The 72089-nt window shown below is 38.0% G+C and overlaps 1 protein-coding gene and 1 pseudogene across 1 annotated transcript; both read left to right on the plus strand.

Moving 5' to 3' along the window:
• The first annotated feature begins 4046 nt into the window (after positions 1 to 4046).
• On the plus strand, positions 4047 to 4907 carry LOC112805463 (protein FAR-RED IMPAIRED RESPONSE 1-like). The gene has a single exon (XM_025847849.1). The coding sequence runs from the start codon at positions 4047 to 4049 to the stop codon at positions 4905 to 4907; it is 861 nt and encodes a 286-aa protein (XP_025703634.1).
• A 727-nt stretch (positions 4908 to 5634) lies between these two features.
• Positions 5635 to 43551, plus strand: LOC112805464 (probable 1-deoxy-D-xylulose-5-phosphate synthase 2, chloroplastic; annotated as a pseudogene).
• Positions 43552 to 72089: the final 28538 nt, after the last annotated feature.

A 72089-nucleotide genomic window follows, 5' to 3' on the forward strand; every position in this document is an offset into this window, starting at 1 on the left:
AAAGTGGGGTTAAATATCAATTCATAATATGTACCATTACTCAAAATATTTCATTTCCATGAAGAAATTCCACAAACTTTAAATCTATTAGAGAATAAGCCGAGATTGGTTACAAATGGAAGGAAACGAGTTGCAAGAAGTGGCAGAAGTCTCATGATAACAATCAGATGACAACAACGACTTAGGACAAGGATGACAATCCTATAGGCCTTTTATAGTGCCACAATTTGTACAAATAGGCGCGCTTCTATTTATACAATTGTGATCCTACCATAGGACATTTGCTCCATATTATACAGATTAAACCTAAGCTCTGATACCACTTTGTCACGACCCAAAATGAGTCATGACTGGCGCTCAGAAAAATAATCCTATAGCAAGCCTAACATAGTCAAATCTAAGTTGAATAAGCAATTACAAATATTTTACAAGTTCTAAAATAAATAGTTATACATTTTTAATAAAAAATTAAAATAACTAAGAATGGTTGGATCCTGCCTGTGACATATGGAGCATACACTTCTAGGAATTCGACAAAGCATAAGTACTCATTGCAGACCGTTATTCTTGAATAGAAAGTCTCGCATAGTCAAATAATTGTTCCTGGAAAATATTTTTAGAAAAAAAGGGATGAGTTTTGCAACTCAGTGACAAAACAATACATCTATAATTGACATGAGACTATATAAACATTATAATCAAAGTAATTTTAATTAGAAAATAATAGTTGATTATGATAAGTGAATTAATAAGGGAGTTCTCATACAGAAATCAAATCAAAAATGCACACTTGGGCGGCTCCACCTCTATGGGTAGCCCTTTCCTCTTGTGTGTCCTAACAGAATAACAGATCTAATGTGTGGCCTACACGTTAAGCTAGCAATACCCCTGCTAGCTAGAGTCTGAGTTAGATGCATCTAAGTTAACGTCATAACTGCCGTTAACTACGGTTTTCTAATATGAGCCTCCAAAACCAATTCAAAACATATAATTTCAAATACAACAAATATTTTATCTTTCAAATATATAAGATATCGAATCAAATCAAATCAGACAATACTTTCTCATTAGAAATCTTTTTCAATCATACTTTTTCAATCATAAAAGATTTTAAATATATTTCACAATTTTTAAAGTAAGTGAGTACCAACAGATACTTCAAAAATAGATATTCAAGTAAAGTCAAACATTTTGGAATAATGCAAAACCTCATCAAAAATATATATAGTCTCATGTATAGTTCTGAAAGTATAAACTTCATAAAAATGAATTATTTAATTTTAATAAATCAATTATTCTAATCAATTTAAAATCGTTCAAAGCAAATATAATGAGTATGATTCAAAGATCATAATAGATATATGTCAAAATAATTATAGATGCACATTCAAACAATTATAAATGTAAAGCCTACTCACAACATGGCCCCAAGGGACCGAAGATACCAAACCCAGAGTGCCAAATTCAAGGTAAGGAGGATTGAAGTGGAATGGAATGAATGAGCGTAGAATTTGGACCTGAGTAGCGATAAGATGGAGCTGGTGATAGTTCTCGATTGTTGAAACTATAATCCAAACGCGTCAATGGAACCTTTCCTCTCAACCCGAAACTGCGGCAGCCACAACCTCAGCTCCAACCTACTTTCTCAGCAACCACAACGACTCGGACTCAACAGAAATAAGTAGGGTAGCACCGGTGGTGGTTCCGGCAACAACAGTGCCATACCCATTAACCAGAAACCCCGACAGCGGTGATGGCAGAAGAACAGCGACCTCAATGTGACTTCCCGGCGGCCAGAGGTGCGGTGGCGCTTGCAGCAACGGTGAGCTACTCCAGCAACCCCTTGTGCAAGCTCTTTTCCTTTGGCAGTGACCCAGACGACGATAGCTCTCCACGGACGACGACAGGCCATAGCCGGCGGTGAGCTAGTCGCAGCAGCTCCTCCGATAGCCAGCCCTCCAGCACGATGACAACAACAGAAAGGCTTCCCTCTCTATCCTCGTGTTCACCTCTTTCTCTCTCCTCCATCGCTGTTGATGACGGCGGCAACTGGTAGCGAGGTGTGGCGGCTCGGTGGGGAGGGCAGTGGCAGGACACGCAGCAGCGGTCCTCTCTTCTCCTTCGCAGCGCATCTCTCCATCCATTCTTCTCTTCTTTGTTCATGTGATTTGTGTGTGTATTATGAAGATGCGGGATTTGGGGAGGGTGACGGCTAGTGAAAGACTGAAGGTTGAGAGGGTGTTTGTGTGTGATTAGGGTTAGGAAAAAAAAGAAAAAGAAGAGTGGCCCACAATTTGAGTTATTACATGAATGATGAATGCTATTGGTAGTATTAATTTTACGCTGTTATTAATTTTCTGGTTGTGCTGCTGCTACTGTGGGTTCTGGGTTCTGGTTCTAGTGTGCTGTTGTGTATTTTGTGGCTCTGCTGTGTTGATCATCTTTCTCAATTGTCAATGTTCACTCTTCACTTGTATTGTGTTGATCATCTTTTTCAATTGCCAATTTTCTTTATCAGAATTTAGAAGGAAAATGGCAATCTGAACCAGTAAAAGGATTTCTGTAGCATTATCGTGTGCTCACAATCACAGGAACAAGAAAACTAACTCTTTTTCTGCCCTCTAGTACTTCTTCATCTTTCCTTCTATTTCTGCACTCTTTCAATGTATATTAAGTCAACCCTTTGGATTACTGGCATAATTGAATTGGAGATTTAAGAGAGATATTTGATTTCTTAATACTAAAAATTCACATTTAGTTTTGATCTAATTGTTTTGTTTTGTAGAAACTAATAGAATCTCTTCATGGCTTTATCATTGTTGTTTTCTAAATTATACTAGTTTCTTGTAAGAGAATTAATGCTAGCTAGTCTGGCCTTCCGTTTTGCACAAATAGCAATATGTAAATACGGCCATTTTATCAAAACTATAGTCACAATTAGGAAGTTTAATTTAATAGTATATGATGCAGATATGCCTACGATACATATATTTGAGCAGAAACAAAGTATTTGTACATTATAGCATATGTTGCGGAATATGATAACAACAATTAAGAGTATTGAGTATTGATATACTTGTTATCTCTCTTTGAAATGTTACTTTCTGTATTTACTGTTTTAATTTAGCTTTGCATTCTCTTAGGACTTCTTGGAACAACATTTTAATAAGGAGGATATATATTTTAGGTAAGTTTATTTGATTATTTTAAATAGACAAATTTCAGTTAAATACATTTTTTCAGCATCATTTTTAAGCATCACCCTTCATTCACTAGCTTAGCTCGCATATTCTTTGCATTTGACAAGACCAAGTATTTTTGCTACTTCATTTGCTGATTATTCTTTATTTCATCTAATGGATCGGAGCAAAGAATTATCACAACAAATAATAGTCAGTCACTTTCAAAGGTTTTAATTAATTAATACTAATAGCTTTTAATCTAAAAATGTTATTTATTGCCCTTTGATTAATTCATCTCATTAGAGTGCAATGGATGTTGACTCGAAACCACTCAGTTCACAAGACAACGTCAAAGATTGCATGATAACTGGTGTGGAAGAAAATGTTAACTGCACTTGTGATTGCAGTGGCAGCAGTAGTAAGTGTGTGTCTGTGACGACCGATGATATTATAAACCAGACTTTTGAAACATCGGATACAGCTTATAAGTTGTATGTACATTATGCAAGGTGTCTCAGGTTTGGAGTTCGCAAGGGTGATATAGCACGTGGAAAAGATGGAACACAACGCAGAAGGAGGTTTTTCTGCAGCAAGGAAGGAAAGAGAGTCGAGAAATAAATATCTAATTCGAGTAGGAAGAGGGAGCATAGAGCGCTGACTCGCACTAGTTGTAAAGTCATGCTTGTAGTGTATTTTGACACCAAAACTTTGACTTGGAGGGTTAAAAAATTAGTCAAGAAGCACAACCACGATCTTGTCCCACAATGCATGGTACACCTAATTCCAAACCACCGAGGGTTGACTGAGCCACAAAAAGCTCAGGCAAATACCATCCATGATCATGGTCTTCTAACCTCTAAAATAATGGGACTAATGGTAGGCCAAGCCGGTGGTTATGCCAATGTCGGATTCATAAAAAAGGACCTAGATAATCACATTCAAAGAACTCGTCGTGCAAATCTCATTGGTGGGAATTCCAATGCGATGATTAGCTATCTACTTGGGAAAGTCGATGTCGACCCAATGGCCATGGCAAGGTATAGTGCTACTAATAAAGGTCGGCTGGCAAATTTATTTTGGGCAGACGGTATTTGTAGGTCCGATTATCAGTGCTTTGGAGATGTGCTTGCATTCGATACAACCTACCAGAAGAATAAGTATAGAAGGCCATTGGTAATCTTCTCATGTTGTAACCATCACCTCCAAACATGTATATTTGTTTTTTCCTGGGTAGAGGATGAATGGACGACAACATATACGTGGTTGTTGCAAAATTTTCTAGAAGTTATGCCAAACAAGTCTCCCAATGTTGTGGTAACAGACGGTGACGAAGCAATGAAAGCAGCAATTCGAGAAATCTTCCCAGATGCAACTCACCGATTATGTGGTTGGCACATTCAAAAGAATGTAACGGCAAACATAAAAAACAAAAATTTTTCCAACGACTTCAGAAGATGTTTGTATGCTCCATGGCATCTGGATGAATTTGAAGAATATTGGGAGAATATGATAAAAAAATATTGGTTGGATGAAAATGAATGGGTTCTAAATGAATATGAGAAGAGGAAAAGCTGGGCAAGCGCTTACTTGAGGGATAAATTCTGTGTTCGATTTAGAACAACATCAAGGTGTGAGGCGATAAACAACTTCATCAAGAGGTTTATTTGCATTCACCAAATTCTTCTAGAGCTGGTCCAAAATCTTGAACATGCTCTTAGGGACTAAAGAAATAATGTATTAGTTTCTCAATTTAAGACGCTGTATGGGGAGCCTGTTCTAACTACTGGGCTAGAAGCATTGGAGCTTTCTGCTGCCAATTTTTACACAAGGGAGATTCTTGGAGAAGTAAAAAAGAAGATTCAAGGAGTGGTCGCATTAGATGTAATAAATGAGGAAGACATGTCAACCACTGTTGTGTAAAAAGTTAAGGAGTGTGACAGGAGGCAACATATATATAACGTACTTTATGATCACAATACTGAGCATATGGAGTGTGAATGTAGTCGGTGGAGTACTGAAGGCATTCCTTGCAGCCACATGTTTTGTGCAATGAAAAGGGTAGGTTTACAAAAGTTGCCAGATAGTCTTCTTTTGAAAAGATGGTCAAAGGTTGCCAAGAAGTATCTGGATGAAAGTTCTACTGGAGGCACTACACAAGACAAAGAAAGATAATTTTTAATGCGCTATGTCGCATTGTCACTGGCAGCTACGTGGATGGTATTCTTAGGAGCTCAAATTATCCTTCTTTCCATGACACTATAAATGAAGTTTGTCATTAGACCCAAACACTAGAATAAAAATCTGGCTTGAAAAGACAAACAAGAGATTCTCCCACGCCAAACTTTGTTGGTGACCCTTCAGTGGTCAAGACAAAAGGAGCACCCAAGGGGAAAAAGGAGAGGGGTAAACGGAGGTGCACTAAATGCAACTGTGCTGGTCATGTAAAGAATAAATGTTCTGTGAGAATGACGGTGACGATTTGGGTGATAAGACTGGTAGTGGCGCGCAAGCTAGCTTTAGTACCGAAGAGGTCAGTAAGATACAATATTGCATTAGTTGTTACTTGAATTAAAATAAACTGGTAACCTCTATGTCATAGTTATACTTGATAGAATTTTTGACTCAATGTGTTATTTTTTCATAGGAGCTTCCCAAGGACTCTATGGCTTCTCAAGAGACATTAGCAGTGCCAAATACAGAAGTAAATGCATATGTGCAGTAAGAGTTTGGGCTAGGTAATTCAGGATTGATTAATAGCCATGAGACTCCCATCCCACCATATGGAAGTCATCAGTGGCTATTACAGGTATAAATAATAAGAGATGAATAATTGCATTGTTGAAACTTAGTGTTTCGGTAAGTTTTAAACTATTTGAAATCACATTATGATTCGTTGAAGTCCTTTTTATTTCTCTCAAATTTGTTTGTACTGTGGAGAACAGATTGTACAACAAGGACATTATTCAAAGTTCAAAGGGATGCAGTAGCATATACTTTTATATATTCATGAGGGTATGGTTTAAGATATTAGTTAAATTTTTCAAATAGTAGTGCTTTGAGGTTGATATAAATTTTTTATAATTATAATTTTTGATATTTATCATAACTTGTCATCGCTACACTCGGCTGAAATGTGCAGAAGGATTCAACAGTTTTGATTTATATAGTTAAAATTATTGTTGATTCTTATTCGTGCTAAAATTCAAAAGGGTCTCTTGTTGGTTCTTATTCATGCTAAAATGCATGCTAAAATTTTGTTTGATTTACGAAATGCATGGAAAAATTATTATAACTATAATATACCTCCATGGTTGATGTCTCAACAAGTATCAATCTGTATGCTAAAGGAAAAGATAATTTGGAACCTGTGTTCTCTTCCTGAGAAAAAGAGAGTATTGGAGCAGTAAATGATAAATGCAGATATTTTTTTTGTCTGAGTAATATATTAGGGAATAGGATGATACTATCTTATTGCATCATTCCTGGGCTTGCAAGCTGAATTTGTTGCACTAGATGTTATAGTGCTAAACTATGGCATTAAAGCAGTCAATAGTAGCTGACATTGGTTTAGTTACTCTAGTAATATAGTGAGTTAGTGAGATACTTAAGAGAGCCGTAGCAAAGTATTTTTATCAGTGAGGTCTTTGCAAATGCACCTTTCTTTATCTCAGTAGAGGTTGCCAGTGCTTTAGATGCAAGGTAAATATTAAAGATTGCACTCATGTATGATTTTCTCTATTTTAATGTTAATTTTCAAGTTTTTTATTTTCAGCAAAAATGATGACTACAGAGAGATAACTGTTCCAGTTGGAAAAACTTATGAGGTATATTTATAAGTCTTGGAAAATATCTTCATTTTTATTTTTTCCTTAATTGTGACAGCTACTTATTTTCTTTTTGCATCTGATCATCCTTTTGATATGTAGGAGTTAAAATTCTATTGATACAAATGTGAGTAGGTGAAAAGAACACATAATTATCTGGTTGTGATCTAATTGAATTCATTTGCGCTTTAAAAGGTTGCATTTGAGAGGGACCTATAAAATTACAAACAACTGAAACAAAGTGATGAATATGAAAATATATTTGGCCATGTCAATGTTTGTAGTATTCATTGGAGATAAGGAAAGGACAGTGATGAAAGATTACGCTATCAATACTATCAATGCGTAGAAAAAAGAAAATAAAGAAATCTTAGACAAGAGTAATGAAAATCTACTAAAAGCACAAATATCCTAAAATGATCAGAGTTTCCATTATCATGGGTAGCTATCGACTGAGATCCTAGAAAGAAAGGGAAATCATATGACTGACTTTGTGATTCAATTCAATTTTTCTTTTCAACAAAAACATGTGGCATCTCCTTTTGCTTTTTTCTTTTGAGTTCAAATTTTAAAATTTAAAATCATGTTTATATCATGTTATTGGTCAGTTTCAGTTGAATGAATCAAGTTTGTCTTTTCTTAGGTTCCGCTCTCGGTGGACTCTGTAAACTCGTACATTGCATGAGATTTTTTACTAGTACAAGGCATGATAACTATGGTATTGCTACAATAAAACATTTTTTATTTGAAGAATTCGTGTTGTTTTCCTTGCATCCGTATGAGGTGAAATTTCTATGTTCTGTGGTTTATTGTCAGTATATTTGATTTAGTTTCGAGTTTTTAAGTCCTTCATAGTGGTTGATTATTTTGACACAGCTGATGTTACCGTACCGCCGCTATAAGTCTGACCAAGTGTGTTTTTCATGCTTGTAGTGGTCTGAATTTCTCAGGAGAGAAGCCAAAGACCCCAGTGTTGGATGCAGTAAACTATCCAATCCACATGAAGAATCTGTCGATTGAAGAACTTGAGGCGCTTGCTGATGAGCTTCGTGAAGAGATTACACGGTGTCAAAGACCGGTGGACATTTAAGTTCAAGCCTTGGTGTGGCAGACCTAACAGTGGCATTTCACCATGTCTTCAACACTCCTCAGGATAAGATCATTTGGGATGTTGGTCATCAGCCTATGCTCATAAGATTCTCACCGGAAGAAGATCCAAGATGCACACCATTCGACAGACTGGTGGACTTGCTGGATTCCCCAAGATTGCTGAGAGTCTTCATGATGCCTTTGGTGTTGGTCACAGATCTACTAGAATTTTGGCAGCCTTAGGTAAAATAAATTAAATTAAAGGATATGAAATTGATAATTGAGACTTCTCAAATAAAAGTTAAAAATTTACTAATCGAAAATGTTAGATAACCAAAGAAATTTAGATAAAATTAGTCAGAATTTATTTTATTTAAAATTTATTAGTTGCTATGAATACTAAATAAAATAAGTTTTGGCTCTTCTCTCTAACATTATCGGTTTCTAATAAAGCGAATTCACACTTTGGTTTCAGGGATGGCAGTTGCAAGGGACCTGATTGGGAAAAATAACCACGTGATATCGGTGATTGGTGATGGAGCCATGACAGTAGGACAAGCCTACGAGGCCATGAACAATGCTAGTTTTCTTGACACTAACCTCATCATTATATTGAATGACAATGAGCATGTCTCTCTCCCCATAGGCCTGGCACATGCTTCTTTGAAGAGCTTGGCTTGTTCTACATTGGCCCCGTAGATGCCCATCAAATGGAAGACCTTGTCCACATTCTCAAGAATGTGAAGGGAATGCCATCACTCGGCCCTGTCCTCATCCACGTCATCACCGAGAAAGGTAAAGGCTATGCTCCTGTGGAAGCTGCACCCGACAAGATGCACGGTGTCGTCAAGTTCGACCTTAAATCGGGAAGCAGATGAAGACTAAAGCACCCACACATGCTTACTGATAAACCACTATTTCATGGTTTATCTTGCACTAATTTGAGTGGTTTTTATCAACTCTTTACCCACTTATTCATATGATTTGCATGATTTTACAATTCCTTCCCAATTTTATTCTATGGTTGAAAACTTGCTTCCTATACATTTAAATTATATATTTTTAATTCCCCTTTATACCATTCGATGCCGTGATCTGTGCGTTAAGTGTTTTCAGGCTTTATAGGGCAGGAATGGCTTAGAGGATGGAAAGGAAGCCTGCAAAAATGGAAGGAACGCAAGGAAACAAAGAAGCTGACCAGCGAGAAGCGGCGCGCAAGCGCACCTGGCGCGTACGCGTACATTAGCGCATTCACATATTGACGCGCACGCGCACCTGGCGCAAACACGCAACAAGCAAAAAGCACAATCAACGCGCACACGCACCTGGCGCGCACGAGTGACATGCGCGACCTGCAGAAATCGTAGAAATCGCTGGGGGTGATTTCGGGCCGGTTTTAAACCCAATTTTCGGCCCAAAAACCCAAACTAGAGCCAGAAAATAGCAGAGACTCAGGGGACATTTTCATTCTGCATTGTTTTAGTTTAGTTTTGGGAAGCTAGAGAGAATTCTACTCCTTCCTCTAGGTTTTTTTCACATTCATAGTTTTAGAGTTTTAGTGCTTTGCTTTGGATATTGAGAAGATTCATTACCTCCGTTGGAGCTTCCTCATTCTAGTTTGTCTCTCTATTCTTTACTCTTTTATTGCCCATTGACTCTATTTAGATAAGTATGTTCATGATTTTGGGATTTATTAATGCAAAGAACCATTTTTACTTTTAATTAAATTTTAGTTATTAACTATCATGATAATGGAGTAGTTCCCTAACTTGAAAATCTTGAGTTGGAATACTCAAGTGTTAATATTAATTAGAAGTTGTTGGCTAATTCTCATGTCTTCGACTCTAATCCTTTCTTAGGAAAGGATTAGGACGCAAGCGATAGGATTAGTTTGAGAGTACTTGACTTTCCCTTATTATATAAGGGATAACTAAGTAGGATAACAACCCTTTTATTATTACACTTGAGAGAGTTCAACAGGGATAGAACTTCCTTTTAATCTTCTCCCGGTCAAGGCTTTTATTTAAATTACATAAATTCTCAATCATTTATTTCTCTGTTTCTCAAACTCAAAAATCTCTTGGAAAATCTTGATTAATAAAATAGCACTCTTTCTGCAACTTGTTGGGAGACGACCTGGGATTCATACTCCCAGTATTTTATTTCTAAATTTTGTGACAACCCCTTCTAAATTGATACGCGGAATCAACATTGGTTAAGAGCTATACTTGCAACGTTGTTTTCTCTATAAACTCTTGATCGGTGATTTTTCCGTATGTCAATTTTTGGCACCGTTGCCGGGGAATTGCAATAGTGTGCTAATTTATTGGTTAGAATTTATTTATTTGCATTTTATTTTATTTTGCTACAATGAGCTGTATGTTTCTTTCATTGAATGACGCGTTCACTACCTGATCCGAGCCTACCCGTATTTGATCCTGAAATTGAAAGAACTATCTCACGTATAAGGCAGGCTCGGCGTTGGTTAGTCATGTCTGAGGACGAATCTGAAACGTCGTTTAAGGAAGAAACAAGCTCAGCTCCTTGGTTGATTTACGCGCAGAGAACATGGTAGCGCCCAAGAGGATTACTCTCTAGGAAGTAGAAGCTCCAGACTTCACACTACCACCTTTCCAAGCGGATCATTCAAATCTAGGTACAGATATTGAACTGAAAATTGCACTAATCAATCTACTGCCAAAGTTTCACGGCTTACCTGCTCAAGAGCCTCTCAAATACCTCAGAGTCTTTCAAACAGCCTGTTCTACTGTCAGGCGTAATGGTGCAACTGAGACTTCTATTCTGCTGGCCACCTTCCCGTTTTCTCTTGAGGGAAAGGCGAGGGAGTGGTACTACACTCAACCTAAAGCAGTTCTTACTAACCGGGACACACTTCGAAGAGAATTCCTAGAAAAATACTTTCCAGTTGAAGTTACTGATAGACTAAAGAAAGAAATTTTAATGATTATTCAAGGCGAATCAGAGACTCTTTATGAGTATTGGGAGCGCTTCAATAATCTCCTAGACGCGTGCCCCCACCACATGATTGACAAGTTGGTGTTGATCAGCTACTTCACACAGGGCATGAAGCCTCAGGACAAGACTACATTGGATGGTGCGAGTAATGGTTCTCTGAAAAAGTACAAGACCACAGAAGAAGCATGGTAACTAATCGCCGACTTAGCTAAGTCCGCTCAGAATCACAAGCACAATAGGAACAACCACCCCAAGGTTGTGGCAGAGGTTTCCTCTAGCAGTGAGAATAATACTCTCACACAATCAATATGAGAGATGACCAACCTACTGAAACAAATACATCGGGGCCAACAACAATCTCAGCCCCCCTCACCATAACATAGTCAACAACTGGTTCCTCAGAGTATATGTGGAATATGCGCTGATTATAGTCATTACACTGATGAGTGTCTACAGCTCCAACATGAGGACAACACCGTAGCAGCTACTCACAGTTTTTATGACAACCCAAATCAAGGATACTATCAACAAGGTGGCAACTATAACCACGGTGGGAACCTTAACCAAGGTTGGAGGGACAACTATAATAGAGGAGGCAGAGACAACCAAGGAAATCAGAGGTGGAATAATAATAATAACCAGCAGAACCAGTATCAGCAGAATCCCCCCTATCAACAGCAGAACCAGAACCAAGCTTACAGAGCACTTCATCTAAGGCGGTCCCAAGCGTCTCAGCAGACCCCTCAGATCACTTACTCCTCTTCCTCTTCCAATGATGAGTTACTACACTTTATTGATCAGAGACAGAAGACCATGGAGAATAACCTTACTTCTACTTTAAACGGTCTGAACTCTACCTTGCAAGCTCTTGTATCACAAATAGGATCACTGAATAACTCTAACAACCAGCCTTCAAGCTCCAGTGGAATTCCTTCTCAACCCTTACCCAACCCCAATGGTGGCATCAATGCCATCACCTTGAGGTCCGAAACCACACTGCAAGAGAGGAATCCTGAGGAGCCAAGCCCACAAGAACACACCCCAACTGAAGACATGCTTGAAGTGGAGGATGTTGAAAAGGAAGATAAAGTGCAAGACACGGTTGAAGAAGAAGTAACTCAACCAGAGAATGGCGCACCAAAAGGAGCTAAAGCTACCAAAGACGCCACCCCTATCCCATTTCCACACCTTGTAAGAAATCCCAGAAAGCAGATGGAACTTGACCCAAAAATGGTAGAAATATTCAAAAAGGTTGAGGTAACTGTCCCTTTTTTTTAAGTTATTCAGCAAGTACCTAAATATGCGAAGTTTCTAAAGGATTTGTGCATACATAAGGATAGGATTAATGAATTAGAAACTATTCCTTAGGTAGTTCTATATCTGCATTGATGGGGGATATACCTTAAAAATGTAGTGATCCAGGTCCATGCATGGTTAACTGTACCATTGAGGATGTAATATTTTCTGACTGCATGTGTAATCTAGGAGCGTGTGTGAGTATTATGCCCTTGTCTATATATAATGCCTTGAGGCTCCTTCCCCTAAAAAGGTCGGCAGCTCGTTTTGTGTTAGCAGATAAAAGCATTACTATAGTGGTTGGAATTGCTGAGGATGTGTTGGTGAGCATTAATGGGCTCACATTTCCCATTGACTTCTATATCTTGGAGATGCCCCAAAACAACTCAGGGAAACTGTCATCCATCCTACTCCAAAGACCATTCCTAAAAACCTCCAAGTTCAAGTTGGATGCATTCTCAGGAACCTATTCCTTTGAGATAGACGGCCGGGCAGTGAGCTTTAATCTGAATGAGGCTATGAATCATCCTCCGAAAAACCATTCTATTTTCCAGTGCGACATCATTGATGAGACAGTGGTTGTAGTTTACCAAGAAGCAGTAGAAGATATGCACATGGAGCAAGGTCCAAGTGTGGGGAACCCCTCTAAACACAATGAGGACATTATGCCATCATTACTGGCTCCAGACGATCCAGTGCCCGATCAGGAGTAGAAATTGGAGTTAAAACCCCTTCCACCCCACCTCAAGTATGCTTACCTTGAGGATAATCAGATGCTCCCAGTTATCATTATAAGGGAACTCACAGCCCAACAGGAGGAGCAGTTGCTTAGTGTGTTGAGAAGACACAAGAAAGCAATTGGGTAGAGCTTGGCGGATATAGTAGGCATCAGCCCTCAAGTTTGTGAGCACAGAATATTTTTAGAAGAGGGAGCAAGGCCTGTTCGTCAACCCCAAAGAAGACTGAATCCAACCATCTTGGAGGTTGTCAAGAAGGAAGTGACCAGACTACTGAAAGCAGATATCATCTACCCCATCTCAGATAGCGAATGGGTGAGCCCAGTAAAAGTGGTGTCCAAGAAGTCTGGAGTCACAACAGTAAAGAATGAGCAAGGAGAGCTCATAGCAACCAAAGTGCAGAATTCCCGGAGGGTGTGCATTGACAACAGGCGCCTCAACCAGGTCACTCGTAAGGATCACTATTCCCTGCCATTCATTGATCAAATGCTGGACCGCCTATCAGGTAAATCACATTACTGCTTTTTAGATGGTTACACAGGATATTTTCAGATTCATATAGCTCCTGAGGATCAGGAAAATACTACTTTTACATATCCCTTTGGAACTTATGCTTACAAGAGAATGCCTTTTGGCATATGCAATGCACCAGTTACTTTGCAAATGTGCATGATGAGTCTTTTCTCTGATCTTATTAAGAATTATATGGAAGTTTTTATGGATGATTTTAGCGTATACGGTGATTCCTTTAGCCTTTTCTTGGATAGTTTATCTGGAGTATTAGACATGTGTGTTAGATCAAACCTTGTTTTGAATTTTGAAAAGTGTCATTTTATGGTCAAACAAAATATTGTTTCTAGGACATGTTGTCTCTAATACTGGTATTTCTGTGATCCAGTAAAGGTAAATGTCATTTCTAGTCTGCCTTACCCCTCCTCCGTTAGGAAAGTTCGCTCGTTCCTTGGTCATGCAGGTTTTTACTGGAGATTTATCAAGGACTTCAGTAAGGTAGCTTTACCTTTATCTAGACTGCTGCAGAAGGATGTTGAATTTGAGCTGAGTGAGGACTGTATGGAAGCGTTTGATAAGCTGAAGATCGCCTTGACTCAAGCTCCAATTGTGCAAGAACTAGACTGGAGTCAGCCCTTTGAGATTATGTGTGGCACCTCCAACCATGCTGTAGGAGCGGCGCTGGCCCAGCGCAGAGGTAAGGACCCTTTCGTAATTGCATATGCTTCGAAGACCTTAGACGCTGCTCAGTCTAATTACACTATCACTGAAAAAGAACTTTTAGCTATTGTTTTTGCTCTGGATAAATTCCGAGCCTATTTACTTGGCACTAAAGTGGTAGTGTACTCAGACCATGCAGCTCTCAAATATTTGTTAGCTAAAAAATAGTCCAAACCAGGGCTGATACGTTGGATACTGTTGCTGCAAGAATTTGATTTAGAAATTAAGGATAGGACTGGTTCTCAGAATTTAGTGGCGGACCACTTGAGTCGCCTTGAGCACATCAAGCATGACTCCACTCCTATCAATGATGCTTTTCCATTTGATATCTTGCATGCAGTATCTGAAGTAGTTCCTTGGTATCCACCTGTAGCTAATTATCTAGTTAATCATACCTTCCCTCCCAGTTTCACTAAGCATCAGAGGGACAAGCTGAAAAGCGAGTCCAAATATTATATTTGGGATGATCCATATTTATGGAGGTATGGTGCTGACCAGATAATTAGAAGATGTGTGTCTCAATCAGAATTCCAGTCTATTTTAGAGGCATGCCACTCCTCTGAGAGTGGTAGACATTTTGGCCCTCAAAGAAAAGCTAGAAAAATTTTAGCCTGTGGATTCTGGTGGCCTACTCTTTTTAAAGATGCTGCTGCCTTCTGTAAATCTTGTTCCCCATGCCAGAGGTTCGGTAATATATCCAAGATGGATGAGATGCCCCAACAACTTATGTTGTTCTGTGAGATTTTTTATGTTTGGGGTATTGACTTCATGGGTCCATTTCCCAACTCTAGTGGCTTCTTATATATATTGTTAGCTGTAGATTATGTTTCCAAATGGGTGGAAGCAATTCCTACCCGTACTGATGATGCTAACACTATTGTCTCCTTTGTTAGAAACCATATTATCTGTCGCTTTGGATTACCACGAGCAATCATGAGTGATCAAGGCACCCTTTTCAATAACAGGAGACTGACCACTCTACTGAAGAAGCATGGCATTATTCACAAGGTAGCAACTGCGTACCACCCGCAGACTAATGGACAAGCAGAGGTGTCTAACAGAGAGATAAAGCGTATCCTGGAAAAGATAGTCAAGCCTCATAGGAAGGACTGGAGCACCAGGCTACAAGATGCACTTTGGGCATACCGGATAGCGTACAAGACACCTATAGGGATGAGCCCCTTCCGCTTAGTTTATGGAAAGCTTGTTGATGCGCGGATAATTTATACGCTTTTTGGCATTATTTTTAGGTAGTTTTTAGTAAGATCTAGCTACTTTTAGGGATATTTTTATTAGTTTTTATGCAAAATTCACATTTCTAGACTTTACTATGAGTTTGTATGTTTTTCTATGATTTCAGGTATTTTCTGGCTGAAATTGAGGGATCTGAGCAAAAATCTGATTCAGGGTAAAAAAGGACTGCTGATGTAGTTGGATTCTGACCTCCCTGCACTGAAAAAGGATTTTCTGGAACTACAGAACTCCAAATGGCACACTCTTAATTGCGTTGGAAAGTAGACATCCAGGGCTTTCCAGCAATATATAATAGTCCAAATTTTATTCAAGTTTAGATGATACAAACTGGCGTTCAACGCCAGTTCCATGCTGCATTCTAGAGTAAAACGCCAGAAACATGTCACAAACCAAAGTTAAACGCCAAAAACACGTTACAACTTGGCGTTTAACCCCAAGAGAAGCCTCTGCACGTGTAAAGCTCAAGCTCAGCCCAAGCACACACCAAAGTGGACCCCGGAAGTGGATTTCTACACTTAGACTTATTTCTGTAAACCCTAGTAGCTAGTTTAGTATAAATAGAACTTTTTACTATTGTACTAGGCGTCTTTGACCAAATCTTTGATTAGTTTTATGCTATCTTAGACTTTTGTGGAGGCTGGCCATTCGGCCATGCCTAGACCATATTCTTATGTATTTTCAACGGTGGAGTTTCTACACACCATAGATTAAGGTGTGGAGCTCTGCTGTTCCTCGAGTATTAATGCAATTACTATTGTTCTTCTATTCAATTCAACTTATTCTTATTCTAAGATATTCGCTGCACTTCAACATGATGAATGTGATGATCCGTGACACTCATCATCATTCTCACCTATGAACATGTGCCTGACAACCACTTCCGTTCTACCTTAGATCGAGCGTGTATCTCTTGGATTCCTTAATCAGAATCTTCGTGGTATAAGCTAGAATTATTGGCGGCCATTCCTAAGATCCGGAAAGTCTAAACCTTTTCTGTGATATTCCGAGTAGGATCTGAGATGGGATGATTGTGACGAGCTTCAAACTCGTGAGTGTTGGGCGTAGTGATAGACGCAAAAGGATCAATGGATCTTATTCTGACATGATCGAGAACCGACAGATGATTAGCCGTGCTGTGACAGAGCATTTGGACCATTTTCACTGAGAGGACGGGAGGTAGCCATTGACGCCGGTGAAACCCGAACATACAGTTTGCCATGGAAAGGAGTAAGAATGATTGGATGAGAGCAGTAGGAAAGCAGAGATTTAAAAGGAACACAGTATCTTCATGCGCTTATCTGAAATTCCCACCAATGAATTACATAAGTATCTCTATCTTTATTTTATGCTTTATTTGTCTTTATATTTGAAAACCATTATAACCATTAGAATCTTCCTATAGCTCGCTTCACACCAACAATCTCCGTGGGATCGACCCTTACTCGCATAAGGTATTACTTGGATGACCCGGTGCACTTGCTGGTTAGTTGTGAGAAGTTGTGACAAAGTGTGATTCACGTTTGAGAGCTCTAAGTCTTTGGCGCCATTGTTGATGATCACAATTCCGTGCACCAAGTTTTTTGCGCCGTTGTCGGGGATTGTTTGAGTTTGGACAACTGACGGTTCATCTTGTTGCTTAGATTAGGTAATTTTCTTTTCGAAAAAGTTTTCAAAAATTTTTTTATTTATTTTCATTTTTCCAAAAAAGAAATTTTTGAAAAACCAAAAAAAAAATAATAAAATCATAAAAATCAAAAAAATAGTTTTTTGTTTCTTGTTTGAGTCTAGTGTCAATTTTTAAGTTTGGTGTCAATTGCATGTTTTTAAAATTTATGCATTTTTTTTCCGAAAAATTCATGCATGGTGTTCTTCATGATCTTCAAGTTGTTCTTGGTAAGTCTTCTTGTTTGATCTTCATATTTTCTTGTTTCGTGTCTTTTATTATTTTTCATATGCATTTTTACAATCATAGTGTCTAAGCATGAAAAATTTCTAAGTTTGGCATCTTGCATGTTTTTCTTTTCTTGAAAATTTTTCAAAAATAAGTCTTGATGTTCATCTTGATCTTCAAAGTGTTCTTGGTGTTCATCTTGACATTCATAGCGTTCTTGCATGCATCATGTGTTTTGATTCATATTTTTTATGTTTTGAGTCATTTTTGTGTTTTTCTCTCTCCTCATAAAAAAATTTCAAAAATAAAAAAATATATATCTTTCCCTTATTTTCCTCATAAATTTCGAAATCTTTGGGTTGACTTAGTCAAAAAGTTTTAAAATAAGTTGTTTCTTGTTAGTCAAGTCAAGATTTCAATTTTTAAAAATCTTATCTTTTCAAAATCTTTTTCAAAATCAAATCTTTTCTTTTTCCTTTTGTTATTTTCGAAAATTTTTTAAAATTGATTTTCAAAATCTTTTTCTTATCTTTATTTCATGATTTTCGAAAACTTTACTAACAATTAATGTGATTGATTCAAAAAAAATTTGAAATTTGTTACTTTCTTGTTAAGAAAGGTTCAATCTTTAAATTCTAGAATCATATCTTTTAGTTTCTTGTTAGTCAAGTAATCAATTTTAATTTTAAAAATCAAATATTTTTAATTTCCTCTTCAAATCTTTTTCAAAATATCATTTCAATCATATCTTTTCAAACATATCTTTTCAAATCATATCTTTTTCAAAATCAATTTCAAAATATTTTCTAATTTCTTATCTTTTCAAAATTGATTTTCAAATCTTTTTCAACTAACTAATTGACTTTTTGTTTGTTTCTTATCTTTTTCAAAACCACCTAACTACTTTTCTCTCTCTAATTTTTGAAAATAACCTCCCTCTTTTTCAAAATTCTTTTAATTAACTAATTATTTCAAATTTTAATTTTAATTGTATTTCTTCTCTTAATTTTCGAAAATCACTAACTATTTTTCAAAAATAATTTTCGAAATTCTCTCCCTCTCATCTTCTATTTATTTATTCATTTACTAACACTTCTCTTCATCTAAAAATTCGAACCCTCTCTTCCCCTTTTGTATTCGAATTTTTCTCCTCTTTCTTCTATTTTTTTCTTCTTCTACTCACATAAAGAAATCTCTATACTGTGACATAGAGGATTCCTCTTTCTTTTCTGTTTTCTTCTTTTTCATATGAGCAGGAGCAAGGACAAGAACATTCTTGTTGAAGCAGATCCTGAACCTGAAAAGACTCTGAAGAAGAAGCTAAGTGAAGCTAAAGCACAACAATCCAGAGAAAACCTTACAAAGAATCTCGAAAAAAGAAGACATGGCCGAACCCAATAACAATAGTGGAGGCGCAAGGAGGATGCTTGGTGATTATACTACACCTACTTCCAATTTTTATGGAAGAAGCACCTCAATCCCTGCCATTGGAGCAAACAATTTTGAGCTGAAACCTCAACTAGTTGCTCTAATGCAACAGAACTGTAAGTTTCATGGACTTCCATCAAAAGATCCCTATTAGTTTTTAACTGAGTTCTTGCAGATTTGTGACACTGTTAAGACTAATAAAGTAGATCCTGAAGTCTACAGGCTCATGCTTTTCCCTTTTGCTATAAGAGACAGAGCTAGAACATGGTTGGACCCACAACCTAAAGATAGCCTGGACTCTTGGGATAAGTTGGTCATGGCCTTCTTGGCCAAGTTCTTTCCTCCTCAAAAGCTGAGCAAGCTTAAAGTGGATGTTCAGACCTTCAGGCAAAAAGATGATGAATCCCTTTATGAAGCTTGGGAAAGATACAATCAGTTGACCAAAAAGTGTCCTTCTGACATGCTTTCAGAGTGGACCATTTTGGATATATTCTATGATGGTCTATCTGAGTTCTCTAAGATGTCACTGGACCATTCTGCAGGTGGATCCATTCACCTAAAGAAAATGCCTGCAGAAGCTCAAGAACTCATTGACATGGTTGCAAATAACCAATTCATGTACACCTCTGAGAGGAATCCTGTGAGTAATGGGACGCCTCAGAAGAGGGGAGTTCTTGAAATTGATGCTCTGAATGCCATATTGGCCCAGAAAAAAATGTTGACTCAGCAAGTCAACATGATTTCTCAGAGTCTGAATGGATTGCAAAATACATCCAACAGTACTAAAGAAGCATCTTCTGAAGAAGAAGCTTATGATCCTGAGAACCCTGCAATGGCAGAGGTAAATTACATGGGGTGAAGCCTTTGGCAACACCTATAACTCTTCATGGAGAAATTATCCGAATTTTTCATGGAAGGATCCACAAAAGCCTCAACAAGGCTTTAATAATGGTGGAAGAAACAGGTTTAGCAATATCAAGCCTTTTCCATCAGCAACAGACAGAGAATTCTGAGCAGAGCCCTTCTAGGTTAGCAAACATAGTCTTTGATCTATCTAAGGCCACTTTAAATTTCATCAATGAAACAAGGTCCTCCATTAGAAACTTGGAGGCACAAGTGGGTTAGCTGAGTAAGAAAATCACTGAAACTCCTCCTAGTACTCTCCCAAGCAATACAGAAGAGAATCCAAAAAGAGAGTGCAAGGCCATTGATATTATCAAAATGGCCAAATCCACAAAGGAGGATGAGGACGTGAATCCCAATAAGGAAGACCTTATGGGACGTCCTCCAGATAGAAAGGAGTTCCCTATTGAGGACCTAAAGGAATCTGAGGCTCATATAGAGACCATAGAGATTCCATTAAACTTCTTTCTGCCATTCATGAGCTCTGAGAACTATTCTTCCTCTGAAGAAGATGAAGATGTAACTGAAGAGCAAGTTGCTCAATATCTAAGAGCCATCACGAAGCTGAATGCCAAGTTATTTGGTAATGAGACTTGAGAAGAAGAACCTCCCTTGCTCATTAGGGAACTAAATACATGAGTTCAGCAAACTTTACCTCAAAAGAAACAAGATCCTAGTAAATTCTTAATACCCTGTACCATAGGCACCATGACCTTTGAGAAGGCTCTGTGTGACCTGGGGTCAAGTATAAATCTTATGCCACTCTCTGTAATGGAGAAACTGGGGATCTTTGAGGTACAAGCTACAAGAATCTCATTAGAGATGGCAGACAAGTCAATAAAATAAGCTTATAGATTGGTAGAGGACGTGTTAGTGAAGGTTAAAGGCCTTTACATCCCTGCTGATTTCATAATCCTAGACACTGGAAAGGATGAGGATGAATGCATCATCCTTGGAAGACCTTTTTTAGCCACAGCAGGAGCTCTGATTGATGTTGACAAAGGAGAGCTAGTCCTTCAATTGAATGAGGACTACCTTGTGTTTAAAGCTCAAGGATCTCCCTCTGCAACATGGAAAAGAGGCACGATAAGCTTCTCTCAATACAGAGTCAAACAAAACCTCCACAATCAAACTCTAAGTTTGGTGTTGGGAGGCCACAACCAACTCTAAGTTTAGTGTTGAACCCCCACATTCAAACTTTAAATTTGGTGTTAGGAGGTCCCAACAATGCTCTGAACATCTGTGAAGCTCCATGAGAGCTCACTGTCAAGCTATTGACATTAAAGAAGCGCTTATTGGGAGGCAACCGTATTTTTATTTTTTATATTTCTATTGTTCTTTTATGTTTTATTAGGTCTATGATCATGTGGAGTCATAAAACAACTGCAAAAATTAAAAACAGAAGCAAAAATAGCAGAAGAAAAAGCACACCCTAGATGAATAGCTGTCTGGCGTTTAAACGCCAGAAACAAGTATCTGTCTGACGTTTAACGCTAGAAACAAGCACCAAGCTGGCGTTTAACGCCAGAAACAAGCATCAGGCTGGCGTTAAACAGCAGAAACAAGCTACATTTGGGCGTTTAACGCCAGAAACACGCATCAGTCTGGCGTTAAACGCCAGGATTGCATATAGAGGGCATTTTACACGCCTAAAGGGTGCAAAGATGAGAAATCCTTGACACCTCAGGATCTGTGGACCCCACAGGATCACCTCAGGATCTGTGGACCCCACAGGATCCCCACCTACCTTCTCCCTCTCTCTCACACTTTTTCATAACACTCTTCCCCAAACATCATTCACCAATCACCTCAATCACTCTTCTCCATCACCTCTTCACCACTCACATCCATCCTCTCTTCCCCATAAACCACACCTACCTTCAAATTCAAAATTTCTTTCCCACCCAAACCCACCCTACATGACTGAACCATAAACCCCTCTTCCTCCACTATATAAACCCTTTCATCCTTCTTTATTTTCACACAACACAACCCTCTCTTACCCCCTTGGCCGAAACCACACTTCTCTCTCTCTCCTCCATATCTTCTTCTTCTTCTTCTATTCTTTCTTCTTTTGCTCGAGGGTGAGCAACATTCTAAGTTTGGTGTGGTAAAAGCATAGTTTTTTATTTTTTCATAACCATTTATGACACCTAAGGCCAGAGAAACCTCTAGAAAGAGGAAAGGGAAGACAAAAGCTTCCACCTCCGAGTCATGGGAGATGGAGAGATTCATCTCAAAGGTCCATCAAGACCACTTTTATAAAGTTGTGGCCAAGAAGAAGGTGATCCCTGAGGTCCCTTTCATGCTCAAGAAAAATGAGTATCCGGAGATCCAACACGAGATCCAAAGAAGAGGTTGGAAAGTTCTTACCAACCCTATTCAACAAGTCAGAATCTTAATGGTTCAAGAGTTCTATGCAAACGCATGGATCACTAGGAACCATGATCAAAGCATGAACCTAAACGCAAAGAATTGGCTTACAATGGTTCGGGGGAAATGCTTAGATTTCAGTCCGGAGAACGTAAGGTTGGCGTTCAACTTTCCTATGATGCAAGAAGACGCACGCCCCTACACTAGAAGGGTCAACTTTGATCAAAGGTTAGACCAAGTCCTCATGGACATATGTGTGGAAAGAGCTCAATGGAAAAGAGACTCAAAAGGTAAGCCAGTTCAATTGAGAAGACTGGACCTCAAGCCTGTGGCTAGAGGATGGTTGGAGTTCATCCAACTCTCCATCATCCCCACTAGCAACCAATCCGAAGTAACTGTGGATCGGGCCATCATGATCCATTGTATCATGATTGGAGAGGAAGTAGAAGTTCATGAAGTCATCCCTCTAGAACTCTACAAAGTAGCCGAAAAGCCCTCCACCTTGGCAAGGCTAGCTTTTCCTCATCTCATTTGCCATTTATGCAACTTAGTTGGAGTTGTCATAGAAGGAGACATCCTCATTGAAGAGGACAAGCCCATCACTAAGAAGAGGATGGAGCAAACAAGAGAGCCCATTCATGGATCTCAAGAGACGCATGAGGAAGCTCATCATCAAGAAATCCCTGAAATGCCTTAAGGGATGTATTTTCCTCCAAATAACTATTGGGAACAACTCAACACTTCTCTAGAAGGATTGAGTCATGACATGAACCAATTAAGAGTGGAACACCAAGAACACTCCATCATTCTCAATGAGATTAAAGAAGATCAAAGAGCTATAAAGGAGGAGCAACAAAGGCAAGGAAGAGACATAGAGGAGCTCAAGAACACCATTGGTCCTTCAAGAAGAAGGTGCCACCATGGTGGACGAAATTGTGATCCATATTCTTTTGTACTTGTATGAAATCATTATTATGGCACCAGTTGAATTCACAACTCCGTTCAACTAACCAGCAAGTGTACTGGGTCGTCCAAGTAATAAACCTTATGTGAGTAAGGGTCGATCCCACAGAGATTGTTGGTATGAAGCAAGCTATGGTCACCTTGTAAATCTCAGTTAGGCAGATTAAATTTGTTTATGGTTTCAAAAATTAATAATAATTGGAAAATAAAAAGGGATAGAAATACTTATGTAAATCAATAGTGAGAATTTCAGATAGGTGTATGGAGATGCTGTGCTCCTCTTGAAACTCTACTTCACTACTCACTCTTCCTTCAATCCTTCTTACTCCTTTCCATGGCAAGCTGTATGTAGGGCATCACCATCATCGGTGGCTACTTTCAATCCTCTCGGGAAAATGGTCCTATGCGCTGTTACTGCACGACTAATCGTCTGGAGGCATCACCCTTGGTTGATGGCTACATCCCGTCCTCTCAGTGAAAACGTTCCTATGCTCTGTCACAGCACGGCTAATCATCTGTCGGTTCTCAATCAGGTTGGAATAGAATCCATTGATTCTTTTGCGTTTGTCACTAACGCCCAGCCTTCAGGAGTTTGAAGCTCGTCACAGTCATTCAATACCGGAATCCTACTCGGAATACCACAGACAAGGTTAGACTTTCCGGATTCCCAGGATCCTACTCGGAATACCACAGACAAGGTTAGACTTTCCGGATCCTCATGAATGCCGCCATCCATCTAGCTTATACCACGAAGATTCTGTTGGGGAATCTAAGAGATATGCGCCCGGCCTAACGTAGAACGGAAGTGGTTGTCAGTCACGTGCGTTCATAGGTGAGAATGATGATGAGTGTAACGGATCATCACATTCATCAAGTTGAAGTGCAACGTATATCTTGGAATAAGAATAAAAGAGAATTGAATAAAAAGTAATAGTAATTGTATTGAAACTTGAGGTACAGCAGAGCTCCACACCCTTAATCTATGGTGTGCAGAAACTCCACTGTTGAAAATACATAAGTAAAAGGTTCAGGCATGGCCGAATGGCCAGCCCCCTTGAGTGATCAAGAGACCGAATAATCAAAGGCTAAACTGTCAAGAGATTAAACTGTCAAAAGATGTCTAATACAATAGTAACTTATCCTATTTATACTAGACTAGCTACTAGGGTTTACATGAGTAAGTAATTGATGCATAAATCCACTTCCGGGGCCCACTTGGTGTATGCTTGGGCTGAGCTTGATCTATCCACGAGCTGAGGCTTTTCTTGGAGTTGAACTCCAAGTTATGACGTGTTTTGGGCGTTCAACTCCGGATCATGACGTTTTTCTGGCGTTTAACTCGAGACAGTAGCATGTACTTGGCGTTCAACGCCAAGTTACGTCGTCAATTTCCGAATAAAGTATAGACTATTATATATTGCTGGAAAGCTCTGGATGTCTACGTTCCAACGCCGTTGAGAGCGCGCCATTTGGAGTTCTGTAGCTCCAGAAAATCCATGTCGAGTGCAGGGAGGTCAGATTCCAACAGCATCAGCAGTCCTTTTTGTCAGCCTTTTTCAGAGTTTTGCTCAAGTCCCTCAATTTCAGCCAGAATTTACCTGAAATCACAGAAAAACACACAAACTCATAGTAAAGTCCAGAAATGTGAATTTAACATAAAAACTAATGAAAACATCCCTAAAAGTAGCTTGAACTTACTAAAAACTATCTAAAAACAATGCCAAAAAGCGTATAAATTATCCGCTAAGCACAACACCAAACTTAAATTGTTGCTTGTCCCCAAGCAACTGAAAATCAAATAGGATAAAAAGAAGAGAATATACTATAAATTCCAGAATATCAATGAATATTAATTATAATTAGATGAGCGGGACTTGTAGCTTTTTGCTTCTGAACAGTTTTGGCATCTCACATTTTCCTTTGAAGTTCAGAGTGATTGGCGTCTCTGGGAACTTAGAATTTTGGATAGTGTTATTGACTTTCCTAGTTAAGCATGTTGATTCTTGAACACAGCTACTTATGAGTCTTGGCCGTGGCCCTAAGCACTTTGTTTTCCAGTATTACCACCGGATACATAAATGCCACAGACACATAATTGGGTGAACCTTTTCAGATTGTGACTTAGCTTTGCTAGAGTCCCCAGTTAGAGGTGTCCAGAGCTCTTAAGCACACTCTTTTTGCTTTGGATCATGACTTTAACCACTCAGTCTCAAGCTTTTCACTTGGATCTTCATGACACAAGCACATGGTTAGGGACAGCTTGATTTAGCCGCTTAGGCCTGGATTTTATTTCCTTGGGCCCTCGTATCCATTGATGCTCAAAGCCTTGGATCCTTTTTACCCTTGCCTTTTGGTTTTAAGGGCTATTGGCTTTTTCTTCTTGCTTTTTCTTTTTCTTTCTTTTTTTTTTCGCCAGCTTTTGCTTTTTCACTGCTTTTTCTTGCTTCAAGAATCAATTTCATGATTTTTCAGATCATCAATAACATTTCTCTTTGTTCATCATTCTTTCAAGAGCCAACAATTTTAACACTCATAAACAACAATATCAAAAGACATATGCACTGTTCAATCATTCATTCAGAAAACAAAAAGTATTGTCACCACATCAATATAATTAAATTAAATTCAAGGATAAATTCGAAATTCATGTACTTCTTGTTCTTTTGAATTAAAACATTTTTCATTTAAGAGAGGTGAAGGATTAATGGATTTTATTCATAGCTTTAAGGCATGGTTACATACTAATGATCATGAAGTAGAGACACAAAACATAGATAAACACAACATTAAAAACGGAAAACAGAAAGAGATAAAGAACAAGGAATGAATCCACCTTTAGTGGAGTCTTCTTCTTGAAGGTCCAATAATGTCCTTAAGCTCTTCTATGTCCCTTCCTTGCCTTTGTTGCTCCTCCCTCATTGCTCTTTGGTCTTCTCTTATTTCTTGGAGAATGATGGAGTGCTCATGATGTTCCACCCTTAATTGTTCCACATTGTGGCTCAAATCTTCTAAGGAGGTATTGAGTTGCTCCCAATAGTTGTTGGGAGGAAAGTGCATCCCTTGAGGCATCTCAGGGATTTGTTGATGATGAGCTTCCTCATGCACCTCTTGAGGACCGTGAATGGTCTCTCTTGCTTGCTCCATCCTCTTCTTGGTGATGGGCTTATCTTCTTCAATGGGGATATCTCCTTCTATGATAACTCCAGCTGAGTAACACAGATGGCAAATAAGGTGAGGAAAAGCTAACCTTGCCATGGTGGAGGACTTGTCGGCTATTTTGTAGAGTTCATTGGAGATGACCTCATGAACTTCTACTTCCTCTCCAATCATGATGCTATGAATCATGATGGCCCGATCCACAGTAACTTCAGATCGGTTGCTAGTAGGAATGATGGAGCGTTGAATGAACTCCAACCATCCTCTAGCCATAGGCTTGAGGTCCAGTCTTCTTAGTTGAACCGGCTTGCCTTTGGAGTCTATTCTCCATTGAGCTCCTTCCACACATATGTCCATTAGGACTTGGTCCAACCTTTGATTAAAGTTGACCCTTCTAGTGTAGGGGCGTTCATCTTCTTGCATCATGGGCAAGTGAAACGCCAACCTCACATTTTCCGGACTAAAATCTAAGTATTTCCCCCGAACCATTGTGAGATAGTTCTTTGGATTCGGGTTCATACTTTGATCATGGTTCCTAGTGATCCATGCATTGGCATAGAACTCTTGAACCATTAAGATTCTGACTTGTTGCATGGGGTTGGTTAAGACTTCCCAACCTCTTCTTCGGATCTCATGTCGGATTTCCGGATACTCATTTTTCTTGAGCTTGAAAGGGACCTCGGGGATCACCTTCTTCTTTGCCACAACATCATAGAAGTGGTCTTGATGGCTCTTCGAGATGAATCTTTCCATCTCCCATGACTCGGAGGTGGAAGCTTTTGTCTTCCCTTTTCCTTTTCTAGAGGATACTTCGGCCTTAGGTGCCATTGATGGTAATGGAAAAACAAAAAGCTTATGCTTTTACCACACCAAACTTAAAATATTGCTCATCCTCGAGCAAGAGAAGAAAGAAGAGAAGAAGAAGAAGAAGAAAATATGGTAGAGAGGGAGAGATGTAGGTTCGGCTAAGTGGGAGAAGAGGGGTTTGTGTTGTGTGAAAATGAAGGAGAATGGAAGGGTATTTATAGGGAGGGGGAAGGGTGTATGTGCAGCCATTTTGGGTGGGAATGGGTGGAAAATTGATTTTGAATTTTTGAAGGTAGGTGGGGTTTATGGGGAAGAGTGGATGGATGTGAGTGGTGAAGGTGTTGATTGGGAAGAGGAATTGAGGTGATTGGTGAGGAGTGTTGGGAAGTGTGACATGGGGAATACAAATCACAAAAATAGGATTAGGAGGTAAGGTGGGAATATAGTAGGTGGGGATCCTGTGGGGTCCACAGATCCTGAGGGGATCCTGTGGGGTCCACAGGTCCTGAGGTGTCAAGGAATTCCATCCCTGCACCAAATAGGCATGTAAATTGCCTTGGCACACCATTCTGGCGTTTAAATGCCCATTGGTGCATGTTCTGGGCGTTCAACGCCCATGTAAAGCATGTTTCTGGCGTTGAACGCCAGTTTCATGCTTGTTGCTGGCGTTCAGCGCCAGCTTTTCTTCTCTGGGCACATTCCTGGCGTTCAGCGCCAGAATGTTGCTTGTTTCTGGCGTTCAGCGCCAGAATGATGCTCTGTTCTGGCATTGAACGCCAGCCAGATGCATCTTACTAGCGTTGAACGCCAGCCTGTGCGTCCTCCAGGGTGTGAAAATTTTTTTCTTCTATTTTTGACTCTGTTTTTAATTTTTTTGATTTTTTCGTGACTCTTCATGATCATGTACCTAATAAAACACAAAATAACAATAAAATAGAATAAAATAAAAATTAGATAAATAAAATTGGGTTGCCTCCCAACAAGCGCTTCTTTAATGTCAATAGCTTGACAGTGGCTCTCATGGAGCCACAAGGTGATCAGGTCAATGTTTGTGTAGTCCCAACACCAAACTTAGAGTTTGGATATGGGGTCTTAACACCAAACTTAGAGTTTGGTTGTGGCCTCACAACACCAAACTTAGAGTTTGACTGTGTGGGCTCTTCTTGACCTTGAACTGAGAGAAGCTCTTCATGCTTACTCTCTTCTGTCACAGAGGGATGGCCATGTGCTTTAAATACAAGGTAGTCCCCATTCAATTGAAGGACTAATTCACCTCTGTTGACATCTATCACTACTCCTGCTGTGGCTAGGAAAGGTCTTCCAAGGATGATGCAATCATCCTCTTCCTTCCTAGTGTCTAAGATTATGAAATCAACAGGGATGTAAAGGCCTTCAACCTTTACTAATACGTCCTCTACTATTCCATAAGCTTGTCTCAACGACTTGTCTGCCAATTGTAATGAGAACAAGGCAGGTTGTACCTCAATGATCCCCAGCTTCTCCATTATAGAGAGTGGCATAAGATTTATCCCTGACCCTAGATCACACAGAGCTTTTTCAAAGATCATGGTGCCTATGGTACAAGGTATTAAGAACTTGCCAGGATCTTGTTTCTTTTGAGGTAGAGTTTTCTGAATCCAAGTATCTAGTTCACTAATGAGCAAGGGAGGTTCGCTTTCCCAAGTCTCATTACCAAACAACTTGGCATTCAGCTTCATGATAGCTCCTAAGTATTGAGCAATTTGCTCTCCAGTCACATCTTCATCCTCTTCAGAGGAAGAATAGTCTTCAGAGCTCATGAATGGCAGAAGGAGATTTAATGGAATCTCTATGGTCTCTATATGAGCCTCAAATTCCTTTGGATCCTTAATAGGAAACTCCTTCTTGCTTGAAGGACGTCCCAGGAGGTCTTCCTCATCAGAATTTTCATCCTCCTCCTCCCTTGTGCATTCGGCCACATTGATTATATCAATGGCCTTGCATTCTCCTTTTGGATTCTCTTCTGTATTGCTTGGGAGAATACTGGGAGGAGTTTCAATGACTTTCTTACTCAGCTGGCCCACTTGTGCCTCCAGATTTCTGATGGAGGATCTTGTTTCATTCATGAAACTAAAAGTGGCCTTTGACAGATCAGAGACTAGATTGGCCAAATTAGAAGTGTTTTGTTCAGAATTCTCTGTCTGTTGCTGAGAAGATGATGGATATGGCTTGCTATTGCTCAGCCTATTGCGTCCACCATTGTTAAAGCCTTGTTGAGGCTTTTGTTGATCCTTCCATGAGAAATTTGGATGATTTCTCCATGATGAGTTATAGGTGTTTCCATAAGGTTCACCCATGTAATTAACCTCTGCCATGGCAGGGTTCTCAGGATCATAAGCTTCTTCAAAAGCTGCCTCTTTAGTACTGTTGGATGCATGTTGCAATCCATTCAGACTTTGAGAGATCATGTTGATCTGCTGAGTTAACACTTTGTTCTGAGCCAATATGGCATTCAGAGCATCAATTTCAAGAACTCCTTTCTTCTGAGTATCCCATTATTCACGGAATTCCTCTCAGAAGTATACATAAATTGGTTGTTTGTAACCATGTCAATGAGTTCTTGGGCCTCTTCAGGCGTTTTCTTCAGGTGAATAGATCCACCTGCAGAATGGTCTAGTGACATTTTCGAAAATTCAGAGAGACCATAATAGAATATATCTAATATGGTCCATTCTGAAAACATGTCAGATGGACATCTTTTGGTCAGCTGCTTGTATCTTTCCCAAGCTTCATAGAGGGATTCACCATCTTTTTGTTTGAAGGTTTGAACATCCACTCTCAGCTTGCTCAGCTTTTGAGGAGGAAAGAATTTATCCAAGAAGGCAGTGACCAGCTTATCCCAGGAGTCCAGGCTATCCTTAGGTTGTGAATCCAACCATATTCTAGCTCTGTCTCTTACAGCAAAAGGGAAAAGCATGAGTCTGTAGACTTCAGGATCAACTCCATTCGTCTTTACAGTCTCACAGATCTGCAAGAACTCAGTTAAAAACTGATAAGGATATTCAGATGGAAGTCCATAAAACTTGCAGTTTTGTTGCATTAAGGCAACTAGCTGAGGTTTCAGCTCAAAGTTATTGGCTCCAATGGCAGGAATGGAGATGCTTCTTCCATCAAATTTGGATGTTGGCTTTGTGAAGTCACCAAGCATTCTCCTTGCATTATTATTATTTTCGGCTGCCATCTCCTTCTCTTGTTCAAAAATTTCTGAAAGGTTTCCTTTAGAATAATTTAATTTAGCTTCTCTTAATTTCCTCTTCAGAGTCCTTTCAGGTTCTGGATCAATTTCAACAAGAGTGCCTTTTTCCCTGTTCCTGCTCATATGAAAGAGAAGAAAACAAGAAAAGAAAGAGGAATCCTCTATGTCACAGTATAGAGATTCCTTTATGTTAGTAGAAGGAGAAAGGGGTAGAAGAATCCAAACACAAGAGATATAATAAGTTCGGATTTTTAGATGAAGAGAGGTGAAGAGAAGTGTTAGTAATTAATTGATTAAAAAGAAGAAGAAAAGAGAGGGAAAATTTCGAAAATAATTTTGAAAAAGGGGTTAGTATTTTTTTTGAAAATTAAATATAAGATATAGTTAAAATTAAAATTTAAAACAAAAAAAGAATTTTTGAAAAAGAGAGAGGTATTTTCGAAAATTAGAGAGGGAAAAGTAGTTAGGTGGTTTTGAAAAAGATAAGAAATAAACACAAAGTCAAATAGTTAGTTGAAGAAGACATTAAAATCAAATTTTAAAAAGATAAGAAGATAAGAGGTTAGATAAGATATTTTGAAATCAAATTTTGAAAAAGATAAAATTTTTGAAAAAGATAAGATAAAAGATAAAAAGGTTTTTAAGAAAAAGTTGTTTTTGAAAAAAAAGATTTAATTTTTAAAATTACTTAACTAACAAGAAACTACAAGATAAGATTCTAGAACTTAAAGATTGAACCTTTCTTAACAAGAAAGTAACAAACTTTTAAATTTTTGAACCAATCACATTAATTGTTAGCTAATTTTCGAAAATTATATGTAAAGATAGGAAAAAGATTTTGAAAATATTTTGAAAAAGACTTTTGGAATTTTCGAAAAATAGAAAAAAAAATGAAAAAGATATAATTTTTGAAAAAGATTTTGAAAAGATAAGATTTTTAAAATTGAAATTTTGACTTGACTTGTGAGAAACAACTAATTTTTTAAAAATTTTTGACCAAGTCAACCCAAAATTTCGAAAATTTGGAGGGAAAAAAGGAAAAGATATATTTTTTTTATTTTTGAATTTTTAATTATGAGAGAGAAAAACAACAAAAATACTCAATGCATGAAATTTTTAGATCAAAACAATGAATGCATGCAAGAATGCTATGAATGTCAAGATGAACACCAAGAACACTTTGAAGATCATGATGAACATCAAGAACATATTTTTGAAAAAAAAAATTTTTGATGCAAAGAAAACATGCAAGACACCAAACTTAGAAATTTTTAATGCATGGAAAATATGAATGCAAAAGTGCACATGAAAAACAACAAACAACACAAAACAAGAAATCATCAAGATCAAACAAGAAGACTTGTCAAGAACAACTTGAAGATCATGAAGACACTATGAATGCATGAAATTTTCGAAAAGATGCAAGAAAAATTTTAAAAGCATGCAATTGACACCAAACTTAAAAATTAACACAAGACTCGGACAAGAAACACAAAATATTTTTTTATTTTTATAATTTTCTAATTTTTTTGTATTTTTATTTTAATTTTTTCGAAAAACATGGTTAGAAAAACGAAAAAGAAAAGAAAAATTTTGAAAAAGATTTTTGAAAAGAAAATTACCTAATCTGAGCAACAAGATGAACCGTCAGTTGTCCATACTCGAACAATCCCCGGCAACGGCGCCAAAAACTTGGTGGACGAAATTGTGATCCATATTCTTTTGTACTTGTATGAAATCATTATTATGGCACCAGTTGAATTCACAACTCCGTTCAACTAACCAGCAAGTGTACTGGGTCGTCCAAGTAATAAACCTTACGTGAGTAAGGGTCGATCCCACAGAGATTGTTGGTATGAAGCAAGCTATGGTCACCTTGTAAATCTCAGTTAGGCAGATTAAATTTGTTTATGGTTTCGAAAATTAATAATAATTGGAAAATAAAAAGGGATAGAAATACTTATGTAAATCAATAGTGAGAATTTCAGATAGGTGTATGGAGATGCTGTGCTCCTCTTGAAACTCTACTTCACTACTCACTCTTCCTTCAATCCTTCTTACTCCTTTCCATGGCAAGCTGTATGTAGGGCATCACCATCATCGGTGGCTACTTTCAATCCTCTCAGGAAAATGGTCCTATGCGCTGTCACTGCACGGCTAATCGTCTGGAGGCATCACCCTTGGTTGATGGCTACATCCCGTCCTCTCAGTGAAAACGTTCCTATGCTCTGTCACAGCACGGCTAATCATCTGTCGGTTCTCAATCAGGTTGGAATAGAATCCATTGATTCTTTTGCGTTTGTCACTAACGCCCAGCCTTCAGGAGTTTGAAGCTCGTCACAGTCATTCAATACCAGAATCCTACTCGGAATACCACAGACAAGGTTAGACTTTCCGGATTCCCAGGATCCTACTCGGAATACCACAGACAAGGTTAGACTTTCCGGATCCTCATGAATGCCGCCATCCATCTAGCTTATACCACGAAGATTCTGTTGGGAAATCTAAGAGATATGCGCCCGGCCTAAGGTAGAACGGAAGTGGTTGTCAGTCACGTGCGTTCATAGGTGAGAATGATGATGAGTGTCACGGATCATCACATTCATCAAGTTGAAGTGCAACGTATATCTTGGAATAAGAATAAAAGAGAATTGAATAAAAAGTAATAGTAATTGTATTGAAACTTGAGGTACAACAGAGCTCCACACCCTTAATCTATGGTGTGCAAAAACTCCACTGTTGAAAATACATAAGTAAAAGGTTCAGGCATGGCCGAATGGCCAGCCCCCTTGAGTGATCAAGAGACCGAATAATCAAAGGCTAAACAGTCAAGAGATTAAACTGTCAAAAGATGTCTAATACAATAGTAACTTATCCTATTTATACTAGACTAGCTACTAGGGTTTACATGAGTAAGTAATTGATGCATAAATCCACTTCCGGGGCCCACTTGGTGTATGCTTGGGCTGAGCTTGATCTATCCACGAGCTGAGGCTTTTCTTGGAGTTGAACTCCAAGTTATGACGTGTTTTGGGCGTTCAACTCCGGATCATGACGTTTTTCTGGCGTTTAACTCCAGACAGCAGCATGTACTTGGCGTTCAACGCCAAGTTACGTCGTCAATTTCCGAATAAAGTATGGACTATTATATATTGCTGGAAAGCTCTGGATGTCTACTTTCCAACGCCGTTGAGAGCGCGCCATTTAGAGTTCTGTAGCTCCAGAAAATTTATTTCGAGTGCAGGGAGGTCAGATTCCAACAGCATCAGCAGTCCTTTTTGTCAGCCTTTTTCAGAGTTTTGCTCAAGTCCCTCAATTTCAGCCAGAATTTACCTGAAATCATAGAAAAACACACAAACTCATAGTAAAGTCCAGAAATGTGAATTTAACATAAAAACTAATGAAAACATTCCTAAAAGTAGCTTGAACTTACTAAAAACTATCTAAAAACAATGCCAAAAAGCGTATAAATTATCCGCTCATCACACCAACACTAAGGTGGACTCATTCCTTAACTTCCTTGTTCTTATCTCTCTGTTTTCGGTTTTTGAGCTTCATGTTTGTCTATGTTTGTGTCTTTATTACATGATCATTAGTGTCTAGTGTCTATGTCTTAAGGCTATGATTAATTCCATGAATCCTTCACCTTTCTTAAATGAAAAATGTTTTTAATACAAAAGAACAAGAAGTACATCAGTTTCGAATTCATCCTTGAAATTAGTTTAATTATATTGATGTGGTGACAATACTTTTTGTTTTCTGAATGAATGCTTGAACAGTGTATATTTTTTATCTTGTTGTTTATGAATGTTAAAATTGTTGGCTCTTGAAAGAATGATGAAAAAGAGAAATGTTATTGATGATCTGAAAAATCATAAGATTGATTCTTGAAGCAAGAAAAAGCAGTGAAGAACAAAGCTTGCGAAAAAAAAGAGAAGTTGCGAAAAAATTTAAAGAAAGAAAAAGAAAAAGCAAGCAGAAAAAGCCAATAGCCCTTAAAACCAAAAGGCAAGGGTAAAAAGGATCCAAGGCTTTGAGCATCAATGGATTGGAGGGCCCAAGGAAATAAAATCCAAGCCTAAGCGGCTAAATCAAGCTGTCCCTAACCATGTGCTTGTGGCATGCAGGTCCAAGTGAAAAGCTTGAGACTGAGTGGTTAAAGTCGTGATCCAAAGCAAAAAGAGTGTGCTTAAGAGCTCTGAACACCTCTAATTAGGGACTTTAGCAAAGCTGAGTCACAATCTGAAAAGGTTCACCCAATCATATGTCTGTGGCATTTTTTTATCCAGTGGTAATATTGGAAAACAAAGTGCTTAAGGCCACGGCCAAGACTCATAAAAGTAGTTGTGTTCAAGAATCAACATACTTAACTAGGAGAATCAATAAAACTATTTGAACTCTGAGTTCCTATGGATGCCAATCATTCTAAACTTCTAAAGATAAAGTGAGATGCCAAAACTGTTCAGAAGCAAAAAGCTACAAGTCCCGCTCATCTAATTAGAACTAATATTTATTGATATTTTGAGATTTATAGTATATTCTCTTCTTTTTATCCTATTTGATTTTCAGTTTCTTGGGGACAAGCAACAATTTAAGTTTAGTGTTGTGATTAGCAGATAATTTATACGCTTTTTGGCATTGTTTTTAGGTAGTTTTTAGTAAGATCTAGCTACTTTTAGGGATGTTTTTATTAGTTTTTATGTAAAATTCACATTTCCGGACTTTACTATGAGTTTGTGTGTTTTTTTGTGATTTCAGGTATTTTCTGGCTGAAATTGAGGGATCTGAGCAAAAATCTGATTCAGGCTGAAAAAGGACTGCTGATGTTGTTGGATTCTGACCTTCCTGCACTCGAAAAGGATTTTCTGGAGCTATAGAACTCCAAATGGAGCGCTCTCAATTTCGTTGGAAAGTAGACATCTAGGGATTTCCAGCAATATATAATAGTTCATATTTTATTCGAGTTTAGATGACGAAAACTGGCGTTCAATGCCAGTTCCATGCTGTATTCTAGAGTAAAACGCCAGAAACACGTCACAAACCAGAGTTAAACGCCAAAAACACGTTACAACTTGGTGTTTAACCCCAAGAGAAGCCTCTGCACGTGTAAAGCTCAAGCTCAGCCCAAGCACACACCAAAGTGGGCCCCGGAAGTGGATTTCTACACTTAGACTTATTTCTGTAAACCCTAGTAGCTAGTTTAGTATAAATAGAACTTTTTACTATTGTACTAGGCGTCTTTGACCAAATCTTTGATCATTTTTATGCTATCTTAGACTTTTGTGGAGGCTATCCATTCGGCCATGCCTAGACCATGTTCTTATGTATTTTCAATGGTGGAGTTTCTATACACCATAGATTAAGGTGTGGAGCTCTGCTGTTCCTCGAGTATTAATGCAATTACTATTGTTCTTCTATTCAATTCAACTTATTCTTATTCTAAGATATTCACTGCACTTCAACATGATGAATGTGATGATCTGTGACACTCATCATCATTCTCACCTATGAACGTGTGCCTGACAACCACTTTTGTTCTACCTTAGATCGAGCGTGTATCTCTTGGATTCCTTAATCAGAATCTTTGTGGTATAAGCTAGAATTATTGGCGGCCATTCCTAAGATCTGGAAAGTCTAAACCTTGTCTGTGGTATTCTGAGTAGGATCTGAGATGGGATGACTGTGACGAACTTCAAACTCGCGAGTGTTGGGCGTAGTGACAGACGCAAAAGGATCAATGGATCTTATTCCGACATGATCGAGAACCAACAGATGATTAGCCGTGCTGTGACAGAGCATTTGGACTATTTTCACTGAGAGGACAGGAGGTAGCCATTGACGCCAGTGAAACCCGAACATACAGCTTGCCATGGAAAGGAGTAAGAATGATTGGAGGAGAGTAGTAGGAAAGCAGATATTCAGAAGGAACACAGTATCTTCATGCGCTTATCTGAAATTCCCACCAATGAATTACATAAGTATCTCTATCTTTATTTTATGCTTTATTTGTCTTTATATTCGAAAACCATTATAACCATTTGAATCCGCCTGACTGAGTTTTACAAGATGACCATAGCTTGCTTCATACCAACAATCTCCGTGGGATCGACCCTTACTCACATAAGGTATTACTTGGATGACCCAGTGCACTTGCTGGTTAGTTATGCGAAGTTGTGACAAAGTGTGATTCACGTTTGAGAGCTCCAAGTCTTTGGCACCATTGTTGATGATCACAATTTCGTGCACCACCTGTCACCTCCCAGTCGAGATATAGCACAAGGCATTCTGGGCGGTAAGAGAAATCAACATGGGATTTGAGAGGGCCGGAGCTGAAAGGAAGATGCAACTACAAGAATTAGAGAACCTTCACCTATAAGCGTATGATAACTCCAGGCTGTACAAAGAAAAGAAGAAGGTTGTGCATGACAAGCACATTAAAAGGAGAGAGTTCAAACCTGGGGAATTAGTTCTCCTCTACAACTCCAGACTAAGGCTCATGCCAGGCAAGCTGAGATCAAGATGGGAAGGTCCCTATAGAGTAGAGAAGGCAGAGCCATACGGAGTCTTTCACCTAAGTCATCCTTCGATCTCTAAATTCATCAAGGTAAACGGACATCACCTTAAGCTATATCACGGTGAGCAGATGAAGAAAAGTAAGGAGCTGGAGATCTTTCTCTTGGAGGATCCACCCACAGCAGAAGACTAAGCTAGTGGACCGTCCAACTGAAGGATGTTAAAGAAAAGTGCTGCGTGGGAGTCAACCCACCGTGGTATGATTGTTCCCTTCTCTCTTTTTAGCTTTATTTAATGACTCTTCTCAATATTCTGCATATAGTCTGCATTTACATCTGCATATTTGCATAAAAAAAGAAGAGATCAACGCGCCAGCGCCTAGTGCGTGTCTGTGTCCCTTGTGAAAGTGAATTGGGTGAATTTGAACAGAGAGTCACGCGGGAGCTGGGCTGGAAACGTGCCTTGGGAACCTTCCATCCCACGCGCACGCGTACTGTACGCGTGCGCGCCTTTCCCCTCTTGGCGTTCCGCATGAGCACACGTGGTGCGTATCCGCGTCGATGTCAAAATCGACGTAAAGCTTGTTTAGCCAGAAAGTTGTGCTGGCCTGGGGCGGGTACTGTGCTAGAAGCACAAATTGACACGTGCATACGCGCACCTGGCGCATACGCGTCCCTTCCTCTCTGCCAATGTGAGCGAGCGCATGCAGTGGTGTTCGTGTCGGTTGCAATACATTACTCACTCTTTCACCGCCTAGTTTTCATTCTTTCTCCCTCCCTAGTTCTAATTCTATCTTTCCCAATCCTAATTTCTTTCTTCCCCCTTTCTTCTTCTTCTCTATCTATCTTCTCTACCTATCTTCTCTATCTTCTTCTTCTTCCTCTCCTCTCACGTCTTTCTCACTCACATCATCCATTATCTTTCTTTTCATCCTCTTTTCAAGGTTCTCTCTCTTTCTATTTTCTTTTTCTTCTTCTTCTCTTTATTTCTCTTTGTATTATTTTACTTGGTGCTTTAACTCTATTTGAGTAACTACTTTCTTCTACTTGCTTGTGATTATTATTGTGGAGTTGTTTGACAATTAATATTAATTATTTTTGGGATGCTTGCATGTTCCAATTTAATTCTTTCCCTATCATGTTCAACGTGCATACTAAGTGTTTGTGAAAAAGCCCGTATGGCATTATGCATTCCTAATTATTCTATTCTTCTACTCTAATGCCTGTTTTTCACAAATTCCTCATCTTATTTTATTAATTAATTATAATTTTCAACACAAACGTGATTGTTAGTTTGTTACGAGTGATAATACATTTTTCGCAATTGATGCTTGATCTATGCTACTCATGCCTTTGCCGGTATGCCAATAAACATCTTGCATTTAATTGCCTTCATCTTTCTTGCTATATTTTCATTGATGTCCTATTTACATGAAGTCGCGACCATGTGTTAACGATGTCCTTCTTTACCTTGGCAAGATTATCACTTGTACTGTCCTCTTCCTTGCTCCAACCCTTGGACTTACATGTACCTTTCTCCTTTTCTTTCAGGATGGCCACCAAGAAGGGAAAAGAGAAAACAGCTACCAAACCACCGGCAAAGAGAGGAACAAAAAGGACATTGGCAGAAGAATCACCCTCAACATCAGTCAAACCTTCAACAAAGCGGGTCAAGAGGATCATTAAGGTTGAGGAGACCGAGAAAGCCTTCCCAGAAAGGGACACTGCGCGGTTGATTAACCGCTTCTATGAGCAGATGTTCCCCATTCTGGCGGCAAGAAACTACAACAATGAGCACCTTCTTATCCTCCCCTCCAACATTGTGAATTTGGTGGAGCCCCGCATTGACAGAAGACATTGGGGATTCTTACGGAGGCAGCCAAGGCAAGTCAACCTTTCATGGGTAGTTAAATTTTACTCCAATTTTCACATGCCAAACCTGCAGTCTGTCTATGTCTGTCAGAAGTAAGTCCCCACCTCCGAAAGGGCCATTCAGCAAGTTTTAGATCTCCCCCTGCTCCAGAAGGATTGGACGCATTTCAATAAGCCTCTCTTAAGCGCCGGCAATACCAATTTGACTAGGACGACGTTCTCAGAATTATAGCACTACCTGGCAGTAAGTGGATCTACAGTTATCATCGATCCAAGCCTAAGAGCATATTAGCTTCCGCACTTACCTTGGAGGCTCGCGTGTGGGCACAGATTATGTCCCACTACGTCTTTTCAAGCACTCACGAGTCCTCCTTCACTATAGACATGGTTGTTCTCATCTGGTGTATACTTACAGACCAACTCCTCAACTTACCAAGACACATCCGGCAAGCCATGGGACACGTACAGATTGCGGGCAACTTACCTTTTCCTGCCTTGGTTTTAGATTTGGTCTCGGCAGCCGGAGTCCCCTATAGAGCTGGAGACACCAAAGCCATGCTTCTTCGGGATGATCAATATGTTCCGTGTGGGAAATACATCAGACACCCAGTAGTCACCGCCAGCCAGACTGAAGACCCGGCCAGAGATATCCCTTCTCCTTCCACATCACAAGCACCTTCAACAAATCAGCTGCTCCTTCAGATACTTCAAAGGTTGGACCGGCAAGACCGGTAGATGGAACACATGGAGCACCGTAATAAGCACCAATTTACATACCTCAAGAGGCTGATTGTTGGAAACCACCCACCTGAAGAAGACCCAGAGACTCTGGACTCCACTTTAACTACCAGCACGGGGAGCCATGAGGACCCCGCATGTGGAGATGCTGTTACCAGTCTCCTTTGTTCCTGATTGATGGCACCGAGGACGGTGTCAGGCTTTAAGTATGAGGAGGTCGGTCAGTACCTGACTTCCGGAGGTAACTTTTCTTTCTCTTAGCACCAGTAGATAAATTTTCTCTTTTTTTTTAGGTAGAATAGATTGCATAGTAATAATTAGTTGCATGTGTACTCTGCTTGGTTAAAAATAATAAGTCCTTTTCAAAGACCCTATTTTTGAAAATTTCTCAAATTCAAACCAAAATCCTATGTTAAACTTGTTTGAAGACTGTAAATTGGAACATGGTTTAGAGCTGGAACACACGAACCAGTGAGATTTTGAGCCTAATTGTATGGTTACAGCACTTAACCATTATTTTATTCTTGTGTGTTTTCTCTCCTTTATGATTGCAATCTATGGTTTGTTCCATTCTATATGTCCATTATTTAATGTATTCATGCATATGTATGATTGAGGCCATCATTTGTTATTAGCTCACTATCCTAAATGGCTTACCATTCTAATTATCCCTTGTTGCCACTTTGAACCTCCATATCCCCTGTTATTCTCTATATTACCACATCACTAGCCTTAAGCGGAAAAACAAGTACTTACCTTAATTGAATCCTTGGTTAGCTTAAGATAGAGATTATGTGCAAGCTAAGTGTAGGAAAACTATGGGAACTCGGGTTAATAAGAATGTATGTTAATTGATAAATATCTAAGGTCTGAATGATACTCATGTGAAATTATGAAAACTAAATGCATTGGTGCTACAATGCTCTAAAAAAAAAAGATGATTGTTTCAGTTTAAGTCTAGGAGAATGAAAGCACCCCAAATGATAAGTTTAAAAAAAAGAATCAATGCATATGAGGTGAAATAAAAAGAACAATTAAGTGCATAAGTAGATGCAACATACAAAGTGAGACTATGGGTAGTTAGGCATGATTTTAGAAGCATAGGGAATGTGTGTGTGTGTTAGGTGAGAACTTAGGATAATCAAGGGTTCAATTTTCAGCTCACTTGGCCATACATGTACCCTCACCCTTGCCTAAGCCCCATTACAACCTTAAGAAAGACCTCATGATATTTGCATGTGTGCATTAGATATTTGTTGATTGGTTAGATGAAGAACAAGGTTTTATAAGGCGTGAATGGATGAGTCTAGAGTGGATTACCCTATACACCTGAGTGACTAGAGTGCATATACGTTCCTAGTGAGGGTTCAAGCTTAACTCTATGTTCCCAACTTTCATGAGATGTCTCCTCCCAAGTTTACTTGACTTTTATTGTGTGATTTGGATTAGTGGAATTTGATTTTTGTTTGTCTTGAAAGACTTGTTTATTTTCTTAACTAAGTAGGCATGGATATTTCATCATATAGTTACATTCATGTACATAAGTTACATTGCATGAGTCTTACTTTCCCTATTCACTCTTTTTGTCTCCTTGAGCTTAGCATGAGGACATGCTATTGTTTAAGTGTGGGGAGTTTGATAATCTACTATTTCATGGTTTATCTTGTGCTAACTTGAGAGGTTTTTATCAACTCTTTACCCACTTATTCATATGATTTGCATGATTTTACAATTCCTTCCCAATTTTATTCTATGGTTGAAAACTTGCTTCCTAGACATTTAAATTATATATTTTTAATTCCCCTTTATACCATTCGATGACGTGATTTGTGCGTTAAGTGTTTTTAGGCTTTATAGGGCAGGAATGTCTTAGAGGATGGAAAGGAAGCTTGCAAAAATGGAAGGAACGCAAGGAAACAAAGAAGCTGACCAGCGAGGAGCGGCGTGCGCGTGCACCTGGTGCGTACGTGCACATTATCGCATTCACATATTGACGCACACACGTGACATGCGTGACCTGCAAAAATTGCTGGGGGCGATTTCGGGCCGGTTTTAGACCCAGTTTTCGGCCCATAAACACAAACTAGAGCCAAAGAATAGCAGAGACTCAGGGGACATTCTCATTCTGCATAGTTTTAGTTTAGTTTTGGGAATCTAGAGAGAATTCTACTCGTTCTTCTAAGTTTTCTTCACATTCATAGTTTTAGAGTTTTAGTGCTTTGCTTTGGATATTGAGAAGATTCATTACCTCCGTTGGAGCTTCCTCATTATAGTTTGTCTCTCTATTCTTTACTCTTTTATTGCCCATTGACTCTGTTTAGATAAGTATGTTCATGATTTTGGGATTTATTAATGCAAAGAACTATTTTTACTTTTAATTGAATTTTAGTTATTAACTATCATGTCTTTCTTTTATTCCTCTCTTAATTTTGTGAAAGTTATATTCATGATAATGGAGTAGTTCCCTAACTTGATTGGGAGTTGATTAAAAGGAAAACCTTGAGTTAGAATACTCAAGTGTTAATATTAATTAGAAGTTATTGGCTAATTCTCCTGTCTTCGACTCTAATCCTTTCTTAGGAAAGGATTAGGAAGCAAGCGATAGGATTAGTTTGAGAGTGATTGACTTTCCCTTATTATATAAGGGATAACTAAGTAGGATAACAACCCTTTTATTATTACACTTGAGAGAGTTCAACAGGGATATAACTTCCATTTAATCTTCTCCCGGTTAAGGATTTTATTTAAATTACATAAATTCTCAATCATTTATTTCTCTGTTTCTCAAACTCAAAAATCTCTTGGAAAATCTCTGATTAATAAAATAGCACTCTTTCTGCAACTCGTTGGGAGACGACTTGGGATTCATACTCCCAGTATTTTATTTTTAAATTTTGTGACAACCCCTTCTAAATTGATACACGGAATCAACATTGGTTAAGAGCTATACTTGCAACGTTGTTTTCTCTCTAAACTCTTGATCGGTGATTTTTTCGTACGTCACTTACACACGCTACTTTGCGGACTCCTTGATTGCAGAGACAGAGGCTGGTGACACCATTGTTTCCATCCATGTCCCTATGAGATGTTTCAACGTCAGGATAGCCGAGCAACACGCTGTAACCTTCGCTGTTGGTCTCGCGGCAGAAGGGCTCAAACCATTTTGTGCTATTTACTCTTCATTCCTACAATGAGGGTATGATCAGGTGGCACATGACGTGGACCTTCAGAAGCTTCCGATGAGATTCGCTCTTGATAGAGCTAGCCTAGTTGGTGCTTATGGCCAAACTCATTGTGGCGCATTTGACACTACATTCATGGCTTGTTTGCCAAACATGGTGGTTATGGCTCCTTCTGATGAAACCGAACTCATGCACATGGTAGCCACTACTGCAGCCATAGATGACAGGCCTAGTTGCTTTAGGTTCCCGAGAGGGAATGGCTTTGGTTCCATTCTTCCAAATAACAACAAAGGCAAGCCGTTGGAGGTTGGTAAAGGCAGGGTGCTGAAAGAGGGAAGCAAGGTGGCTCTAGTTGGATATGGAACAATGGTACAAAGCTGTGTGGCGACAGTAAAGGTTCTTGAAGCACATGGCATCTCAACAACCGTGGCTGATGCTCGATTTTGCAAGCCTTTTAATGGACCATTGATGATGCAACTTGCAAGAGAGCATGAAATCTTGATAACAGTTGAAGAGGGTTCCATTGGAGGGTTTGGTTCTCAAGTTTCTCATTTCCTTGGCCCTAATGGACTCCTTGATGTCAACCTTAAGGTCTACCTTTACTTAATTATTATATTGTGTGCAGCACCACACCATGTATATTCAGCACCACACCTTTACTTATATATATATATATATATATATATATATATATATATATATATATATATATATATATATATATATATATATATTCAGTACTAACCTATATCTTTGTGTTGGTGCAGTGGCGAGCCATGACTCTGCCTGATAGATACATTGAGCATGGATCTCAGAAGGATCAAATTCAAGCAGCAGGGTTGAGTTCAAACCATATAGCAGCTACTACTTTGTCATTAACCAATGTTCAATAGGACAATCGTTTGCTTCAATTCTCAGCATGCAAATATGAACCTTATTATTAATAGGATTTCAAATGTAAATAATATATAACACTAATAAATTAAAACTCTGCCAAAGATTTGTTATTAGACCGTGTTTATTTGATGATTATTAAAACACCCCTGGCCTGTTGATGGGAACAACAATTTGTACATCTTAGGAAACATGGGTGATTGGCTGCTATATAGCTAGTTTTTATGACTCTTATATTGAGCAGAACATACAATTAAATGCAAATCGTTGATGAAATTCAACAATCACTCAAAAAGGGCAAAGTTTGAACATGAAACAGCACGTACATCAACTAACTAAAATAAATCATTATAAATAAAAAGATTCACATATATTTAAATAGTCCAAAAGAAATAAGTGCAAGATATAAAGATAGCTTGTATTTTGAAGAAAATTAAAATGGTCTAATTCAATCCATAACTACTAATAAAAAAGGTTATAAAATCCTAAGTCTGCATGACAAACTGCTGCATCTTTTTATTCCAGTCAATGACAGAAAGCTCCACTATGATATCTCGCTTCGAGTTATTAAAGTCATTCACTAAATCCATAGCCAGGCGCATCCTTGTGAAATCATTGACAACCTAATAGACAGTAACAATGACATCACATAATGGAATAAATATAACTTTATTAACAATGATATTTTTCTTACCCATGTCTTATTATCGAGGCTCCAAAAGCAATTGAGGTGCATCCATTGAGCGACCCAAATACCACAGTCATTCCTTTGCCATAATTCAATGCACATATTAATAAAGCAATATAACAAAAGAACAAACAGCCACTAAATTGAATATATACTTTGAAAAATGGTATATTTAAACTTACAATTTGGCAGATTATTGTGGGACAGCTGGCTTATTGAATTTATACTTAGAAAATTGAATGTTTCTAAAGGAAGGTGTTTCACCGAAGTTCTTATCGGATAAAAAATTCTCAAGGTAATTTAACAGATTGTTAATGACACTCTTACGCTCTGTCATCAATGTGCCCTTTTTAAAAGAGTCCAGATATCTCACGGTCTCGTGAAATAAATCAACCACTATGAGAAACCAATGGTCATTGAGGTAAACTGGCACAAAAATCTGCAACAAACAGTCGGAAAATAACCTTAACTAAAAACAGCCATGAAATATTATTATACGAATTAATTGAAAGTTCAATAAAATTAACAAACCTGGTGTAAACTGGCAAGGTCTCCCATAAAGTTATCCTTGATATATTTCTTTGTGCCAACACAGTTCTGTTTTAGGCTTAAAACAATTTGCTACGATGAATATTGAACTAAGTGAGGAATCTTATTATGTTTCTAGTCTATCTGGGAAGATATATTAATTTTGAAGACTAAATTTTGAATTGCTAATAAACTTACAGAAGATGTCGGTTGCAGAAACCATTAGTTGCCATATTTGTTTCCTTTTGGCCCAAAATGCCGTTTAGTGAGCATCAAACAAACTAAGGTAAGGACCTATGGAGTACAGACAATCATGGTTATTCTGCACCAATCCAAATTTGATAATTTTACAAGGATAATAAATAAATAATGCAAAACTAATTCTTACATCACCAATTATTGGCTTGCGGGGCATTATAGTCAGAAGAGTCTTGCATGTGCCACTACAATGATCGTTTGGAACAAGCACTTCCCTGAAATCATAAAATCAGAATATTATACTATAGTGGTAGAAAAGGTTATAAAAAAATTATATGACAAATTAGCAATAAAATGAGAAATAAGTTAATTTTACTTACTCTGTATCCAAATTGTTTCCAAAGATGTAAGCAGCAATGGTCAATTCTTTATCAAAAAATTTTATCTCTTTAGTTGGCCGAAATAAAAGGTCCAAACACTATAAAAATAATGGCAACAAAAAATAAGTTCAGTACTCATGCATTTTGATCAACACAAAGTGTGAAAAAAATGCAATTATAAAAATAATATAAATATTTTATAAGTTGGATTTTAGCGTTTTCATATCTAACAAAAACATGGCAAGTGTTTTAAACCGCAGTAAAAATATTTATAAGTTACTAACTAAAGCCACACTTACATCGATAATATAAATACTAAAGTTGCATTTGCATAAAATATGATTTTTTTTACCAACTTAATTATCGAGGATGGAAAAGCACAATGTTATAACGTTAATTATTTACTCAAAGTATACACACAAAATCATCCAGATATTTTTTTCATATTAAAAATAAAAAAATTTTCATCTACTAATGTTATCCGAAAAGTTAAGTACTCACACGTGCATGTCATCCCCATCCATATTTGGATTATAGTTGTTGTATTAAAGCCATGGACGCCCTGGAAGAAGCTTCTCCGCAAATTGCAATTCTTTCTGCAACTCCAAAAAATATTATAATTATTTTAAGCATTGTTACTTATTTGTCAATAATGTCCTCTCAACTAATCAGTTTTCCATGACATCAACAAATCAAATTCTCATATCACTAATTGAAATTTAGCTCCCAAGTATTAATCAGGATTCTAATCAACCTTCTAATGTTACGAGCCTAAATCCCTCAATAGCAAAGCTTAGACCTCATATCTAGTGAAAAAAAGAGGAGAAATTGAGGAAGAGATTGTATTTTATGACTTAACATTAATATTATTATAATATGTGAGAATACTAAAAAGTTCTTCACCCCTAAATAGGAACAGTGGAAAATCCAATGGTTGAATGATGTTGTACTTTGTGAACTATAACATCATCTATTGTGTACTATTTTGATCAAATGTTATCTAAGTGGTATTTAATAGTTATTATTTAAAAAAAAACATAAAACCTTAACTACGGAGACCGGTAATCCACGCTTTCTTCCCTTGCACCTCCAAGTACTCTTCTTCGTGACTGGTTCGTCACCCAAACATATTGAGAGATTGGCATCAAGTATTTCTTTCAAAGGGTCCGACAGCAGAGTAACAACTAGAGACGTATTCGAAAACTTTATGCGTTTCAAAGTGTCCGACGGTGGGGTAACAACTGGAGCAGTATTCGAAAGTTTTACACAGTCACTCCCACTTTTTGGTGAGAAACCCACCGTTTTCACAATCTCTGGCAGAACTGCTGCTATCCCTTGTACAACAGCTTCGCGAATCATCGTCGACAGTGCCTCGGTAACACCCTTTCCAAGCTACAAGATGCCATAAAATAAGACGTGTTAGTTGTATAATAAGGTAAGAACACAGCAAATATAAACATCACAAAAGATAATTAAATACATGTTAAATAGAGTATGCCAAGAAAGTAATGCATCTTTGGGTATTGTAGCCAAAAAATAGATTACCTTCTCATCCAAGGCAGAGAAGTCCATGTTTGATTCTCCCTTAGAAATTACAGAGGCATCCAGTATGTACTGCTCAAGCCAAATAAATTTCAGTATTTTTATTAGGCTAAAAAAACTACTAAACAGAGTTTACAAACGACTAATAATCTGATCATTTAACAAAAACAAGCGTGATTTACCTTACTCATATTCTCTGCTCCTCTGATCTGCAGTGATTGAAAAAAGAGTGCTAGGTTTAAAACTTCATGATAAACACTGTTATTTATAGGGATAACTAACAAAGATAACGAAAAAATCTATTTTTTAATAAAGATATCCTAATAAATCAGAAAGATATCATAATTTTTCAACTAATATTCAAATTAAATCCAATTTTTTGTAAAGATATAGTAACAATTAACTAAGATATTTTATTTTTTTATTTGATGTTCATATTTAAATTTAAATTCAATCTAGTATTTTTTTATAAAGATGTTTTACAAAATAATTACGTTAATCCAATTTATGATTTCATAATCAAATCAAAAATCTGAAATTTAAATTCTAGTTTGCCTTTTGTAGCGAGATTGAGTTAAAAGGCCGACCGACAGATCCTTCCTTAATTCTATCGCTCTCTTCTTTCTCCTTCGATCAAAGCCTGATCTCTCTGTCGGTGAAAAGAAATATCAAAGCTCCCTTACTTCTCCTTCTTTCTGATCCCGGGGCATAACTGCTATTTCACCGCTTAGCCTTAGCGACCTCATAGTTTTCTCTGAGCCACTGTTGCCTGAAACTGACACAGGTGCCATCTGGGCCAGAGATGTTCTCATTCTTTAATGCGTATAATGGCTATAACCAACTTGAGAAATGTAAAAAGTGAGTGGAGGGAGAAGAAGAGAGAAATATGAAATACAGAAATAACTGAAATAAAAGATAGAAAATTATGATTTCTTCCCATTCAACAGACGCGTTACTAAATAAATTCTTAATTACATATTTATTTAAAAAAAATAAAGATAATCTATTATCGTTTAGAATTAAATACTAATGAGTACATATAGAGGTTGACTCGTAGTAGGATTCAAAATTTAAATCCAAAATAAAGTATTTTTTTATTCAAAATTTAAATCCAAAATATTTTTAATTTATTACTTTTAGAAAAGTATAAAAAGATCTCAATTCTATTACAATATATGAATTCTATCATTATATAATTTTATAGTCAAATTCGATTGTACAAAGTTAATAACTAAAAAATAATTCACATTATGTAACAACAATATCAAAAATAAATCCTTATAATAAAAAGTGACAAATTTAAGTTATAAACATGTATAAATAATAATAATAATAATAATAATAATAATAATAATAATAATAATAATAATAATAATAATAATAATAATATATTTTATGTTTATCATAAAGTGAGTTATAGTTTACATATCCGTTCCAAGTTCTTACTTTAATATTTTTATAAATATTATAATAATTAACCCTTTCTAATAATTTTTATATTACAATTTTTTAATAATTAAATATTTTAATAATTCTTTTGAGTATTTTTTTAAATTAAATCTTATAAAAAATTTTATTACAGTAATAAAAATGGACACAAGCTCTAACTTCAGTCATGCATCAAAGAAGTAAAAATCTATCTACCGCTAACCATTTTGTGTAGGTATACAAATATATCCTTAGCTTATTTTTTCAGTTATTTCTTTTCTATAAACATATTATAATTATTAATTTTCTATTGTACTCAAAAAGATGGTTTGAATCTGCGTGATTTTTGTACATTCAGTCTGGTCAGACTATTTTTCTTAGTCGTAGCTGTAAAAATAATTCTAATGTATAAATATCTAAGGTCTAGAATTCAATACCATAGATATTATTTAAAGGGTAAAGTATATTTTTTGTCCCTGAAGTTTGGCAAAAGTTTCAAAAATATTCCTAAGTTTTATTTTATTTCAATTTCATCCCAGAAATTTTCGATTTGCATCAAATATACTCTTGACGGCTAAATTTTAAAAAAATTTAAGACCAATCTAACAATAATGCATAAAAATTATGCTTGATTTGTTTGTGTTGAGGGTTGTTCTTATGAAATTGTTGTTGAATTGTTCTTAAATTTTTTGAAAAATTAGCTGCAAGAGTATATTTGATGCAAATCGAAAACTTCTGGGACAAAATTGAAACAAAATAAAACTTAGGAGTATTTTTTAAACTTTTATCAAATTTTAGGGACAAAAAATATACTTTACCCTTATTTAAATAACTGAATTCTAATATTAGAATTTGATTAGTTTAATCTCCAAAGAATTGTTCTAATTTAATACTAGTTATGCTACACATAACATAACATATAAACGTCTTTAAAAAAAAGATATTTTTAGTGTCTTTATTAAAGTGGTCTCCAATTACAGATTGAGTTAATATTTTTTTAAATAATACTCTTATTAAGAGTCAAACTCAATACGTCCGGCTTACTAAACAAATGCTCTAACCAACTAAGCTACAAGAACTGCTTGAAAAAATTACATTGACTACTATACTTAATTGCAGTAAATTAGACATAAAATTCCAACTTCAATTTTGTTGGCCGATTCTCTCATGGTCCAGGCTATCAGCAACATAAATATGTAAAAATGAACCCATCACAGCACAATTAAATAAAGTTTTAAAGTTTCTAACTAACTTAAGTTGATCTAGTTGTTAGTTCACTAATCCGTTTAAATAAGTATTGGAAATTCAAATTTTGTTTGCAACAATCCATTAGTTAGCGACAAATTTCAATTTTGACAAATTAATCTTTGATTTACCAAGTTGAAAAATACCATAATCAACCAAGAAATTTAAGAAGTTTCTTTTTTTTCTCATTTCGATGCTAAATTTATGTAAAAAATGACACTTTAAAAATAATATACATTTCATTTTTTATTTTTTTCAGACCATTCAATAAAAGTTCAATATAAATGTAGAGCATACAAAACTGTGAAATATGTTACAAGGAAAGAATAATAGTTACATAAATTTTTCTCATTTTCTCAATCTTTCACGGGACAAAGATATACTTTTTGTATTAATCTTCAATCTTCAATTTGTTCTCTCTTCCTTATAAAACTTGATACATGTCTACTCTATTGATCCACCGATACTAGATATGGACGATAACTTACAAACCAATAGAAAACTTTGTAGCATGCCACTAGTCAGTAGTTCCTCAATGATTTGCAATTCAGCTCTCAAAAATTTTCCAAACCTTCACCTTCATCTCTGTCCTGGGTTTAAGATTCCAAAATCATTATCACTCTCCAATATGAGCATGCTCAATTGATGCATAAAAACTTGTCTCTCAACAAAATTCCCTTCGGCAAGTATACCGAATTATCGTCAAGTAAAAACTCACAATAGAGTGAGGTCGAATCCCACAGGGATTGATTGGTCAAGCAACTTTAGTTGAAAGAGTATGCTAGTTGAGCTAAACAGAATGTAGTTTGAGAATTGCATAAAATTAAATGGCAGAAAAGTAAATAGCAAAAAATAAAGTGCAGAATCTTAGATTGGGATTTGGGAAAATGAACATGTAAATAAATGGCAGAAAGTAAAGAGAATGGGTAAGATCAGAAATGGGGAATTCATTGGGCTCAGGAGATGTTGTATTCTCCGGATCAAATTCATTTTCATCTCTTCCTCAATCAAAGCATCTATTGATCTCCTTGGCAATCTTAAGTGATTGGGTTCCAATTCCTTGGCAACCCAATCTCTCTAAGCTTGAACAATTGCCCAATTCCTTGATTTAATTGCTCATGGGAAGAGATGAAGTGTGGTCACCGATTATACCACATGTATTTCCAAATCAAAGTGTTGGGAAGGATTACATGTCACTATATCCGCCCAGACCCCAATTTGGTCCAACATGAGAAAGCATTTCTAGCATGATCTCCTCATACCTTTTCCAAGGCTCAGAGGAAATCCAATTATGGAGAGTTTCTTTTCCATGACAACTAACCAATTGAATTAAGATTGAAAGCTTTCTAGTAAATCAAAAAAGAGGAAAGAAGAAGAGAATGAAAACTATAATTGATCCATCAAATTACAACAGAGCTCCCTAACCCAATGAAAGGGGTTTATTTGTTCATAGCTCTAGAAATGGAAAATGGCAGAAAAGAATACATCCTTAGCTAAAAGTGCAGAAAAGTAAATATATAGAGGGTAGTTCTCCAAAGTGCCAAGCTTCTCTATAGTTCAAAACTACTCCTATATATACTACTTTTCTTGATCTTCTTGTGAGTTCTTCAAGTCTTGGATGTAGGCCTTAGATCTTGAGTTGAAGCAGTTATAATCTTTAGTGGGCTCAGCTTGCAGAAAAGTATGAATTAGGCATGGGCGTTAGTGAAGTTAATGTTAAGTGACATTGTGGGTTCGAGAACGTTAGTGGCAATCACCTTTTTCACTAACGTTCCAACCCCATATAATTCACGTTAACTCCAACGTTAGTGGCACTAACGTGACCACTAACGTTGCCTTATAAACCTTCGCAAGCGTTATTAGGACTCACCTTTCCCAATAACGTTGCCTTGTGCCCCTTGTCCCTACGTTAGAGTTAACTAACGTGGGTATGCCTCATCTTCGAGAGCATTAGTGGCACTCACCTTTGTCACTAACGCTCCAAGTGCCCCTACTCTCCACGTTAGAGCTCACGTTAACTAAGTTATCATGGCCACTAACGTGGTAGTGAATGCCATCTCTAACGTTAGTGACAAAGGTGAGTGTCACTAACGTCGGCTCATCAATCTTAGCTCCACGTTAACTTTCACGTTAGTGGTCTTAACGTGACCACTAACGTGGGCAATGCTAGTTTGATCCAACGTTAGTGACAAAGGTGAGTGTCACTAACGTTGGCATTGTTCATCTCTTCCACGTTAGAGTTCACGTTAACTAAGTTAACGTGACTCTTAACGTGGTTCATTGCCACATTTTGGAGCGTTAGTGGTGTTCACATTTACCACTAATGTTGGAGCTTTCTTTGTCTCCACGTTAACTACCACGTTAACCTAGTTAACGTGGCAATTAACGTGGGCTTATAATGGCTTCACAGGCATTATTGGTGATCACTTTTCTCATTAACGTTGCAAGCTCTTCCCCATTCCACGTTAGTGGTCACGTTAACTAGGTTAACGTGGCTACTAATGTGGTTCTTCCTTGCTTTCTTTGTCCTGAAATCAAGCAAATAAAGTGCATCAAAGCTCTAGTCAAAGTTATAAGATTATGCATCATCAATTTGTCATTCAATTCTTGCAAAATCCTCATGAAATCATGTGAAATTCACAATAGTTGCTTGAATCAAGGTGTGAGTGTATTTTCATCTAAAACTTGCCTTATTCTCTAAGAAATTGCATGAAACTACCTTAAAACAGTAAAGAAAAGGTCAGTGAAACTGACCTAGATGCCCTGGCATCACAACACCAAACTTAAAGCTTGCTTGTCCCTAAGCAAGTACTGGAACATAGGAATAATGAATGAAAGAACAAGATGAACAATATAAAAGTAAAATTCTTGGTTTATGTTATTTCATGCATAGCAACTTAGGTTCATTCCTTTAGCAGGTTTCAGGCCTTTATCATGCCCTTGAACACTTGCTTACTTACATCCCTTGAGACTTCCTAGTTGTTGATCCTTCCTTCTTTTGTTTTCTCAAGATTTATTGCATTCTTCTTTTGGCTAAGTGCTCTGTAAGAGGGCGACTCTTTATGATAAGCTTTCACTCAACACTCCTGAACCAGTTGGTTCAAGATGCTAGGTGTTAAGACACCCCTAAGGACTTACTCCCTCAAGTCTCTTTCCCTCATACATACACACTACAGGCACATGGTTTGTTGTTTTTCTTTCTTGAGACCTTGGTGTCCAGCGTCTCTTTGGGTTACTAAGTGTTTTGTAGCAAGGGTCACTCTTGATAGTGGACTTTCAGCTGCTAATCCCGGATTAGTTAATCCAAGTTACCAAGTGATGAGGCACCCCTAAGAGCTTATTCATCCAAGCATATCCCTTGCACATGAACACCACAGACACATGCCTCAATCTTAAAACCCTTGGTGCCTAGCATTGTTTCTTATTGTGTTTCTTCCCATTTCACTTTTATTGCTCTTTCTCTTTTCTAATTGGGATCTTATTTTTTAGTTAGTCTCATAGGATGTGTTTCAAGTATAGGATTCAGGATAGATAGTTTCCTTCTTTCCTTGTTGGTGAACCAACTTAGCTAACTAATCACCCTACCACAAACATTCAGGATTCACTTCACAAAATAACTCCACTCTTGTTCTTATCATAACATTTTCTTTTTGATTAACTTAAAGTACAAGCATACAAGTAAGAAAGATGAAGATGAAAACTAGGGACCTAGACTAGTGAGCATGGACCTAAGCAACAAAATCTTAAAGCATATTTGAAAATTCCTAAATTACTATGGAAGCATGTTCTATTTCATACATGATTTTTCTTATTTAAAGCTTTAAAAAAGATCGAACTAAGAAGGAACTCCACCACCTTTTATTCATGGGGATACCTATGTTCCTCTGCTTCCTTGTCTTCTTTTTGTCCACTTTGTCCACTTGTGCTTCTTCTCATCCGATTCATTCTGGCTATTTTCCAATCTTCAAGTTCCTTCCTTACTGACTCATGACTCTTTTCGACTTTTTCGCGTTCCACTCGTGCTAATTCATCATTTACATCCTCATATTTTGTGATCCCAGAATGCATTACAGGTAGTTGTCCGACCAAGTACCCAAGCCTGGCTTGGGTATTTACATGATATCCAGTTTCACTCATGTAAACTCCTTCCGAAAATGCTCTGTATTCATCGAAAAGATCTGCCTGTTCTCTTTGTTTCATATGCATCTCATGAATGTGTGCACCTTGATGTGCTTGGATGTTGATCAGCTTTTGGATGGCTTCTTGTTGTTGATCTTGCTTTTGGTTCAGGTTATAGAAGGACTCACTCCATTGTCTCCCTTGTTCCAATTGATGTTCTATCAATTGTTTTTGCCATTCCCCTTACTGATTCATCCATCTAGAGAGTGATTCTTCTTGACGGTCTATTATTTGCATTTGAAGCTCCTTTTGTGCACCTTGATTCTCCATGTATTGCCTAGATAAGGTATCAATAGCCTCTTGTAATTAGTGCATGCCTAAGGTGGTTGGGGCTTGCTCCCGTGGATGTTGTCTTTCCTCAGCTTGATGGGCTGGTCTCTTTCTTACCCTTCGTTGAGGTAGGGGAGTTGCGGCAGCATGCATCCGACGATAAGTGATTGGAAGGCCAACCTTTATCCACTCGGGGTTTCCATCCTCGAACACCACCCTAGCCTTATTGCAAAGACGGAGAATAGTGCTGGGATAACCCAACCTTCCTCCAGAATCACTCTTCTCAGCAAGTGATAAACCCCATTTGTAGGGTTTATCTTGTATTGATTTTAGGGGATTTTATAACCTTTTACCCACATTTATTCAATGAAATAGCATGGTTTTGTATATTCTCCTTTAATTATGCTTAAGAGTGAAAACATGCTTTTTAGGACCTAAAATAGCTAAATCTAATTCTCCTTGATTCCATTAGATGCCTTGATATGTTTGTTAAGTGATTTACAATTTAGGAGGCAAAGATTGGATCAAGGGAATGAAGAAAGAAAGCATGAAAAGTTGGAGAACTCATGAAGAAATGAAAGAACCGGAAAGCTGTCAAGCCGACCTCTTCGCACTTAAAGGACCATAACTTGAGCTACAGAGGTCCAAATGATGCGGTTCTAGTTGGGTTGGAAAGCTAACATCCGGGGCTTTGAAACGATATAAGATTTGCCATAGTTGCTACACGTATGGTGGCACGCACGCGCATAGTACGCGCACGCGCCGTTGCTGCCACCTAGTTCACTTAAAGCAAAACGTGGCCAGCGAATTCTAAAGCCTTGTGGGCCCAATCCAACTCATTTCTGATGCTATTTAAGCCAAGGATTGAAGGGGGAATGAACATACTTCACAACATTTACATGTTAGTTACCATTAGTCATAGTTTAGTTTTAGAAGTAGTTTCTAGAGAGAGAAGCTCTCACTTCTCTTTAGGATTAGGATTAGAATTAGGTTTAGTTCTTAGATCTAGATTTTAATACATCCTCTTCTACTTCTATCTTCTCAATTCCTTGTTGTTACATTCATTCTCCTTCCATTCTTTTGTTGTAATTTCCTTTATGTTGTTCTTGTATTTTGTTGTAGATCTACTTTTGTTTCTTCTACTCTCTTTCAATTCAATCAAGGTAATTCATAATAAATGTGTTTCTTTTTATTGTTGTTGTTAATTTATTTCAATAATTGTTGTTGGATTCTATTCTTGTTATCAATTTACTATGCTTTCCTTTTATGCCTTCCAAGTGTTTGATGAAATGCTTGGTTGGATTTTAGAGTAGAGTTTTATGTTCTTGGCTTGGAAAGGTAACCTAGGAACTCTTGAGTTACTAATGTCCAAGTAATTGATGATTGGGATCCATTGACTCTAGTTCTCACTAATTGAATTAGTGGAGAGTTACGACTTATGGACTAGGATTGATATAGCTCATTTGACTTTCTTTTACTACTAGTTAGAGGATGATTTAATGAGATTAATCCTTGCCAATTCTCATATTGTGGTTAGTGATTAGGATAGAGATTCTTGACCACCAACCCTTGCCAAGATCTTTTTAGGCCTTAGTTTACTTTCTTGCCATTTATCTTTCACGTTTCTTATTAAAACCCCAAAAATAACTCACAACCAATAACAAAACACTTCATTACAATTCCTAGGGAGAACGACCCGAGGTTTGAATACTTCGGTTATTAATTTTAGGGGTTTGTTACTTGTGACAAACAATCTTTTGTATGAAAGGATTATTATTGGTTTAGAAACTATACTTGCAACGAGAATTCATTTGTGAAATTCTAAACCGTCAAAAATCTAATCATCAAAATGGCGCTGTTGCCGGGGAATTGCAATGGTGTTGTGTTATTGGTTATTGTATATATGTGAATATTGTGAATATGTTTGCTTTTTGCTTCTTTGTTAATTTTTAGTTTGTTCTCTTTAATTGTTCCTATTTTTTTTTTTTTTTGCCCTCTCTTGCTATCATGAATTCTCATTTTGGCTATGAGTGTGATTACAACTATGTTGTAGGTGATGAGGACTATAATGGAGATATGTGTCAAGGATGGGACAACCAAAGGTGGGAGGAGCCATATGCATATGATCAATCTTCTTGGCAACAACCTCCACCAATGAACTATGAAGAAGAGCCATTCCATGATGCATACCAATCAAATGGCTATGGTGAATCTCCTTGTGACTTTCAAGAACCACCACCATATACCTATGAGTCATATCCTCAACATGAACCTCAACCACACTCACAAGCCTATTTTCAACAAATACCTCCATATGACCATGATCCTTACCCACCATACCAACCTCCTTTTAAACCATATGAGCCATACATAGAACCACAATTCCAAGATTACTACTCCCAAGAACCACCTCAATACACACCACCACCTTACCAAGAAGAACCACCTTCCTATAATGAACCCTTTCTCCAATATGATGAACCCTCCCATCCACCCCAACCTCTAATGGATGAAACCCTTGGTGTTCTTCTTCAAGGACAAGAGGAGATGACAAAGGATGTGCAACAATTCATGACCGCCTTGGATGAGGTGGTAAACCGGCTAGCATCCCAACTTTTGGACACTCAAGGAACTCCCATGGCTACATGTGGAGAATCTAAAGAGGAACATAGCATGAAGGAGAGATTGGAAACTCCAGTGGAAAAGGAAGAATCCTACTTTGTATTAGAACAATTGGAGAAGCCTATGAGTATTGAAGAAAAGGAAGAAGTGGTTGAAGACTTAGGAGATGCGGAACCTCCATGGGAACCTAGAGTTATAGAAAATTCCTCCAAGAAGATTGAAGTTGATGTTGAGGAGGAATGTGCACAACCTCCAAGGCATATCCCATATGAAGACTTGGAAGGAGTGAAGCAAGAATTGAGTTCCCTTGGTGATGAAGATCATGCATCCAATCTTCTTGGTGAAGAATCCTTTGAATTTGAAGAACCTTCTACCAATGAATTTAAAAGTGATGTGGAGGTAGATTTCTCTCAACCTCCCATTTATGACTTGAGTGATGGAGAAGAGTTAGAGGAAGTTTATGAACAAAGGATTGAGAATGAAGAAGTTTATGAAGAGGTGGAGATTGACAAAGAAGCAAACAAGGGAGTAGAACTTACAAGCACATTGGAGATACCTCTCCCCAAGCCACCACCATCCATTCTCTCATTCAAGTGGGTAAATCCCTTATACTTAAGCTTTGTTATTCCCCTTGAATATGGTTTGCTTGAGACGGATGGTCAACTTAGAAAAATTAGTGGCTTTAAGAGTAAAAAGGAGATGGTTAGTGGTTGGAAGCATCATTCTAGGTTCATTATGGTCACATGTCCAAAGCTTGATAGCAAAGGTTGGTGTATAACTAGAGTACATGGGTCTAGAAGGATGTTTGGTCACTTTGTTGAGAATTCACCTTGCTCACCACCCACATGGATTAATGATAATCAACTTGAAGATGGGTGTGAAGACAAAATATGGGATCCAGGAACACATGAGGATCAACATTGGGAGCCCATGGTTTGTGAAGAACTCCATCAAAGCTTGGAGATATTAATCTTGAATAATGGAGCTTATTGGAAGTCCAAGTATTGGTGGAAGTTCCAAGATGAATACAAGCACAAGCCACCTTGAGAGGAGCTCCCCATAAGTCCAACTTAAGGACAATAAACAAAAGTGCTAGGTGGGAGACACCCCACCATGGTAACTTCTTTTCATTTTGTCTTTTTGTACATATTGGTAGAATTGGTTTAAATTCTTATTTTGATTGTCTTAATGAGTTTAATTGGTAGTTTAGTATGTTAAATAAGGTTTTATGGTATTTTGGTAGCTGTTTGGAGGTTTGGAATGTTTGGATTGGTGCAAAAACATAGAGAAAAATTTTGAAAAAAAAACATAGCACCATCCATGCGTACGCGCACTTCACGTGTACGCGTGCATAAAGCGTTTTCGACCATCCACGCGAGCGCGCCATGCGTGCGTACGCGTGGATTGAGAAGTTCCACATTCCATACATTTTTCAGAGAGTTATGCCTACGCCACGCCAACGTTGTGCCTTTGGCACAACCCCACTCGCGCACACGCGCGCATGACGCGTACGCACCCTCTCGAAATAAACCATCCGCACGCGCGCGGCATGCGCGCGTACACGTGGATTTCCTTCCTTCACCACATTTCGTTTCTTCTCCTCCTTCTAATTCTTTCCTTCTCCTTTCTTCTTCCCTCCTCCTACCCCTCATCCAACACTTCCAAACACCATCGATAACCATTTATTTTAGTTAGTTATTAGTTAGTTAGTTAGTTAATTAGTTAGTTCATTAGTTGATTAGTTAGTTTTAGTTTAGTTTTCATTTTATTTTCTCTCTTTTCATCATAAGTGTTGGATTGATATTCTTGTTTACCATTAATTGCTGCTAAGTATTAAAAGGGATGTTTTCTTAACATCATTATGTTTACAATCTTTGTTGGATTCTATGATTGAGGTTATATTTTGCTACTTGGTTTTGATTTCTTCATGCTTACCTTTTAAGAATACCAAGTGATGAGAATTGCCTTCGAGCTTGTAACTCTTTTTGAATTTCCTTCGAGCTTGTAACTCTTTTTGAATTGCATGATTTGGCCACCATGTGATTTGAGCCTTATTCTGTGATTAGGCAACCTCTTGATGGATGATGTTACGCATTTACCTTAATGCATTGTATTTCATGATCATATGCATCCATATGTTTTAGCTTGAATGCTTCCATGCTTCTCTAATGCTTGTTTTACCTTACAAGCTTACTTAAAGCATCTCAAGCACACTAGGATAAGTGAAGTGCATGCTTCTTTTGTGACATAACTTTTAGGCTAATGTGTGTTCTAAACCGCGCAATTTAGAATTCACACACCTACTTGTCATCAGTGTCACACTAATTCACTCACTCATTTCTAGTGATTTACCTCATTCCAACAATGTATGCTTCCTTGCTTTTATATCTTCTCCTCTTATGGTGTTATATTTTTGTTTTTTATGATGAATGCACCACAAGCAAACATGGAAGCAAGACTAAGAACACGCAGCAATCCGGAGAGTCGCCGTACCCCCTTACTCATCTTTGAGTGCACCGAGGACAGTGCAAACTTTTAAGTGTGGGGAGGTCGTCCGACCGGTCGGCGATTTTGGGTGACAAGTTTCTAATTCCAACACTTTTGCATTTCATTCTAGGATTTTAGGATTTTTACTTGCATTTTCTTATTTTTGCATATATATACACAATAAGCTTAGTCAAAATAATGAAATTTTTCAAGGATTTCTATCTATAGGGCACCAATTGATTTGAGTGAAAACTTTTCATAGAACTTGCTTGAATTATATATCTTGTGGATCATATTTTTGAGCTAAGAACACAAGCAAGTGAGATTTGAGCCTAATGGTGTGGTTACATCTTATAACCACTTATTTTTCCTTCTTGTGTGCATTATTCTCTTTCTATGAATGTAATCTTTGATTTGTTTGATTCTTTATGTCCATTATTTTGTGTATTCATGCATTTATATGATTGAGGCCATCATTTCATTAGCTCACTTACCCAAATGGCCTTACCTTTTATCTTCCTTTGTTAGCCAATTTTGAGCCTACGCTTAACCCACTTGTTCTTATTTTAGCACATTACAAGCCTAAAGCGGAAAATAATAAATGTCCTTAATTTGGATCTTTGATTAGCTTAGGCAAGTGTGTGTGAGTATCATTCAAGTGTGGGAGTCTTGGGACATTGGGTGAATAAAAAGGTAGTTGGTGCACGAAATTGCAATCACACTTTTGCAATCCCGCACAACTAACCAGCAAGTGCACTGGGTCGTCCAAGTAATACCTTACGTGAGTAAGGGTCGATCCCACGGAGATTGTCGGCTTGAAGCAAGCTATGGTTATCTTGTAAATCTTAGTCAGGATATCAGAAATTATCAGGATTGATTGTGAAAAGTAAAAGAACATGAAATAAGTACTTGTTTTGCAGTGATAGAGAATAGGTTGAGGTTTTGGAGATGCTACATCTTCTGAATCTCTGCTTTCCTACTGTCTTCTTCTTCAAACACGCAAGGCTCCTTCCATGGCAAGCTGTATGTAGGGTTTCACCGTTGTCAATGGCTACCTCCCATCCTCTCAGTGGAAATGTTCAACGCACCCTGTCACGGCACGGCTATCCATCTGTCGGTTCTCAATCAGGCCGGAATAGAATCCAATGATTCTTTTGCGTCTGTCACTAACGCCCCGCCTTCAGGAGTTTGAAGCTCGTCACAGTCATTCAATCATTGAATCCTACTCAGAATACCACAGACAAGGTTTAGACCTTCCGGATTCTCTTGAATGCCGCCATCAGTTCTAGCTTATACCACGAAGATTCTGATTAAAGAATCCAAGAGATATCTACTTAATCTAAGGTAGAACGGAGGTGGTTGTCAGGCACACGTTCATAGTTGAGAATGATGATGATTGTCACAGATCATCACATTCATCCGGTTTAAGGACAAGTAATATCTTAGAATGGAAGCAAGCATGATTGAATGAAAAACAGTAGTAATTGCATTAATCCATCAAGACACAGCAGAGCTCCTCACCCCCAACCATGGGTTTAGAGACTCATGCTGTAGATGATACAATGAGAAACGTGTAAAGTGTCATCCGGTGCAGATACAATGTCAAAAGATCCTATTAATAGTAAACTAGTAACCTAGGGTATACAGAAATGAGTAAATGACGTAAAAATCCACTTCTGGGTCCACTTGGTGTGTGCTTGGGCTGAGCAATGAAGCATTTTCGTGTAGAGACCTTTTCTGGAGTTAAACGCCAGCTTTTATGCCAGTTTGGGCGTTTAACTCCAAGTTTTATGCCAGTTCCAGCGTTAAACGCTGGAATTTCTGAGGCTGATTTGCCACGCCGGTTTGGGCCATCAAATCTTGGGCAAAGTATGGACTATCATATATTGCTGGAAATCCCAGGATGTCTACTTTCCAACGCCGTTGAGAGCGCGCCAATTGGGCTTCTGTAGCTCCAGAAAATCCACTTCGAGTGCAGGGAGGTCAGAATCCAACAGCATCTGCAGTCCTTTTCAGTCTCTGAATCAGATTTTTGCTCAGAACCCTCAATTTCAGCCAGAAAATACCTGAAATCACAGAAAAACACACAAACTCATAGTAAAGTCCAGAAAAGTGAATTTTAACTAAAAACTAATAAAAATATACTAAAAACTAACTAGATCATACTAAAAACATACTAAAAACAATGCCAAAAAGCGTATAAATTATCCGCTCATCACAACACCAAACTTAAATTGTTGCTTGTCCCCAAGCAACTGAAAATCAAAATAGGATAAAAAGAAGAGAATATACTATAGACTCCAAAATATCAAGGAAACATAGCTCGAATTAGATGAGCGGGACTAGTAGCTTTTTGCCTCCGAACAATTTTGGCATCTCACTCTATCCCTTGAAGTTTAGAATGATTGGCATCCATAGGAACTCAGAACTCAGATAGTGTTATTGATTCTCCTAGTTAAGTATGATGATTCTTGAACATAGCTACTTTCTGAGTCTTGGCTGTGGCCCAAAGCACTCTGTCTTCCAGTATTACCACCGGATACATACATGCCACAGACACATACTTGGGTGAACCTTTTCAGATTGTGACTCAGCTTTGCTAGAGTCCCCAATTAGAGGTGTCCAGGGTTCTTAAGCACACTCTTTTTGCCTTGGATCACAACTTTATTTCTTTCTTTTTTCTTTTTCTCTTTCTTTTCTTTTTTTTTTAAATTTTTGATTCATTGCTTTTTCTTGCTTCAAGAATCAATTTGATGATTTTTCAGATCCTCAATAACAGTTCTCCTTTTCCATCATTCTTTCAAGAGCCAACAATTTTAACATTCTTAAAACAACAAATTCAAAAGACATATGCACTGTTCAAGCATTCATTCAGAAAACAAAAAGTATTGTCACCACATCAAACTAATTCAACTAGTTTCAAAGATGAATTCAAAATCCTGTACTTCTTGTTCTTTTGTGATTAAAGCATTTTTCATTTAAGAGAGGTGATGGATTCATAGGACATTCATAGCTTTAAGGCATAGACACTAAGATACTAATGATCATGTAATAAGACACAAACATAGATAAACATAAGCATAAAAATTTGAAAAATAGAAAATAAAGAACAAGGAGATTAAAGAACGGGTCCACCTTAATGATGGCGGCTTGTTCTTCCTCTTGAAGATCTTATGGAGTGCTTGAGCTCCTCAATGTCTCTTCCTTGCCTTTGTTGCTCCTCTCTCATGATTCTATGATCTTCTTTAATTTCATGGAGGAGGATGGAATGTTCTTGGTGCTTCACCCTTAGTTGTCCCATGTTGGAACATAATTCTCCTAGGGAGGTATTGATTTGCTCCCAATAGTTTTGTGGAGGAAAGTCAAGAGGTTTCTCCGGCCTTAGGTGCCATAAATGATTATAGAGAAACAAAAAGCAACGCTTTTACCACACCAAACTTATAAGGTTTGCTCGTCCTCGAGCAAAAGAAGAAAGAAGAGAGAGAGTGGTGGGGTAGGTGGGGATCCTGTGGGGTCCACAGATCCTGAGGTGTCAAGGAAAAGTCATCCCTGCACCAAATGGCATGCAAAAATGCGTTTCTGGCCAATTCTGGCGTTAAACGCCGGGCTGGTGCCCATTTCTGGCGTTTAACGCCAAGTGTTTGCCCTTTTCTGGCGTTTAACACCAGTCTGGTGCCCCTTTCTGGCGTTAAACGCCCAGAATGGTGCCAGAATGGGCGTTAAACGCCCAACAGCTAGCCTTACTGGCGTTTAAACGCCAGCACGCTCTCCTCCAGGGTGTGCTGTTTTTCTTTCTGTTTTTTATTCTGTTTTTGCTTTTTTCATTGATTTTGTGACTTCTCATGATCATCAACCTACAAAAGAACATAAAATAACAAAAGAGAATAGATAAAATATAACATTGGGTTGCCTCCCAACAAGCGCTTCTTTAATGTCATTAGCTTGACAGTGGGCTCTCATGGAGCCTCACAGATACTCAGAGCCATGTTGGAACCTCCCAACACCAAACTTAGAGTTTGAATGTGGGGGTTCAACACCAAACTTAGAATTTGGTTGTGGCCTCTCAACACCAAACTTAGAGTTTGAATGTAGGGGCACTGTTTGACTCTGTTTTGGGAGAAGCTCTTTATGCTTCCTTTCCATGGTTACAGAAGGAGAACCTTGAGTCTTATAGTTTGCACTGTCTGTAAGCCATGGAGCTTCCTGAATAGCAAATAATTGCTCATCCAGAAAGGTTTCAGAGATCTCAGTAGAAGGGAGGGATGCTCCTGCTACTGGTTCTATCCGGGACAGGTGATCAGCTACTTGATTCTCTGTCCCTTTTCTGTCTCTTATTTCTATATCAAACTCTTGCAGAAGCAACACCCATCTTATGAGCCTGGGTTTTGAATCCTGCTTTGTGAGTAGATATTTAAGAGCAGCATGGTCAGTGTACACAATCACTTTTGATCCTACTAAATAAGATCTGAACTTGTCAATGGCATAAACCACTGCAAGTAACTATTTTTCTGTGGTTGTGTAGTTCTTCTGTGCATCATTTAGAATATGGCTGCCATAATGAATGACGTGCAGAAGCTTACCATGCCTTTGTCCCAACACTGTACCAATGGCATGGTCACTGGCATCACACATTAGTTCAAATGGTAATGTCCAGTCTGGTGCAGAGATGACTGGTGCTGTGACCAGCTTAGCTTTCAGGGTCTCAAATGCCTGCAGACACTCCTTATCAAAGATAAATGGCGTGTCAGCAGCTAGCAGATTACTCAGAGGTTTGGCAATTTTTGAAAAATCCTTTATAAACCTTCTGTAGAATCCTGCATGCCCCAGAAAGCTTCTGATTGCCTTAACATTGGTAGGTGGTGGTAATTTTTCAATTACTTCAACTTTAGCTTGATCCACCGCTATTCCCTTGTTTGAAATTTTATGCCCAAGGACAATCCCTTCAGTCACCATAAAGTGACATTTTTCCCAGTTTAAAACTAGGTTGGTCTCTTGGCATCTTTTCAGAACAAGTGCTAGATGGTTAAGGCAAGAACTGAATGAGTCTCCAAATACTGAAAAGTCATCCATGAAGACATCCAGAAATTTCTCTACCATATCTGAGAAGATAGAGAGCATGCACCTCTGAAAGGTTGCAGGTGCATTGCACAGACCAAAAGGCATCCTTCTGTAGGCAAATACTCCAGAAGGACATGTAAATGCTGTTTTCTCTTGGTCCTGAGGATCTACTGCAATTTGGTTGTAACCTGAGTAGCCGTCCAAAAAGCAGTAGTATTCATGACCTGCTAGTCTCTCTAGCATCTGGTCTATGAATGGTAAAGGAAAATGATCCTTTCTGGTGACTGTATTGAGCCTTCTGTAGTCAATACACATGCGCCACCTTGTAACTGTTCTTGTAGGAACTAGTTCATTCTTTTCATTATGAACCACTGTCATGCCTCCCTTCTTGGGGACAACGTGGACAGGGCTCACCCAGGGGCTATCAGAAATAGGATAAATAATCCCAGCCTCTAGTAACTTAGTGACCTCTTTCTGCACCACCTCCTTCATGGCTGGATTCAGCCGCCTTTGTGGTTGAACCACTGGCTTAGCATCATCCTCCAATAGGATCTTGTGCATGCATCTTGCTGGGCTAATGCCCTTAAGATCACTTATGGACCACCCAAGAGCTGTCTTGTGTGTCCTTAGCACTTGAATTAGTGCTTCCTCTTCCTGTGGATTTAGAGCAGAGCTTATGATCACAGGAAAAGTGTCACCTTCTCCCAGAAATGCATATTTCAGGGATGGTGGTAGTGGCTTGAGCTCGGTTTTAGGAGGCTTATCTCCTTCCTGAGGAATTTTCAGAATTTCTTTTATTTCTTTTAGTTCCTCCAGATCAGGCTGAACATCTTTAAAGATGTCATCTAGCTCTAATTCAAGACTTTCAGTCATATTGACCTCCTCCACCAAAGAGTCAATAATATCAGTGCTCATGCAGTCATTTGATGTGTCTGGATGCTGCATAGCTTTGACAACATTCAACTTGAACTCATCCTCATTGACTCTCAGGGTTAATTCCCCTTTTTGGACATCAATGAGGGTCCGTCCAGTTGCTAGGAAAGGTCTTCCTAGAATGAGAGTTGCACTCTTGTGCTCCTCCATTTCCAGCACTACAAAGTCAGTGGGAAAGGCAAATGGCCCAACCTTGACAATCATGTCCTCAATTATGCCTGATGGGTATTTAATGGAGCCATCAGCGAGTTGGAGACATATCTTGGTTGGTTTGACTTCTTCAGTCAAGCCAAGCTTTCTGATAGTGGATGCAGGTATTAGGTTGATACTTGCCCCAAGATCACATAGAGCTTTCTTGGTACAATTACCCTCTAATGTGCATGGTATCATAAAGCTTCCAGGATCTTTAAGCTTCTCTGGTAAGCTTTTTAATATGACTGCACTGCATTCTTCAGTGAGAAACACTTTTTCAGTTTCTCTCCAATCCTTCTTATGACTTAAGATTTCTTTCATGAACTTAGCATAAGAAGGTATTTGCTCAAGTGCCTCTGCAAACGGAATCTTTATTTCAAGAGTCCTTAGGTAGTCTGCAAAGCGGGCAAATTGCTTATCCTGTTCCGCTTGGCGGAGTTTTTGAGGATAAGGCATCTTGGCTTTATAGTCTTCAACCTTAGATGCTGCAGGTTTATTCCTTACAGAAGTGGTTGAAGAAGCCTTGTTAGAGGGATTACTGTCAGCACTCTTAGGTGTCTGATCTTCCCTTGGCGTCTGAACGCCAGGATTGGGTGGAAAATGGGCGTTTAACGCCAACTTTTCCCCCTTTTCTGGCGTTTGAACGCCAGAACTGGGCAAGGAATGGGCGTTTAACGCCAACTTTCCTTCCCTCTCTGGCGGTTGAACGCCAAAAGTATTCCTCTCTGGGCTCTTACTGTCCTCAGAGGGATTTTGAACAGTGGGTTGGTTATCCTCTGTCAATTGTTCCTCATTTGGCCTTTTGCTCTTTTGAGCAGTGTTATTCAGTGTCTTCCCACTCCTCAGTTGAACTGCTTGACATTCCTCTGTTATCTGTTTAGATATTTGCTGTTTTGTTTGATTCAACTGCAGTTCTATGTTCTTGTTAGCAACTTTAGTTTCATGGAGCATCTCTTTAAATTCTGCTAATTGTTCTGTCATCAGGAGCAATTGTTGATTAAGCTCAATCATCTGTTCTTGAGGATTAGGATCAGCGGCTACTGCCATGACTTCCCCTTTTGGAGAGAACTCATTGCTAGAGTACAAATATTGGTTTCTAGCAACAGTGTCTATGAGCTCTTGAGCCTCTTCAATTGTCTTCCTCATGTGTATAGATCCACCAGCTGAGTGGTCTAAAGACATCTGAGCTTTTTCTGTAAGCCCATAGTAGAAGATGTCTAATTGTACCAACTCTGAAAACATTTCAGAGGGGCATTTTCTTAGCATACCTCTATACCTCTCCCAGGCATTATAAAGGGATTCATTATCCTCTTGTTTAAAGCCTTGGATGTCCAGCCTTAGCTGTGTCATCCTCTTTGGAGGGTAAAAGTGATTCAGGAATTTGTCTGATAACTGTTTCCATGTCCTTATGCTTGCTGTAGGTTGGTTATTCAACCACCTCTTAGCTTGATCTTTTACAGCAAATGGAAACAGTAATAGTCTGTAGACATCCTGATCCACCTCTTTATCACGTACTGTGTCAGCAATTTGTAAGAACTGTGCCAGAAACTCAGTAGGCTCTTCCTGTGGAAGACCGGAATACTGGCAATTTTGCTGCACTATGATAATGAGTTGAGGATTTAGCTCAAAGCTGCTTGCTTTGATGGGAGGTATACAGATGCCACTCCCATATGCAGCTGTAATGAGGTTAGCATATGACCCCAGAGTCCTTCTGGACTGCTCAATTCCACTTAGGTCCATGATGGAGAAAGGGAATATGATATGGATTCACAAGTAAAGTAATTTTTTTTTATTTAAAAGAGACGAAAATAACAAAATAAAATAAATGAAAAATAAAATAAAATTTCAAAAACTAAAAGAAAATAAAATCAAAGCAAATTAAAAACTAAATTAATTAATTAATCAAAAAGATTTTGGAATTAGCAATTAAAAAGATATGATTGAAAATGTGATTGCAATTAAAGAGATTTGATTTGTGAAAAAGATTTGAAAAGATCAATTTTTGAGATTAGAATTTTGACTTGACTAAAAAAAAGATATGATTTTGAAAACCTTTGACTAAATTAATGCAAAATTTCGAAAATAATAAGTAAAATAAGGAAAGGATAATTTTTTTGATTTTTAAATTTTAATGAGGAAAGAGAAAAACAACAAAAAGACACTAAACTTAAAAATTTTAGATCAAAACAAAGAGAACAAACAAGAAAACTTTGGATGTCAAGATGAACACCAAGAACACTTTTTTGAAAAATTTTTTAGTGAATAAAAGCACAAAAGACACCAAACTTAAAATATGAAACTAGACTCAACTAAAAGACTCTAAACCAACAAAAATAAAACAGTCATAATCTAAGCAACAAGATAAGCCGTCAGTTGTCCAAACTCGAACAATCCCCGGCAACGGCGCCAAAAACTTGGTGCACGAAATTGCAATCACACTTTTGCAATCCCGCACAACTAACCAGCAAGTGCACTGGGTCGTCCAAGTAATACCTTACGTGAGTAAGGGTCGATCCCACGGAGATTGTCGGCTTGAAGCAAGCTATGGTTATCTTGTAAATCTTAGTCAGGATATCAGAAATTATCAGGATTGATTGTGAAAAGTAAAAGAACATGAAATAAGTACTTGTTTTGCAGTGATAGAGAATAGGTTGAGGTTTTGGAGATGCTACATCTTCTGAATCTCTGCTTTCCTACTGTCTTCTTCTTCAAACACGCAAGGCTCCTTCCATGGCAAGCTGTATGTAGGGTTTCACCGTTGTCAATGGCTACCTCCCATCCTCTCAGTGGAAATGTTCAACGCACCCTGTCACGGCACGGCTATCCATCTGTCGGTTCTCAATCAGGCCGGAATAGAATCCAATGATTCTTTTGCGTCTGTCACTAACGCCCCGCCTTCAGGAGTTTGAAGCTCGTCACAGTCATTCAATCATTGAATCCTACTCAGAATACCACAGACAAGGTTTAGACCTTCCGGATTCTCTTGAATGCCGCCATCAGTTCTAGCTTATACCACGAAGATTCTGATTAAAGAATCCAAGAGATATCTACTTAATCTAAGGTAGAACGGAGGTGGTTGTCAGGCACACGTTCATAGTTGAGAATGATGATGATTGTCACGGATCATCACATTCATCCGGTTTAAGGACAAGTAATATCTTAGAATGGAAGCAAGCATGATTGAATGAAAAACAGTAGTAATTGCATTAATCCATCAAGACACAGCAGAGCTCCTCACCCCCAACCATGGGTTTAGAGACTCATGCTGTAGACGATACAATGAGAAATGTGTAAAGTGTCATCCAGTGCAGATACAATGTCAAAAGATCCTATTAATAGTAAACTAGTAACCTAGGGTATACAGAAATGAGTAAATGACGTAAAAATCCACTTCTGGGTCCACTTGGTGTGTGCTTGGACTGAGCAATGAAGCATTTTCGTGTAGAGACCTTTTCTGGAGTTAAACGCCAGCTTTTATGCCAGTTTGGGCGTTTAACTCCAAGTTTTATGCCAGTTCCAGCGTTAAACGCTGGAATTTCTGAGGCTGATTTGCCACGCCGGTTTGGGCCATCAAATCTTGGGCAAAGTATGGACTATCATATATTGCTGGAAATCCCAAGATGTCTACTTTCCAACGCCGTTGAGAGCGCGCCAATTGGGCTTCTGTAGCTCCAGAAAATCCACTTCGAGTGCAGGGAGGTCAGAATCCAACAGCATCTGCAGTCCTTTTCAGTCTATGAATCAGATTTTTGCTCAGAACCCTCAATTTCAGCCAGAAAATACCTGAAATCACAGAAAAACACACAAACTCATAGTAAAGTCCAGAAAAGTGAATTTTAACTAAAAACTAATAAAAATATACTAAAAACTAACTAGATCATACTAAAAACATACTAAAAACAATGCCAAAAAGCGTATAAATTATCCGCTCATCAGTAGTTTTGTATTTTTATTGAAAATATTGGGAATTGGGTACATGCTCATGTATTGATCAAATGTATAGACCTTATGCATTGATGCTCTTGTATATAGGAAGAAAAAAAATGAGAAAAACAAAAGAAAAAAAAAGAAAAGAAAAAGAAAAATAGTATGGAAAAGAAAAAAATAGAAAAATAAAAGAAAAAGAAAAAGCAATAAAAAGGGGACAAAATGCCCCAAAGCAAAGTGAAGCTCAATAAAGATCAATGCATAAGTGTTGTGAAATGAAAAGGAAATGCATGAGTATGTGAAAAAGTGAGGAATGGGTAGTTAGGTTAGAGCTTAATTGTATAGGTCATTATATAGGTTAGGTGGGAAGTCTAAGCTTATCAAAGATTCAAACTTCAAATTCACTTGACCAAATATGCATCCTACCTTGACCCTAGCCCCATTACAATCAAAGAAAAGACCTCATGATACTTGTATGCATGCATGAAATATATGTTGATTGTTAGAAGAAGAAAAATCTTGGAAAGCATGATTAGGGGAGAATTGAGAGAATCAACCCTAAACACTTGAGTGAATAGAGCGCAAACACATCCGGTGAGGGTTTGATGCTCAATTACATGTTTTCACCTATGATCATCTCTTCTCATGCAAGTTTGTAAAAATATTTAATAACTCAAATCAATTTTGGATTAGAATTGCTAGTCCTTAGCCCTTGTGCATATATGCTTCTTGGGAATTGATTTATTTTGACCAAGCAATTGCATTCATATAGATAGTTGCATATAGGTAGATTGCATATAGTTTATTTACATTGAATAAACGCCATACCCTTATTTCATTCTTGATTTTAGCATGAGAACATGCTTGGTTTAAGTGTGGGGAGGTTGATAAACCCCATTTGTAGGGTTTATCTTGTATTGATTTTAGGGGATTTTATAACCTTTTACCCACATTTATTCAATGAAATAGCATGGTTTTGTATATTCTCCTTTAATTATGCTTAAGAGTGAAAACATGCTTTTTAGGACCTAAAATAGCTAAATCTAATTCTCCTTGATTCCATTAGATGCCTTGATATGTTTGTTAAGTGATTTACGGTTTAGGAGGCAAAGATTGGATCAAGGGAATGAAGAAAGAAAGCATGAAAAGTTGGAGAACTCATGAAGAAATGAAAGAACCGGAAAGCTGTCAAGCCGACCTCTTCGCACTTAAACGACCATAACTTGAGCTATAGAGGTCCAAATGATGCAGTTTCTGTTGGGTTGGAAAGCTAACATCCGGGGCTTCGAAATGATATAAGATTTGCTATAGTTGCTACACGTATGGTGGCGCGCACGTGCATAGTACGCGCACGCGCCGTTGCTGCCACCTGGTTCACTTAAAGCAAAACGTGGCCAGCGAATTCTAAAGCCTTGTGGGCCCAATCCAACTCATTTCTGATGCTATTTAAGCCGAGGATTGAAGGGGGAATGAACATACTTCACAACATTTACATGTTAGTTACCATTAGTCATAGTTTAGTTTTAGAAGTAGTTTCTAGAGAGAGAAGCTCTCACTTCTCTCTAGGATTAGGATTAGAATTAGGTTTAGTTCTTAGATCTAGATTTTAATACATCCTCTTCTACTTCTATCTTCTCAATTCCTTGTTGTTACATTCATTCTCCTTCCATTCTTTTGTTGTAATTTCCTTTATGTTGTTCTTGTATTTTGTTGTAGATCTACTTTTGTTTCTTCTACTCTCTTTCAATTCAATCAAGGTAATTCATAATAAATGTGTTTCTTTTTATTGTTGTTGTTAATTCATTTCAATAATTGTTGTTGGATTCTATTCTTGTTATCAATTTACTATGCTTTCCTTTTATGCCTTCCAAGTGTTTGATGAAATGCTTGGTTGGATTTTAGAGTAGAGTTTTATATTCTTGGCTTGGAAAGGTAACCTAGGAACTCTTGAGTTACTAATGTCCAAGTAATTGATGATTGGGATCCATTGACTCTAGTTCTCACTAATTGAATTAGTGGAGAGTTACGACTTATGGACTAGGATTGATATAGCTCATTTGACTTTCCTTTACTACCAGTTAGAGGATGATTTAATGAGATTAATCCTTGCCAATTCTCATATTGTGGTTAGTGATTAGGATAGAGATTCTTGACCACCAACCCTTGCCAAGATCTTTTTAGGCCTTAGTTTACTTTCTTGCCATTTATCTTTCACGATTCTTATTAAAACCCCAAAAATAACTCACAACCAATAACAAAACACTTCATTACAATTCCTAGGGAGAACAACCCGAGGTTTGAATACTTCGGTTATTAATTTTAGGGGTTTGTTACTTGTGACAAACAATCTTTTGTATGAAAGGATTATTATTGGTTTAGAAACTATACTTGCAACGAGAATTCATTTGTGAAATTCTAAACCGTCAAAAATCTAATCATCAGCAAGCTTCCGAATGCCTTGGGCTATGAGTTCATGAACCTTGATTTCTCCTCCCTTCATTATGCATTGCACCATTGTTGCTCTCTTAAGGTTTACCTCTGAGTTGTTTCCGGCTAGGAGGATAGATCTCCTTACAATTTCAAACCAACCCTTAGCCTTAGGAAGGAGGTCTCCTCTTTTTATAAATCTGGGTTTTTCATTAAGGTCTCTGTCCCAATCTGCTTCTTGCACACAGATATCTTTTATAATCTGGTCGTGGTTAGGGTTTGCCATTGGATAAGCACGAGGATCACCCCTTTATGAGGGTTTTGGTTCGGTCTCCAAAGCTATCTAACTCCCAATGTTGCATGGTAACACTTCCAAAGATACTCCCCTTGAAGACAAGTGTGAGGTTTCCTTGGTATAGTGGCCGAATCTCCCTTCTTTGATT

Source organism: Arachis hypogaea, chromosome 6, assembly GCF_003086295.3.
Source record: "Arachis hypogaea cultivar Tifrunner chromosome 6, arahy.Tifrunner.gnm2.J5K5, whole genome shotgun sequence".
NCBI classification, from domain to species: domain Eukaryota; kingdom Viridiplantae; phylum Streptophyta; class Magnoliopsida; order Fabales; family Fabaceae; genus Arachis; species Arachis hypogaea.

What these genes read in the sequence shown, in the direction of transcription:
- LOC112805463 (XM_025847849.1), top strand. Translation starts at nt 4,047, where the DNA reads ATGGGACTAATGGTAGGCCAAGCCGGTGGTTATGCCAATGTCGGATTC.